Source organism: Daucus carota, chromosome 4, assembly GCF_001625215.2.
Source record: "Daucus carota subsp. sativus chromosome 4, DH1 v3.0, whole genome shotgun sequence".
NCBI classification, from domain to species: domain Eukaryota; kingdom Viridiplantae; phylum Streptophyta; class Magnoliopsida; order Apiales; family Apiaceae; genus Daucus; species Daucus carota.
This window is the reverse complement of record NC_030384.2, coordinates 21348388-21420476: the sequence shown is the minus strand read 5'-3', so window position 1 is coordinate 21420476 and position 72089 is coordinate 21348388. Positions and strand designations below refer to the sequence as shown.

General features: G+C 33.6%; 2 protein-coding genes and 1 long non-coding RNA gene across 3 annotated transcripts; 2 read left to right on the top strand and 1 right to left on the bottom strand.

Moving 5' to 3' along the window:
• Window positions 1-27100: 27100 nt before the first annotated feature.
• LOC135152248 (uncharacterized) lies at window positions 27101-30789 on the top strand. Its single transcript, XM_064092100.1, has 5 exons — window positions 27101-27639; window positions 27796-28977; window positions 29077-29774; window positions 29856-29958; window positions 30040-30789. The coding sequence occupies exons 2-5, from the start codon at window positions 27796-27798 to the stop codon at window positions 30727-30729; spliced, it is 2673 nt and encodes an 890-aa protein (XP_063948170.1). The 5' UTR covers window positions 27101-27639; the 3' UTR covers window positions 30730-30789.
• A 3762-nt stretch (window positions 30790-34551) lies between these two features.
• Window positions 34552-36481, top strand: LOC108208630 (uncharacterized). Its single transcript, XR_001804358.2, has 2 exons — window positions 34552-35729; window positions 36177-36481. It is a non-coding gene; the product is annotated as an uncharacterized LOC108208630 (long non-coding RNA).
• A 13324-nt stretch (window positions 36482-49805) lies between these two features.
• Window positions 49806-51586, bottom strand: LOC108192229 (uncharacterized). Its single transcript, XM_017373493.2, has 2 exons — window positions 51075-51586; window positions 49806-49994 (listed from the first exon to the last, which is right to left on the bottom strand). The coding sequence occupies exons 1-2, from the start codon at window positions 51531-51533 to the stop codon at window positions 49821-49823; spliced, it is 633 nt and encodes a 210-aa protein (XP_017228982.2). The 5' UTR covers window positions 51534-51586; the 3' UTR covers window positions 49806-49820.
• Window positions 51587-72089: the final 20503 nt, after the last annotated feature.

Genomic DNA, 72089 nt, shown 5'->3' with positions numbered 1-72089 from the left:
AAGGAACAACAACATCCTTCTTCTTTTTCTTCCAGTACAGGTGACTCAACAACTAGAGCTCTCGAATGGTTCTGTGTTTTACCCCAGCCATATCTCTGTTTACTCTGAACTTGCTCCAGTTCATAAGTTTTCAAAACTCCGTAGAGTCTTTCCAGAGAAATCTCATTCAGATCTCTGCTTTCCCTGATGGCAGTGATTCTGTGTTCCAGATGTTCAGGAAGTGTTAAGAGAAACTTCATGTTGACCTCTTTCTTGTCATAGAATTTCCCATTCAGATTTAAATTATTTATCAAATTATTAAGTCTGATAAACACTTCTGAAATCCCTTCTCCGGGATTGGAACCAAACTGTTCATACTGAGCCATCAGTATCTCTTTCTTGTTTTCCCTAACTTCCTCTGAGCCTTCATTGATAATCTCTAATGTATCCCAGATTTGCTTGGCGTTTGTACAATTTACAACAGCATTGTACATCACTGGATTTAGAGATTCAACCAAGATTAGTTGAAGAGCATCATCTAAGTTCATCTGTTCACTCTCTTCATCTGTGTACTTAGAAAGTTCTTTCGGAATGACCTGATGAGGTATCAACACACCATCCTCTTCGTGTGCTAATATGACATTCATCGGAGTAGTAACACCTTTGTCTAAAATCCCGATGTATTTTCTGTTCGCTGTTCGGAGGAATAGGAACATGTGCCTTTTCCATAGGCCAAAGTGTTCCTGGCTGAACGGTGGGATTTTAATGCTACTGATCTTTTGCGTACTCATTTTTTTTTAAGAATTTAAAGTGAATAGTGTTTGGAGAGATTTGGATTTTTGAAAGAAAAAATATTTTAAATCAAAATTAATTTTTTTTAAAAAAAATTAATTCGAATTAAAAAATATTTGGATTTGATGTGAATAGTGTTTGGAGAGATTTGGATTTTTGAAAGAAAAATATTTTTAATCAAAATTAATTTTTGGAATAAAATTAATTCGAATAAAAAATATTTGGACGTTACAGAGTTTGTATAGGATCTGATACGGTAAAATGGTATGAACCGCTCTGATACCAATTGTTAGGTCCAGATATGATTGTAGAAGGGGGGGGGTTGAATACAAGCAGTACCAAATCGTCGCGGAAGTGAATCTGATTGAATATGATTTGTTAATCAGATTATAATTAATTAATATAACAATGTTTGAAGTCGTTATATAATTAAAATGGTTCAGTTTTAATGTCCACTAAAGTTCGTAGAATAAATTCGACAGGGTATATTCTAGATTTAGTGATTAAAACAACCGGGTTATCAAAGCACAGAAAACTGTGGATATAACGATCAAGCAAGTTACAAACAACTTGAAAGCTTTACAAATGCTTTGAATACAAAGTGAATGAACACTTGAAAATGAAGAATGGATGCCATATTTATAGGCAAAGCATTGTACATGCAAGACAATCACTAGACAAGACAATTACAAGCTAGCAAAGACAATTACAAGAAGGGTAAGACAATCTAGGCTTGGGCAAGACAAAAAGGGGCAAGGGAAGACAATCACAGATTGTCTACCAAGCTTTAACCAAGTCAGAAAGACAATCAAAGGGGAAGGGAAGACAATTGCACTGCCAGTAAGACAACTGCCAGAATCGGCAAGACAATCCAGGATTGTCTTGCACACCAACCACTTGACTCGGCAAGACAAGACAAAGAGATTGTCTTGCTGTCATACTCATACCTTCGGCAAGACAATTCACAAGAATTGTCTTGCACACCATTGAACCACTGAAATGAATCGGCAAGACAATTAGAAATTGTCTTGCTGATTCAACCAAGACCCAGGCAGACAATGGAGAATTGTCTTGGAAGCAAAGTGAAGCCACTCGGCAAGACAATCCAGAATTGTCTTGCTGAGGTGGTTTTTGTGATTAAATAAAGAAATAAAATAGTATATTAAAATAGAAAATTATTCACTTAATTAATTTAATCATATAAATTCATAAATTAAATTAATTCGAGAGTGAATTAATTTAATAAATAAATTACATAATTAATATAATTATTTGAGAAGTGAAATAATAGTCTATTAAAATATTTAATCACACAATCTTCAGTAGAACAGCTTCCGGTCTTCTTTAAACTTGAATAACTTCTTCTTGATTTGTCGAACGAACGAACTACCACTTCTGCTTGACTTCAAATATTTAATTTGAATAACTGATACACAGATGTACTGTCTGGTTCATCTGTATCTAGTTAAATCAAATATTCTTCGTCAAATAAACAATAAGAATTTGGTTAGTTCGTCGAGTCTTCGTCTTGTACGTACATCTTCATTAAATGGAATCTTCTGATGAAATAAAGTATAGAAACTTTATGTCTTCTGAATTCCTGGACGTGCCACAAAAGATTATTTGTGCACTGAGGCTTGAACATATTAATGAACTTCTTTCACTGGCGTGCAGCAGCATCCTGGAACTTATCTGACATATGATTTCCATAAATCATTTGACGTTCTTCGTACTGATTCCGATGACTTGCTATTTACTGAGCTTTCTGATCTGAGTTGAGTTGTACCTCTTTAAATACAAATAGGCTGAACATATGCCTTTCAATCTGACTTGTAATTTTCTGGAGCTGTATCATGGATTATGGCACCCTCAGGAAATTTCAATGGAGATTGAGGAATTGGAATGAAGGGTCCATGATCAGAGATTGGAGTGTGAGGATCAGACAATGTTGTCCCAGCTTCAGTTGTAACTGGTTCCTTGCAGATTATTTCCTCATCTACTTCAGATGAAGTAGAAGATGCTGTAGCAGTAAACAGTGGAACAGCTTGAAGAGGATGCACCATCAGAGCTTGAAAAGAATCAGGAAGTGTAGGAGATGGTGCTTGCTCTTCCTCAAGAGTGAAATCTGTGATCTCAGTAATGGGTACCTTTGCCTTCTTAGGCTTGTTTGCCCTTGCTTTAAATCTGACTTTTCTTGACTGAGGGCTAGCCTGAGGAGGTTCAGAGTTTGTTGCATGAGAGGGTTCCAGATCATCATAGTCATAGGCTGCAACAAGTCTCCTTCTTTTCTGCTTTGGTGGAGAAGCAGCTTCAGAGTTTAAAGTCTTAGAGACTGTATCAGAGTTTACAGTAGGAACTGTATCAGAGTTTGTTGGCACATCAGACTTTATCTTCAGAACTTGTGTAGCAACAGAGGTTCTGGTCTTCACAATGGAAGGGGCTGCATCAGACTTTGTAGCCCTTGTTGACTTGGATGCAGAAGATCTGCTTGCTGTGGGAGTTCTGGAAGGTTGAGGTTGTTGTTGTTGGACTGGGGGCAAATCCATCCTAGCTCTAACTGGAGCTGGAATTAGGAGGGGCCTCTGGATTGGATACTTCTCATCTTTTGAGATGAGGTCCTTGAACACCCTTTTATGAAGCCTAAAGGGCTTGATCTCATCATCAACAGCAAAATCCACCTCACCAACAGTGGTATTGAACAGTAATTGACAAAATCTTGAGAAATATATGATTTGTCTATTTTCATGCATTCTTTCACCAATATTTCTAAGAACTAATCTACCAAAATCAAAATTAGTAGAGTAGATCAGAGAATACCCAATTTGTAGCATATCCATGGGTATAGCATCCCAGTTGGTGCTTTTCTTCTGGAAAGCCCTCGTGATACAGTCAAAGAAGAAGCTCCATTCTCTTCTTAGTCCTGGACGCTTTAATTGTCCCAATTTATCAAGCGATTCACTGTAGCCCAGAGCATTCATCATGCCCCTGAGATTGGTATCTCCATTTGTGATGTAAGCTGCATTCTCTGGCATGTTGAATGCTTGACGAACTGTGGCTGGAGTAACAGCATACTCCCCCCCTTCATATGCGAACACAATAGATGGTGATCCATCTGCACCACCATTATCATATTGCCCTGTCCTCCAAAAAGTGATGATTTGGCTTCCAGAGAGTCTGGTAGGAGCGGTAAGAGCAGTAGCCAGGGCACTCTGTGCCAAGAATTGCTGGATTGGATGATAATCCCTTGGAGCATCTGCTGTGTTAAGAATGGCAGCGTGGTTGTTGGGAACAAATTCCACACCTGCATGAGTAAACGCTGAAGTCGCCATTAGAACAGAGTTTGTAAAGGAAGAAAGGTGTTTGAGAAAGTGTGTAAGAGAAGATTTGAGTTGCAGAGAGAAAAGCTTAAGAGTTTGTTGAGAGAGTGTGTGTAGAGATGAAGTGTATAAGTGAATAACAAGCAATAAAATTTGATGTGATAAACTCTTCAGATTTTGTTTAGCTGTACACGCTTGGGCTTTTGTTCAGCTGTACACCTGTCAGATTTTAACTGGTAGATGAGTGTTAGTGGCATGGAGAAAAGAAAATAGTAATCATGAGCGCAGTAAAACTTGTGCAGTTATAAATGCTGATTACACGTTCTCCTATTAAAATGTTTTACATGTAAGCCCACTAACAATACAGCCGTTTGGAACACTCTCTTCACATTCTCTGAACATTTAAACTCCTGATATGTACAAGATTTTAAAAAAAAATAAAAATCAAATCCCTCGAATTTTAAACTCTGAGATTTAAAACAAAGAAAATAAATTTCTAAGTACCTCAGAAGAAGACATAATGTTTAGAAAATTCATCATAAATCAGATTTTGTCATAAAATCCATAGCTCAATAATGTGCTTGTGAAATAATGTGTGTGATTTAACATATTAAATCAGAGACTAAAGAATTTCATAATTTCCTAAGAATAAGGAAGACGAATATAATCTGTTCAAACTCTCAAGACATAGAGAAGTGACATACTCTGATGAAGAATTATGCAATTAAATACCCCCTATATATAATAATTTTTTTTTAATAAGGACGCTTCTCAGTGCAAATGAGGCACGACCTTTAAATATAATATTGCATCAATATTTCTCCAGTAATCAGAGATTGTGACTGGTCACCATAGATTATAAAATCTTAGCAATTACTTAATACCAGCAAATGTTTGGGTCTTCCCAGTCACTGTCATATAGACATCTAAGATCTCAAAGGAGTACCATGCTTATCATCTGGGGTGTATTGGCCTAGATATAAAGTCATCAGAGTTTATAACCACTGTGCATCTCTAATTTAATGAGAGAAAATTCAAATTAATCAGTCTCACTTATAATTAAGATATGTGAAGTAAAAGAGTCTCAATGATAGTAACATGCTTCTTGTGTAATACAGTTGCACAAAATTGAGATCAAGATTGAAGAACTTAACTGAGATTCATGATTACTAATTCAGATCATGCTTCATAGTATCTTCACAGGTTATTTGTCTCAAAGAAATAAAATGAGATCATTTATCAAGATTCAGAGTTTACAAACATCAGAGAATATCGTCAGAGAATGACAATCAGAGTATAACAAACAGAGTATATCATCAGAGAATGTCATCAGAGTTTAACAATCAGAGTATATCATGGCAAATTTGTGAGCAATACATATGGTAATTTGACAATTTAAGCTTGAAAGATCTGACCATTATGTTTACTCAGTTCCTGATATCATTCCTAGCTCATTCACCAGCCTAGTAAAGGTTGCTTCACATAGTGGTTTGGTGAATATGTCTGCTAGCTGCTGTTCAGTGGGAACAAAGTGAAGTTCAATGGTTCCTTCCAGCACATGCTCCCTTATAAAATGATATCTTATACTGATGTGCTTTGTCAGAGAATGTTGAACTGGGTTTCCTGTCATAGCAATAGCACTTTGGTTATCACAATAAATAGGAATTTTAGAAAAGGATAACCCATAGTCCAACAATTGATTCTTCATCCAAAGAATTTGAGCACAGCAGCTGCCTGCAGCTATATACTCTGACTCTGCTGTTGATGTTGATATTGACTTTTGCTTCTTGCTGTACCAAGAAACAAGTCTTCCACCCAGAAATTGACAGCTCCCACTTGTGCTTTTCCTGTCAATTTTGCAACCTGCAAAATCTGCATCAGAGTATCCAATTAGACTAAAATCTGATTCTCTAGGATACCATAATCCTAATGATGTGGTTCCCTTGAGATATCTGAATATCCTCTTTACTGCAATCAGATGAGGCTCTCTTGGATCTGCCTGAAATCTTGCACATAGACATATGGCATACATTATGTCTGGTCTACTTGCAGTCAGATAAAGCAAAGATCCAATCATTCCTCTATAGTTTGTGATATCCACTGATGCACCAGTATCTTTGTCTAGCTTGGTTGCTGTTGCCATAGGAGTAGTTGCAGTTGAACTGTCTTGCATACCAAATTTCTTCAAGAGATTTCTGGTATACTTGGCTTGATTGATAAAAATCCCATCTTCAGTCTGTTTAACTTGTAAACCCAGAAAATAACTGAGTTCCCCCATCATGCTCATTTGGTACCTAGACTGCATGAGCTTGGCAAATCTTTGACAGAGTTTAGCATTATTGGAACCAAAAATGATATCATCAACATAGATTTGAACTAAAAGCAGATCATTACCATGATTCAAATAAAACAAGGTTTTGTCTATGGTACCTCTAGTGAATCCACTTTCAATAAGAAATTGATCTAGAGTTTCATACCATGCCCTTGGAGCCTGCTTTAGTCCATAGAGAGCTTTGTCCAATCTGTAGACATAGTCTGGATGCTTTGGATCCACAAATCCTGGAGGTTGTTCAACATATACCTCTTCATCCAGTTTCCCATTAAGAAAAGCACTCTTGACATCCATCTGGAATACCTTGAATTTCTTGTGAGCAGCATAGGCCAGAAAGATTCTAATTGCCTCCAATCTTGCAACTGGAGCAAATGTCTCATCATAATCAATACCTTCCTGTTGTGAATACCCTTTTGCCACAAGTCTTGCTTTATTCCTTGTAACGACACCTTCACTATCAGTTTTGTTTCTGAAAACCCATTTTGTACCAACTATGGATCTATCTTTAGGTCTTGGTACTAGGGTCCAGACTTTATTTCTCTCAAACTCATTTAGCTCTTCTTGCATTGCTTGAATCCAGTCAGCATCTTGAAGAGCTTCCTCCACCTTTTTAGGTTCTGTTTGTGACAGAAAGCAATGATGTAAACACTCATTTGCTGTAGCTGTCCTTGTTTGCACACCTGCTTCTGGACTTCCAATTATCAAATCAGGTGTATGAGATTTTGTCCACTTCCTAGCATGTGGAAGTTGGCTACTTTCATCATTGGATCCTCCCCCCGATCCATACTCTCTTGATTCTGTTGATTTTTCTCTGTAGCTCCCCCTGAATTTGTGCTATCAGAGTTTGAATCAGTATTCTCTGATGAGTTTGAGTCAGCATTCTCTGATGAGTTTGAGTCTTGGGTAGAGTCTGAAACATTCTGATGCTCCCCCTCAACATATGCTTCATCATCATGAACTTGTAAATTTTCACCAGAGTTTGCTGTATTTTTCTCACAGTCAGAGTTTGACTGTTCATCAGAGTTTGTCGAATCAGAGAATATTTCTTCATTTTCAAAATGCAGTTCTTCATGATCATCCATATCTGCTAAACCCATAATTCTCTTGTCATCAAATGACACATGTATGGATTCCATGATCACCTTGGTTCTTAGATTATAGACTCTGAAGGCCTTTGTTGTCAGAGGATAGCCTACAAAAATACCTTCATCAGCTTTTAAATCAAACTTGGTAAGCTATTCTGGATGAGTCTTCAATACAAAGCATTTGCACCCAAATACATGAAAGTATTTCAGATTTGGCTTCTTTTTCTTCACCATCTCATATGGGGTTTTGCCATGCTTATTAATCAGTGTTGCATTTTGAGTGAAACAAGCTGTTTGAACAGCTTCTGCCCAGAAATAAGTAGGTAATTTAGCCTCATCAAGCATAGTTCTGGCAGCTTCTATTAGAGTCCTATTTTTCCTTTCAACTACACCATTTTGCTGTGGTGTTCCAGGTGCAGAAAATTGTTGCACTACACCTCTTTCTTTGCAGAACTCTTCCATTGTTGAATTTCTGAACTCAGTTCCATTATCACTTCTAATGATCTTTACTTTGTCTTCAGATCCATGGTCCAGTTGCTTCACATGATCTATCAGATGCAAAGCTGTTTCATCTTTAGAGTGAAGAAAATATACCCAAGTGTATCTAGTATACTCATCAACAATGACAAGAGCATATTTCTTCCTTGCAATGGATGGTACATTAACTGGTCCAAATAGAACAACATGTAGAAGATGATATTGCTTCTTTATTGAGAATTCAGTCTTACTCTTGAAGGATGTCTTTCTCTGCTTGGCCTTTTGACATGAATCACATAGACCATCTGAAGTGAGTAGTGATTCAGGGAGTCCTCTCACAAGCTTTTTCTTTATAAGCTCATTTATGGAGTTGAAATTGAGATGTGAGAGCTTCTTGTGCCACTTCCAACTTTCTTCTACAGAGATTCTTGTAGATAAGAAAATTGATTTTCCTTCAGAGTTTGTAGGCAAGTTGATTTCATAAATGTTTCCATGTCTGTGAGCAATCACTGCCACCTTGCCTGTTGATTTGCTTACTATCTCACTGTGTTCTTCATAGAAATCAACATGATATCCTCTGTCACAGATCTGACTGACAGAGAGTAAATTGTGTTTTAGCCCTTGAACAAGAGCTACATTTGAGATGCTGACATTTCCAAGATTGATGTTGCCATATCCCAGAGTCCTTCCTATGTTGCCATCTCCATAAGAAACACTTGGGCCAGCTTTCTCCACAAACTCTGACAGCAGGGCCTTATTTCCTGTCATGTGTCCTGAACATCCATTGTCCAAGACTAGGATATTCATCCTGTTGCCCTGCAATCACAAAGACCACTAATTGTTAGTTTTAAGGACCCAGACTTGCTTGGATCCCTTGGCCTTATTAAGTTTGTTAGCTTTTGCAGCGGAATTATTATTATCAGAGTTTGAGCTAACAGACTTTGGAACAGAGTTTGTACTAGAAACAGATTTTGTACTTGCAGAGTTTTTATTAACCTTTTTCAAAGAAGGTTTCAACTGATAATAATCATAATACAAACTATGATATTCTTTGCAAGTATAAATAGAATGCCATAAACTACCACAATGAAAACATGGATCTTGTGGTTTATATCTAATACTACTTTTTCTAACTCCAGACTTTGTAGGTAAGGAGTTAATGTCCTTGTTCTTCCTGCAAAAATTAGCAAGATGATTAGTATTTCCACAGTTATGGCATGTCTTCCTAGGTGCATTTGGAATAGGCATGTAGTTATTACTCTTGTCTATTCCAACCTTGCCATTTCTATTTTTCCTAGGCTCCTTGTCTTTGTTATCAGACTTTACCTCTTTAAGCTTATGCTTAAGCTGTTTCTGAGTCATCAGTCCTATGTTAACCTGTTTGGGCTTATCAGATTTTAAATTTTTGTTAATCTCTGATTCTGGTCTACTCTGTTTAGACTTAGAGGATTTAGCAACAAATTTAACAGGTTTAACTTTAGGTTTTACAGTTTTAACAAACTCTGTTTTTGATGACTCAGCTTCTGAGTTATCAGTGTAACCTAGTCCCTTCTTCCAGTTTCCACTACCTAAGACAGCATCATCTCTCTCTTTCTGAATTTCTAACATCTAAACTAATTCTTTTTCTAGATAATCATTCCTTTTCTTTACACTTAGAGTTTCAGATTTTAATCTTTCATTCTCTAAAGTCTGATCTCTAAAGCTGATATGCAAAGTTTTAAGGAACAATCTTAACTCAGTTATATCTTCAGTATCAAAGGCAAGAGTAGAATGAGGTACCTTAGCAGTAGATTCAGAGTTGTTGTCAGTGTTTGCCATTAGAGCATAATTGACTTCTTCCTCTGAATCAGATGTATCTGTCCAGTTTCCTTTCTTGGTGATAAAGGCTTTTTCCTTTTCTTTCTTGGCTTTCTTGCATTCAGATGCAAAGTGACCCTTTTCACCACAGTTGAAACAGGTATATTTGTCAGCTTTTCCAGCTTTTCCTTCCTTGCCCTCATTCTTCCTGAAGTTCTTCTTATCATAAACTCTGTCAGAGTTTCTGTCTTTCCTTGAGAAACTTTTGCCTTTGTTGAACTTTTTGTAAGCCAACTTCTTGAAGCTTTTCACCATCAATGCTGCTAACTGCATCATCTCATCATCACTGTCTTCAGAGTCTGAGGGAACATCAGAGTTTGAGTCATCAGAGTTTGATGACTCAATGTCAGACTTTGTGACATGAGCTTTTCCTTTGCTCTTAGCAGCTTCCTCTTGAACTTTTAGAGCAACAGACTTTGATTTGCCTCCATGACGTTTGCTCCTCTGCTCCATCTCAAGTTCATGAGTCTTCAGTCTTCCAAAAACATCATCAAGAGACATTTCTCCAAGATCAAGATTGTCTCTTATTGTAGTGACTTTCAAATCCCATTTTTCAGGAAGAGCTAGAAGGAATTTGAGGTTTGAGTCTTCAAGATCATATTCCTTGTTCACCAGAGATAAGTCATTCAACAGTTTGACAAATCTGTCATACAGATCTGTCAAGGACTCACCAGATTTTGAGTCAAAGTGCTCATACTCCTGTGTAAGGATGGTTTTTCTGTTCATCTTGATGGCTTGAGTTCCCTGACATCTGGTTTCCAGAGCATCCCAGATTTGTTTAGCAGTTTTGCACCCAATCACCCTATTAGACATTGCATTATCAAGGGCACTGTGCAGAAGGTGTTTCACCTTTGAGTCTTTGCCAATTGACAAGATGTCCTCAGGGGTATAATCTTTCTTGTCTTTTGGAACCATCTTCTGAGGTTCATCTCCAAGCCCAACAGAGAGCTTGGTGGGCATATGTGGTCCATCATAGATCCTGTCAAGGTATTCTGGATCGACAGAGTCTAGAAATATAATCATTCTCTCTTTCCAGACTGGATATTCAGATGCCTTAAGGACTGGAACTCTAAAAGACGAAGCTTGTGATTTTTCAGACATGATTGTAATTAAGATCTCACTGTAGTTATCTTAACAGAGCTGGCTCTGATACCACTTGTTAGTTCCTATAAACTCACTATATTAGTTGATATAGTGAACACAATCAATCACACAGAATGACAATATAAGAGATTGAAAGCAGTAAACTCTTATTCACAAAGCTTAATCGGTTACAAAAACTCTCTCAGTGATTTATATATTATCACTAAGAGCTTCTAGGGTTCTTCTAAGAATATACTTGATAACTCAACTCGTATAGAGTAACCCTAATCTGTGTCTATATATACACAGTTACAAAATCAATCTCTGATTTGATATCCTATAAATCAGCTATGTATTCTATCAATCAAAGATTGCTACTGTTTTCTGTTTGGTTTCCATAGTCAGCAAATCACTCCTCCGCTTCTATCCTTCCTTGAAGTATATCCGCTTCTGAGCTCTTTCCACGTGTAAACTCTGACGAGCCTTGACTATGTAAACTCTGATCAGACTTTAGCAAACTCTGATCAGCTTCCAGCTTAAACTCTGATCACTCCTGTTCTGAAACAAACTTTAAGAACATTAGTAATCATCAATTATATCTAACATAGGTACACCATGTCTCAACCCGATTTCACGCACATACATATGAACTAGTCTATCTAAAGAAGATTTCTCGTTAATTGGAAGAAAATGTGCCGATCTCGTAAGACGGTCAACTATTACCCAAATTGCATCGTGTCCCGAACGTGTTCGAGGTAATCCTACTACAAAGTCCATGGCAATATTTTTCCACTTCCATTCTCGAATCTTCAATGCCTGAATCAAACCACTCGGTCTCTGATGTTCGGCTTTTACCCTTTGGCATGTATCACATTTTGAAATCCATTCTGCAATTTCTCTTTTCATGTTTGGCCACCAGAAATTCTTCTTTAAGTCTTGGTACATCTTGGTGCTCCCCGGGTGAATCGAAAATCTAGAGTTGTGCGCTTCTTGAAAAATATCATTCTTCAATTGAGTCACATTTGGAATCCAAATCCTTGATGAAAATCTTAACACACCTTGCTCATCTTTCTGTGTACAAATTTCTTCTCCCGTCAACTGATTATCTTCTCGAGTCATCACTTCGTCTTGATATTTCTTTATCTTCTCTAGCAGAGTTGGTTGAAAGGTAATGGCATGACACATTTCTTCTTCCCCTCCAGGTTCACGAAACTCCAATTGCAACTTCTCAATTTCTTTTGACAACTCCCTTGGCATTGAAATCACATTTAACTTCTCTTTTCTACTTAATGCGTCTGCTACCACGTTGGCCTTCCCGGGATGATATTGTATCGAACAATCATAGTCTTTGATCAACTAAAGAGACTAGCTTTCAAGAATGATCGATGTCTACAATCTGCCTATGTACTCCTTTTATAGGGGATCAAGCCGGCACGTAGTTCTTTTCCTGCAGTAGTACTTTTCCTCAGATTTAAGTAAAAATCAACACAAGAAAAATGAGCATCAAAAGAAGATAAATTCTAACATATCTAACACACACACACACACACACCAGGGTGTTTGGATGGAAGTGTTATATTTGATTTATTAGAAAAAGAAGGAGATATAAATTTAAGGATACCTGCAACAATGTAAGTAAGAGATGAATTTTGATTTCAAGTAGTTAATTATATATAACCAATGCGCATTACGAACTTACACACATTTCTATTGCACTGGTATTCAAATTTTATTTACCAGAAATTGGGAGGAGAAACAACAAAAAAGAATTTCTTTGGAATCACATTGTTTTTGAGTTATTAATTTCTTTGCTTATTCTCATTGATATTAATCTTGAGGGGCAAGTTGTTTATAGGAAATAGTAGGCTAGCGGCATTCTCAATTGGTTCATTTAAGAAAATACTCAAAAATTAAGAAATTATATTTTGATCTAGAGTTCAATATCAATAATATAATCTAGTTCAAAACCAAATATATATAAAAATTTATATGTTCTCTAAAATCTTAAAAATAAAAGGTCTGAACTCTAATTATGTACAATAATTACATCTAAGTGACATATTACTTGTCCTCAAATTTGAGTGAAAATCAACAGGAAAAAAAATGAGCATCAAAAGAAATAAAAATTCTAACATATCCAATATATGTATACGAGGGTGTTTAGATGTAAGTGTTATATTTGATTGATTGAAAAACAACCACATATGCAGTTAAGGATATAAGAATGTATGTAAGATATAAGTTTTAATTTGAAGTGCCTAAATATATATAACCTATGTAGATTATGTCCTCACACATTTCTATTGGACCGGGTATTTAAATTGTATCTACCACAAGTTGGAAGGACGAACAACAAACAAAATTTCTTTGTTACCAACTTTATATTGATTTATTAATTTATGTGCTTATTTTTATTGATATTAATCTACAGTAGCATGTTGATTATATGTAATAGTAGACAGAGTACAAAATAACGGAGAAATATTGATTTGTTCTCGAGTTCAATATCAATAATAATACTCCCTCTGTGTCTTATTTCTTTTCCTATTTGCAATGTCGGGACTGTTCATAACATGAGACAAATTACTAATTTATGTTAAATCTGTAAGACAAAATATAATCGTGAGTGATCTTGTTGGATTCGTATTCACGAGTACTTTATTACTGTGAAATTTTTGTATTTAATATCAATAAAAAACTAAAGATATTAATGATCAAAAGTGTGTATTGGCAAACGTGTCAAAGACAAACAGGAAATGTATTAAGAGACGGAGCGAGTATAGTTTAACGACAAATATAAATATGAATTCATATATTCCCTAAAATCCTATAATAAAATATCTTAACTCCCACTTATACACATCATTACCTCTGAGTGACATATTAGTTACGGTCAAATTTGACTAAAAATCAACACAAGAAAAATCAAAATCAATAAAAAAAAGTGTGAAAATTTATCATTTCCATGATTATCATGGGGACAATGTGTTCATTCCATATAGTTTGTTCTAATCTTCTATAAAAAAAAATGATTTGTATTGGGAGTTGTCACAAAAAATAACCTTCTTAAGAATCTAGGCCGGTGATTCTAGAAAGCACATTGCTTATACTTGGTATTTGCATATGTCAAGTTCTCATGAGCTACTTTATCAATATTTTCCAATCCATCCACAAATCTAATGCTTTTTCATTTATTATAGTCATTTTAGGCAAAGTTATCAAGTCATTTTAGGCAAAGTTATCAAGTCAAGTGAACCCTATGCTAGATTCTTTATGGTCTTCACCCGTTCATACCCCATTCAAGGTTGAAAATAACTCTGTGAACTACTATGATGTACCGAGCATTAGTTTTTTCTTCAAGAAAAAAATAGCTCTAAAGGGTTTTTAATGATAAAAAAGTTCTTCGTGCTTAATATATTAGTAAATTACAAACTATTGACACACTCGTTTGGCACAATATAAACACTTGTAGGGTGTTTAAGCAGGAAGAGTCAATACCTAATGCCAAAATGACATGGTTCATGGATTTAACTATGTACCAATGTATCAAAATGGATACCAAGTACACAATACGACATATCCATATAAACATAGTAATATTTAAATTCGAAAAGCATACAAAGAATTAAATGCTGAGAAAGCATATCAATGAAAGTCCCAAACACATAGTAACCTTAATAGAAAATGAATTCAAAGTTTGAATGTAAAGTTCCTTCAGCAAAATAGAATATTATATCGAAAAACTAAAAGGAAGAACGTCAATAAAAAATCCATCAAAAAGACTAATATAAAAAGTAAACATCAATAAAACCACTATGGTGAGGACGACGGAGATGGATCTTGAAAATCTTCACCGTTTACCAAGGAAACCTGTGAGTTAGATATTCTACATTAGTGCTTACTCAAATATATATATACGAATAGAGAAAAAGGAAGGTCAGATTAACCTAATACGACCGGTAGACTTGTATGAGGCTAAACTGTGTCATTTTACTCCTTTACGGGTATAAATAAAATTTACGATGCCCATGTTAATACAAATATGGGTAATCGTTATAAATTTCAACCTCATTTTTTCTTTACCTTTCGATCGTTTGAATTGAAAGAGATATCATCTTTTCATTTTAGCATTACCAGGCCCATGTTAATACAAATATGGGTAATCGTTATATACTCCTGTAAATACAAGAATGCAGTTGTGATATCAAGAAGGATCAAAATGTCCACTCATTGTATGCAAATGAAAGCCAAACATGAATAAAATTGGTTCAACCTGATATCGTTATATACTCCTCTAAATATAAGAATGCAATTATGATATTAATAGGGATCAAAATGTACACTCCTTGTATGCAAATGAAAGCCAAACATGAATAAAACTGGTTCAACCTGATATAAGAATCATCAGGTTAATCTGATATTCCTTTTTCTCATATATATTCGTATGAACATGAAAAATTTACTATATATGTACCTTCACACAACATGTTCTTTTGTTATGATTAGATTGTTGACATTCGAAGCACCTTTTAGTGTTAGCAGTGGTGTTGGAAGCTTTTCCACTTTTCCATCTTCTTGCCTCTTTTCTTTATCAATTTTCTTTAAATTATACATCAAAATTTTCATTTTGTCCATATTTTACAAGACAGAAGTTAAATATCTAAGAAATACCTATATGGTAACTTAGTTCCACAAGTCCTTGAATTGTGTCCAGCTGTAAGATCTAACCTTCCTCTTGGGGATATTAGGAGAGCTACATGTAGGCAAACAAATTTCTTATAGCAAATATTTAAGAAATGTAGGGAACATAGTTCTTTGAAAGAAAATTGTGTGGGCATGGGTACATATTAAAATCTAATTAATACAAATTTACTACTTCAGCAGATCTTTAACAGTTATCCCCGGACTTGAATTGCCACAACGTCCATCATTTCCTCCTTCAATCTGAAAAAGTAGGCATATATCTAGATGTTTTATTTCAAATTCAATGCTATCATTCACAAAAAATAATTATAAAAGCATGTGAATTTATTCCTCTAGTAGCCTTGAGTAGAAACAACAACAAAAATAGCCCCAATCTTCAGATCTATTAATCTATGGACTAAAAGATTATGATTTGTAGATCAATAAAAGAGGAAATTAAGTCAGCTTATAGATCTACACATATTAGTAACCAATTGATTATAAATTACTATTTTATCACCTCGAAATCGCCCACAATAAATGGAAGAATTGATGGATCTATTATTTCCCATGGATTGTAGTTTACGATGCAGATCTCCTTGAAAAACTTACTGTTGTTGAGGTACTTAGAATTTCTGCGAATTCTCATATTGTCACGTGAGGAATGACACAAAACAAGCTAAGGAGGTTATGATACAGATGAGGGGTATATACAGCCGGTGAGATCTCATAAATGGGCTCGCCTTTTATGGTTTCAAAGTTATTTATGAGTTGGGCCTTTTATGATTTTGATTTTATTTATGAGTTGGGCCTTAGATAAGATATTATCCACTTAAATAAAATGATACATATTGCATAGATATTTAAAGTTGGGTAGTTTTATAATCTAGACCAAAAGAAATTAAAATATTAATTTGTATCCTGGATACAACAAACACTAACAACCTTTAAAATGATACAAATTATCAATATATATTATATATTACAATTTATATTTTTCAACTCTATATATTATATAACAATAAATTATAGTATACACAATGTTACCTAAAGATGATAAACGGTAAAAAACAAATTGTTTATATATAATGACTAAATATTTGAATATTTTTATATATTATAAATCTAATAATAGAGATTTTACACAACGAAAGAAATAATTTTTGTATAAAAATCCTTAGGTCACCATAATATCCCTAATTTAGTTCAGCCCATCAATCAACATATATATATATATATATATATATATATATATATATATATATATATATATATGTAATGACTTGTAATGTATATCTAACCGAAAATTGTATTCATATTCTTAAACACTTTTAGTGAAGTGTTAGTTGTGTTTCATAAAGTGATACTTGTAATAGTGTGGCTCATAACTTAGCACGAGCTGCTTATTTTAGGTCAGGTCTTACCGAGTGGCTGTATACTGAATAATGAGAACAATTGCTCTATGTAGAACAAATGTTCGGTAGATACTTCATATATTGAATGTTGTACTGTTCTTTAGTTGAAAAATAGGCTAAAATATCTTAGTGCAACCCTACACAAATACACAAACACATGTAACACAATTCCATTTCAAATATTGTTTCGAATTTTCAAAACAGTTTAAAGAGTTATGGTGTTCCTATGTGCTAAATAAGATGTTAAATCGTAATCATAGATTTCAGCAAACCAATAACGTGAAAAACACTATTCAAATAATTTTAATAGATTATTTTTACTCTATTTTTATTATTCAATTTAAATTCTATTAATTATATATTAAGGAAAAAAGAAAATTTTTGGTGAATATCTTAATATATTGTAAACCAAATTCTTCTTGGGGATAAAAAACTAATTTCAATATAGAGAGACAAAGAGGGGGGAAGACAGAGGGAGGGCGAGAGAGAGAAAGATAGATCCAAAGCGAGAGAGATAGAAAGAAGGAAAGACAGAGAGAGGGCGAGAGAGCGAGAGGAGGGGGGGGGGGGAGAGGAGGGGGGTATACCTGAAATCGTTGCGAAACTGCCGACAATGTGAAATCGTTGCGAAACCCTAGCTAGTCGCCGCTGCTCGCGCAAAGGAGAAAAGGGTGTGTCTAATTTGGGGAAAAATGGGGGAAAATGTGATTATATAGCTTTTATTATGTCGACCGGATACGGTCGAAAATATATATATACGACTGTATTAAACGGTCAAAAATATATATTTTCGATCCGCTTTCCGGTCGAATTTACCATGCACTCTGTTTTGTTAAATTAGCTACTGGAGTACTCTGTTTCCTGCAGTAGCTACTGGAACAAGTGCTCTGTTCCGTAAAAAAATTACCAAAATAATAATTTTTTTATACATAAATATAAAAAATAGTTTAAAAAATAAAATTTTGACATGTAAATTTAATTAAAAATATTTCTTCTAAAATATCATCACAAAAGGTTAAACTAATACAAATTTGAATAAAAATAATAAATTACATTATTCTACATCATCATTTTGTTCATCTTCTTCGTCCTCGTTTTCGTGATCTTCTTCGCTCTCATCTTCGTCATCGTTTTCGCCATCGTCTTCAACATTATAATTCTTTGCGAAATCATTTTCGAACATCCTCAAGTCAATAAAAATGTTTGAAGGATCACAAATAATTACACTTTCAAAATGTGATGATGAAGCATTTGACACCGCATTTTGAAGTTCATCATCATCGGGTCCTTTTTTCTCTTTAGGTGACGTAGTTTCATCAACTTGCCGGCTCTTTGTCATTAAAACCGTTTACCATGATGATTTTGTATTTGAAATATTTGGTGCATAATACACTTGATGAGCTTGACTAGCCAACACAAAAATATCTTCGGCGTTTAGTTTTGACTTGACATCCACTGTAGTGATCCGATGTCTATCTACTTTGACATGTCTTATAGTATCAAACCAATGTCATTTGAAGACAATTACTTGTTGTCTATTATGATAGCGGAGCTTCAAGACTTCTTTTAGCCTTCCGTAATAATTGTCAAAACTTTCATTGTAAGACATCCCTACAATATTGAGCAATGACAATTAGTTTCTCATCAATAACAACATTCAAAGAAAACAACAATAATTCAACAATTAGTTTCCTACCAATGACAATTACACCGGAATTTGGTGAAGTGAGCTCATTTTGATTTATGCAACCGAATTTATAACCATTCACCTTGCATCCTTTGTAAGATTCAACTTTTGAAATCGGACCTCTTATTAAATCTACAAATTTATTATTGAGCTTTTAATCATCTTGTACCCTTTCTTGGAACCATCCTCGAAATTGATCTTTTTGAAATTGTTCCCTTTCGGCATGATTCAAGTTTGGGTGATGTCAATCCAAAAACTTGTTGAATCCACTACATTTTTAGCAAATATTAATAAATTGAAAATTGAAAATTTTAATAATAATAAATATAGTCTGAAATCATACTGCAATTATTTTTCGACCTCGGGCGAATTAATAAGAACATAGTATGTTATAAGTCTATGTTCATCATCACTCAATATCCTATCTCCAACTCGTAGAATAGGATCTGTCGGATACGTGTAAACTTCTACCAAATCGGGATCATGAAATGATTGGGGTGCCTCATTTCGACGCAAATGATTATGAATCATTTTGACATCGTCATTGAAATACAATGAGCAAAAGTGTATGCATTCCTCCTGAATATAGCGTTCTGCCATCGAGCCCTCAGCTCGAGCTTTGTTTTTCACCTTCAATTTCAAACTGTGCAAATATCTTTCAACAAAATACATCCACATACCATTAGTCGGACCCCCCCCCCCCCCCAACTTACACTCAGTGGCCAAATGAAGTGGCAAATGCTCCATTGGATCAAAAAATCCTGGAATAAAGATTGTTTCAAGTTTCGACATAATTCTCACTATATCTTTCTCCATTTTTACCAAATCTGTGAATTTCAAAGTGGAAGAGCACAAATCCTGGAAGAAGTTGCACAACTCGATAATAGGATCAGCTATGTGTCTTTTGCAATAACTTTTGCATGAAAACATGACAGTCATGTGATTTCATCCCACGAATACAATTCTTTTTCCAATTCAAACATCTAGATAAATTTGATGCATACCCATCTGGAAGTTTCAACATGTCAATCCATTTGAACAACTTATTTAGTTGTTCCTTCGAAAGCACATAAGGTGCGTGTGGTTTGGCACCATCTTCTTGAATCCACAACTCACGACACGTAATTCTTGACAATCATATCTCGATTTTAAGTTATCTTTTGAATTCTGCTTATCATCAAGAATCGTGTAGAATATGTTGTCAAAAACATTTTCCTCCGTGTGCATGATATCAATGTTATGACGTAGACTAAGGGTCTCCCAATACGGGAGCTCAAAAAATGGAGAATAGTGAGTCCAATTATGTGTCACGCCATAGTCCTTCGCTTTTCTCTTGGATGACTTTCCTGGAGGGAAAATTGTATTTGCTCACACATGGTCTTCGCAATTATTCCTGAATGACGACATGTGCATTCCAAACCTCATACTTCTTCTTAATTGATCATCCGATTCCAAGAAATATCTAAAGGTGCCATAAAAGGTAACTTTGCCACCATACTTAAGTTGTTTGGCCTTTACCTCTCCCATGCAAACTGGACATGACAACTTCCCCTTAGTTGACCACCCGCTAAGCATGGCAAATGCTAGAAAGTCGCTAATTGTCCACATCAATGATGCCCTCATCAAAAAGTTGGAACGTGAGAACCTATCGTTGGTTTCCACCCCATTTTGCCATAAATCTTTCAATTGATCAATCAATGGTCTAAGATAAACATGAAAATCTTTTGTCGGATCCTTAGGCCCGGGAATAAGAAGAGGCATAAACATGTACGGAGCCTTCGTGCACATAGATGGGGGAAGGTTGTAAATAACAACTACCACAGGCCATATGGTATAATCTCTCGCATGTGCATCACGAAAGGGATCAAATCCATCAGTGGAAAGGCCGAGTCTCACATTTCGAATCTCTTTTGAAAATTTTGGAAACCGACGATCAAACTGTTTCCACTCATCTCCATCCGCCGGGTGACTTAATTCACCTTTAACAACGTTTCTATCATGATGCCATCTCAAACATTACGCAGTCTATCGATTACGACTAATCCAACTACGATTGGAAGCCATCTACAATAAAAACATAGAAATATATCACAACTATGGAAACATAGAAATGTCATAAATATATGGGGAAAAAAATACTACTATTACAATAATTAACAAAGACAAGCAAATATAGATTATTAATGACATAAATGAATTACTTACTTGATGATTTATGAAGATTCCATATGAAATGCTTGAGTTTGGAGAGTAAAAAAGAGAGAAAATGGGGGTAGGAAATGAAAGATAATGGAGGAGACGACTACTGGAAGGGAAAGGGGGCAGGGCTTCTTTTTTTTTCTGTGCGTCTAACTTCGACCGTTTTTTCTGGTCGAAATTATATTTCGACCAGAAACAGTCGAAAATATAATTTCGACCAGAAACGGTCGACATTATATTTTCGACCAGAAACCCCTGAAAATTTTTAAAAACCAAAGTGCAGGAAAATTCCCGCCGCATAGATATTTTCGACCGGCAATTATTTTCGACCAAGTCCATGGGCGGGAAAAATCTGGATGGTTACTTTCGACCTGTTAATTTCGACCATATTAAATTTTGACAGCGTACGGTCAAATATATTATTTTCGACCGTTAACGGTCGAAAATAGCCGCTTTTTTTGTGGTGAACGTTTCATGTATTGTTCCCCCAAATATATAAAGTTGTTCTTGGGATTTATAAAATTGAGTATTAAAAAGTTGAACTAATAAGTTTTTGATTATACATGTGCAAGTGTCTTTCAGAATTTTGATAAAATCTCAATGATATGTTTTAAAGGAAGAATTGATTTTTTTTGAAATAATAATATTTGTAAGTTGAAGACATTGTGTTTGTGGTCCCTTTTACAAAAATTTTTTATTTTGAAAATTATCATTATAGTAGTATATATGTGAAATGATGAAAAGGTATTGTTGATTTGACCAAATTTGTAATTAATGTAAAATACAATATATTCTCTCTCTTTGCTTGGAATAAAAGCTATAATAGTCACATATGCAAAATCTTCTAAATTCATCTAATATTTATTATACCGAATTATTGATTCTCTTGTACTTGAAAATCTTAATATTTGTAAGTTAGTGATAAGTTGTATGCATGTGGTATTATAAATAATTTTTTGAAAAATATTATCACTATTATAAAGGTATTCTTTAGTTGTAAATCTTTTATTTAAAGCCTTCTCTATAGTCTCAGTAATGTGGTTTCACAAAGTCCTTGTAGTTATATTACATATTATAGAATGGGGACATAGATAGAATGACAACTTCCCCATCACCAAAACCAACACCCTGAGTCTTGCTAGACCATTATTATTCTTTCACCCTTACATATGGCATCTCGAATAAAAGGTCCTATTTTAGTAAGGACAAAAAAATATATTTGTAACATCCCACATCGACTGCACTATTCCTATGTTTTAACTAAGAGGTTAAATTATAACCAATGATTTTAACAAACCAACAATGAAATCATTTTATCAGATTACTTTTTTTCAATTTGTATTTTTCATTTTTCATTTTACTAATTATTTCTCAAGAAACTTATAATATTTTACCTGAATATCTTAATCATCAACCAAGTTATTGGGAATAAGAAAATTAATTTTATTACACAAAATTTCAGGTATTGTTCCCTCATATATATATAACATGTGTCAGGATTTATAAAATAGTTTAACAAAGTTGAACTCAAAAGTTTTTGATTTATACAAGTGCATGAATCTTCAAATTTTTATAAAAATCTCAATAATATTTTTTCAAGGAAGAATTGATTTTTTTAAATATGAATATTAGAAAGTTGGAGACAATGTGTTTGTTGGCCCGTTTATAAAGGATTCTTTTTAAAAAAATTCTATTATTATCACTATTAAATTTTTGAGATGATGAAAAGGTATTGTTGATTTGCCTAAATTTTTTGTTAATTTAAAATATATTGTACTCTCTCTCTCTCTGCTTGAAATATAAGCTATAAATAGTCACCTATGCAAAATTTGAATAATTGATTCTCTTGTACTATTTGAAATCTTTATATTTGTAAGTTTGTGATGAGTTGGATGCATGTAGCCTTACAAATAGTTTTTAGAAAAAGTATTACCTATTATGAAAAGGTATTATTTACTTGTAAAAAGTTTATTTAAAGCCTTTTCTATAGTCTATATAATGCCGCTCTGAGCCTTCCGGTTATAAAGATACTATAGAATAAAGATACTATAGAATTGACGATAGAGATAGAATGGCTTCCTCTCCACCAAAACCGCCAACACCCACTTATGATATTTTGAATCAATTATTTTTGTCTACATTTAAACAATAACAATTTCAATAATTATATATATATATTGTGCTTTACTGAGAACAATCTATACCTCTGCACAATATTGAGAACAAATAATTGTTCTGTGTAGAACAATGTTCTGTAGATATTTCATATACTAAAAGTTGTACTGTTCTTTAGTTGAAAAATAGGCTACAATCTCTTAGTGGAACCCTACATAAATACACAAACACATGTAATATAATTATATGAAATTTAGTTGTGAAAAGACAACGATAGCACAATAATGAGGAGTTTAAATATAAACTTTGAAAACACATTAAACTAGAATAAAATATTGAACTTTCTTCCTTTAATTCTAAGAAAATAAGTTTTATAACAATAAACAAGTTTTGAAAAGTCCGGGTCATTAAAATATACGAAATCACACGAGAAGGAGGATGCATAACCCGTTTAAACCTTATAATTTCACATCACAATTATACTCATACTACACAGACCATTCATCTTGTTAGAAACAACTATACAAAAAATCAATTAAAGCAAATAATAATATTCAAAAACATATTTCTATATTAATAAAATAGTTCTGAAAATCTGGGATATTACATCGATGTAGCAAGATTTGTCAATGGAGCATGCAAATTAGTTAATGGTAGAACATGAGGAGTGTCAAAGGTCTGATCAAGATATGCCCAACAAACATTATCCCCTCTACCAACAATAATAGGCAATACAATGCTATCATTATAATTCACAAGAGAGGGTGAGAAAGAAACCTGTTGTTGCATTGTTTCCTGGATCTGAGACGTCGTTGCTTGCTCGCGCCGTCGCGCGAAACTCCGTGACCTTTCCGTTGCTCGATCAAGATAGGATCTCGCTCGGTCCTTCCATCGAAACCTCGATACTCCTGCCTCGATGATCCTCCGTTGTTTCTTGGATTTTGGCCACGTGGCAAATCCTTTTCATAACCGTCTCGCCCTGTATGGGTGGTTCCTGATGCCATTCCGACTTCCTCAGGCCTTCCCTCAAGATCTCTAATTAAGGCTAGCAGATCCACCCTACTGACTCGCCCTCCGTATCTTTCCGCCAAAGAATCAATCGTCCGACTAGCCTCCTCAGAATGTACCACCGTTTGTCCATTATCTTGACGTGGAATCCTTCCACCGTCTATGGTATCTTCCAATCGTCTATCTTCTCCTCCCACCGTTGTCTGGCCACCAGACGCGAACAAGTTACGCGGAGTGATTACATGCATGCCCTCTTCCATCACGGCGACCCGACTGATTTGCCTCTTCAAAGGGTTGCTTCCCAGAACGATGTGTTCTTGGCAAGACAGATTCGATCTGCCCTACTTGCTTTTTTAGTGCCTTATGGTCTCTATCTTGTTTTCTCAGATAATGTAACCCCTTGAGTAGAACGTCGTTACTTATCATAACTGGTGGTGACTAGGCGATGGGTCGTCGTAAAATGACGGGATCTCCTTCTGTTATTACAATTGCCTGCTCTAGGGGAGTGTTCCCGACCATAGTGTTATCCGTCGGTCCGTCCAGTGCCCGTCCTATCGACGTTGCCTGGTCTGGATCTTGGATCAGGTTGTTGACTTCCGCTTGGTGTTGCATCGCCGCGATTAGACATCCTTTCTCCTAGATGCAAAATCTTAAAACCCCTCCTTCTAGCGCCAATTTGTTAACGGATAAATCTGGTTTATTAACAAAGATGAGGTTCTCGGCGTGAATCAAGATCTTCTACGGCGTCTGTTTGTTGGAATGTGGGATGGCGATTGGTTTTTTGTTTTGGATGTCGCTGCAATTGTAGGCAAAGAGTTCGAGATTACTAAAGAGACTAGCTTTTAAGAATGATCGATGTCTACAATCTGCCTATGTACCCCTTTTATAGGGGATCAAGCCGGCACGTAGTTCTTTTCTCCTACGTCATTACCTCTGAGTGACATATTACTTCTCCTCAAATTTAAGTAAAAATCAACACAAGAAAAATGAGCATCAAAAGAAGATAAATTCTAACATATCTAATATACACCCACACACACACACGAGGGTGTTTGGATGGAAGTGTTATATTTGATTGATTAGAAAAAGAAGGAGATATAAATTTAAGGATACCTGCAAGAATGTAAGTAAGAGATGAATTTTTATTTCAAGTAGTTAATCTTATATAACCAATGTGCATTACGAACTTACACACATTTCTATTGCACTGGCATTCAAATTTTATTTACCACAAATTGGGAGGAGAAACAACAAAAAATAATTTCTTTGGAATCACATTGTTTTTGAGTTATTAATTTCTTTGCTTATTCTCATTGATATTAATCTTGAGGGGTAAGTTGTTTATAGGAAATAGTAGGCTAGAGGCATTCTCAATTGGTTCATTCAAGAGAATACTTAAAAATAAAGAAATTATATGTTGATCTAGAGTTCAATATCAATAATATAATATAGTTCAAAACCAAATATATATATATATATATAAATTTATATGTTCTCTAAAATCTTAAAATAAAAGGTCTGAACTCTAATTATGTACAATAATTACATCTAAGTGACATATTACTTGTCCTCGAATTTGAGTGAAAATCAACAGGAAAAAAATGAGCATCAAAAGAAATAAAAATTCTAACATATCCAATATATGTATACGAGGGTGTTTAGATGTAAGTGTTATATTTGTTTGATTGAAAAAGAACCACATATCCAGTTAAGGATATAATAATGTTTGTAAGATATAAGTTTTAATTTGAAATGCCTAAATATATATAACCTATGCAGATTATGTCCTCACATATTTCTATTGGATCGGGTATTTAAATTGTATCTACCACAAGTTGGAAGGACGAACAACAAACAAAATTTCTTTGTTACCAACTTTATATTGATTTATTAATTTATGTGCTTATTTTGATTGATATTAATCTACACTAGCATGTTGATTATATGTAATAGTAGACTATAAACATCCCCCATCTCCTCATTAAAGAGAGTACAAAATAAGGGAGAAATATTGATTTGTTCTCGAGTTCAATATCAATAATAATACTCCCTCTGTGTCTTTTCTCTTTTCCTATTTGCAATGTCGGGACTGTTCATAACATGAGACAAATTACTAATTTATGTTAAATCTGTAAGACTAAATATAATCGTGAGTGATCTTGTTGGATTCGTATTCACGAGTACTTTAATACTGTGAAATTCTTATATTTAATATCGATAAAAAACTAAAGATATTAATGATCAAAAGTGTGTATTGGCCAACATGTCAAAGACAAACAGGAAATGTATTAAGAGACGGAGGGAGTATAGTTTAACGGCAAATATAAAAATATGAATTCATATATTCCCTAAAATCCTATAATAAAATATCTTAACTCCCACTTATACACATCATTACCTCTGAGTGACATATTAGTTACGGTCAAATTTGACTAAAAATCAACACAAGAAAAATCAAAATCAATAAAAATAGGTGTGAGAATTTATCATATCCATGATTATTAAGGGGACAATGTGTTCATTCCACATAGTTTGTTCTAATTTTTTATAAAAAAATGATCTGTATTGGGAAATAACCTTCTTAAGAATCTAGGTCGGTGATTCTAGAAAGCACATTGCTTATACTTGGCATTTGCATATTTCAAGTTCTCATGAGCTACTTTATCAATATTTTCCAATCCATCCACAAATCTAATGCTTTTTCATTTATTATAGTCATTTTAGGCAAAGTTATCAAGTCATTTTAGGCAAAGTTATCAAGTCAAGCGAACCCTATGCTAGATTCTTTATGGTCTTCACCCGTTCATACCCCATTCAAGGTTGAAAACAACTCTGTGAACTACTATGATGTACCGAGCATTAGTTTTTTCTTGAAGAAAAAAATAGCTCTAAAGGGGTTTTAATGATAAAAAAGTTCTTCGTGCTTAATATATTAGTAAATTACAAACTATTGACACACTCGTTTCCCACAATATAAACACTTGTAGGGTGTATAAGTAGGAAGAGTCAATACCTAATGCAAGAATGACATAGTTCATGGATTTAACTATGTACCAATGTATCAACACTACAAGAATATGGGTCATTTACGACGGATAACTTACGACGGATCTGTGGGGCGCTCAAACTTACGACGGATATGTGATTTCCGTCGTAAACATGGCTATTTGCGACGGACAACTTACGACGGATACATTGAGAGCTTGATCTTGCGACGGATATGTGATTTCCGTCGTATCACTTTACGACGGCAAAGACTTCCGTCGTAAATTCAAATATATAAATATTTTTTTTGATTTAAAAGTAATCGAGAATATTACATTGATTCAAACGATGTCGTTTTTGTGCTGTAAGTTACGACGGATTGTGTTCGTTCCGTCGTAAATTCACCTACCACATTTAATACCACCAGTAACTTTTGACTTGTCCGTTGGAGGATAATATATTTAAATTAACTTACGACGGAATGAGTTCTCTCCGTCGTAAATTGTCCTGAATAATCACTACTGCCCTCTTTCTAATTTGCCACTTCCTTATCAAAACACCATTCTTCTCCTTGTGATTTCATACAAGATATGACATAACAAGGGTCATTAACACTTGAATCAATGTAAGTATATGCTAAATCTTTGCTTATTCTTCTATAGTTTAATAATATGTGCATTGATAGAATCATTTAATATTTACATGTGTTTGATTTGTGTTTGTATCTATTTTTGTTTATGTGCATATTGAATTTGATATGATTTTATTCATGCATATATAGATGTCTTATGATAGAAGTTGGATCACTCGACGAATAATTCCCGGTGGTTATGGATTTACGGATGAATATAATGAGGGGGTTAAATATTTCTTGGCATTTGCAAGAAGCAATTCTAAAGAATCGGATGATCCGAACCTTCTTATTAGATGTCCTTGCAATACATGTAGAAATCTATTACACCAACTCATTCCCGATGTCGAGTTCCACTTATTTGCAACCGGTTTTCTCGAGAGTTATACCATATGGCATTATCATGGCGAATCTAGAGGGTCGAGAAATGAACAAATGAATGATCACGAAGATGTGTATGATGAATATGAGATGTTGAGGGATGCTTTTGGGCCGGACGCTTTCGAAGAGGAGAATAACATTCCCGAGGACCCGAACGAGCAAGCAACTAAATTTTTAGACAATGTGAACAATGTTGGGGAGCCAATATACCCGGGCAATATCAAGTACACACAATTGAAGTTTGTTTCAAGATTACTACATTGGAAGAGTCGTAACCAATGTAGTGATAAAGCCTTCGATGAGTTGCTCCTTTTACTTGGGGACGTGTTCCCTGTGGGGCATAAGCTCCCTTCCAATTATTATGCTGTCAAGAAGATGGTTAAAAAGCTGAGTTTGGGATATGAAAAAATACATGCATGTGAGAATGATTGTATGTTGTTTTATGGTGATGATAAAGATTTGAAAAATTGTAAGTTTTGTAACTTGAGTCGATACAAAGTTGCAACACATGTGGGGAATAATACCATTCCGAGGAAGGTATTAAGATACTTTAAAATCACTCCTCGATTGCAGCGTTTGTACATGTCTACCCGCACTGCGGAGCATATGAAATATCACAAGTACAGGACTGTGGATGAAGGGGTTCTAAGTCATCCTGCAGATGGAGAAGAATGGAAAGACTTTGACAAGACGTATCCTGATTTTGCAGCAGATTTTCGTAATGTTAGACTTGGTCTTGCAACTGATGGATTCCCCCCATACAGTAATGCTACATCTACAATATACTCAGTGTGGCCAGTTGTACTACTTGTATACAACCTTCCACATACCATGTGCATGAAGGATCCTTATATGTTCATGACACTACTAGTACCTGGGCCGAATGATCCTGGCAAGAATCTAAATGTTTATCTTAGACCATTGATTGATGAGTTGATTGATTTATGGCAGGTTAGTGTACACACATTTGATGCTACTTATTTTTCAACTAAAAATATAGATTATTTTTTATTTACTTTTAATTATATAAATTATTTAAATACATGGCAGGTTGGTGTACGTACATTTGATGCTTCTACGAAGACTAATTTTATGATGCGAGCAGCTTTGTTGTGGACTATCAGTGACTTTCCCGGATTGGGTATGGTTAGTGGGTGGTCAACCCATGGAAAGATGGCTTGTCATGTGTGTATGGGTGAAGTTAAAGCTAAGCAACTACCGCATAGTAGGAAATCCAGTTTTTATGGATTGCATAAGGGGTTCTTAGAAAAGCGTAGAAAAAGAAAGAAAGGTTTGGTCATTCGTAACATGTGTACTATGGAGACAATATTCCCTCCGGCTTTTTTTGATCCGATGGAGCATCTTCTTGTTCATTTGCCTGAGGAGTGTAGACTCGGTGGCCCTGTACCATCACGGTGGATGTATAATATGGAAAGACTACAACGAAGAATGAAACAAAAGGTGGGGAACAAAGCACGCGTTGAAGGATCCATTGCAGAAAAGTACATATATGAGGAGCTCACACATTTTTGTTCCATGTACTTTGAGTCTGAAGTTGACACAGTGCATAACATGTTAGGGCGTAATATAGTTGATGACCGTTTACGAGATCCGGGAAAGTTAGTGGAATTCACATATCCAGTAGAACCTTTGGGAGCATACAAAGGTTACCATTTAGATCTGGATTCCTTGGGTGTTGCAGCACATTACATTCTCACTAATATGCGTGAAGTGGCACCTTATATTACGTAAGCATCTAAAATATTTTATTTTGTAATTGGAAACATTAATTATTTCTCATTAATTAACATGTAATGATAACTTTTCAGTATGTTTGAAGATGAGGTTCGAAGTCAAAGTCCACTTTTGATGAGTGACACAGATATGGATAGAATGTTAAGGGAAAATTTTGTAACATGGTTGAGAAGCAAGGTATTGAAGGCACAGTAGCTATGTGAAGTAAGGTTTTAATTATGCTATATGTGTGCTTGACGGGACTTTTTTTTATTTCAGGTTCAAGAAAACTATGAACAATTGCAGTATTTACTTCAAGGTCCGACTTCTTATGTAATTTCTTACAAAAGATGCAAGGTCAATGGATACTCATTCAATCTAGGAAGATCAAGCTCAGGAGTACTTGTCAAGGGCAGTTGTTATGAGGATGGTGAAAGCAATTATTATGGAACTTTACAAGAAGTTCTGAAATTAACATACGGTGGCGGAAATCAGGTGATTTTGTTCAAGTGCCACTGGTATGATCATATTAGGGGCGTAAAGAAAAACAAAAATGGAGTGCTCTTAATTGATCTTAACTCAAAACTAAAAGGAAATGATGTTTACATTCTAGCGAGCCAAGCCACTCAAGTGTACTATGCTCCCAGTGTGAAAAATCCGGCTAGTAATATCTACACGATCATCACATGTAGACCTCAAGTGTTGAGTGGAAAAGATAATTTTGCTAACATGGAACCCCTTCAAGAGGAAGTGTCAAATACCACACCAATAGACTTTTCATCAAGGTCATTATTTATTGACTTCTCACAATATGAAATGGAAGAAGGAGAAGAGCATGGGCAACATAATGAAGATGAAGGTGAAGAAGAAGAAGAAGAAGAAGAAGATGAAGTTGAAGATGAAGATGAAGATGAAGAAAGTGACGGTGATGGTTATGATAGTGTTGAAGTGGAAAGTGGAGAAGAATAATGTTATGTACTTTTGCAATTTAATTGTATTAAAATGGAATTTCGGCTCATTTAAGCTACTTTGAATTATGTTTTCCCACAACTATGATTTTGTTATGAATTTGAAGGTTTGCAAATTCTAATTATGTCCAATATAATATGTTTGTGTGAAAAAATTGCATGATCTTATCATAATTGGAGAATTTCTAATTTAATAGGATTAAAATAGATTTTATGCTAATTTAAGTAAATTTGAACTATTTTACTTATAAATCTGACTTTTAAACAAGTTTGAGCATTTGTACATGTTATTAGTGTCTAATGTCATGTACTTGTGTAAACAAAGGTCATGATTTCATCATTATAGGAAAATTTGTAATTTAATTGTATTTAAATGGAATTTTGGCTCATTTAAGCTACTTTGAATTATGTTTTTCCACAACTATGATTTTGTAGTGAATTTAAAGGTTTGCAAATTCTAATGATGTCCAATATAATGTGTTTGTGAGAAAAAATTGCATGATCTTATCATAATTGAAGAACTTCTAATTTAATAGGATTAAAATAGATTTTATGCTAATTTAAGTAAATTTGAACTATTTTATTTATGAATCTGACTTTTAAGATTTGATCATTTGTACATGTTATTAGTGTCTAATGTTATGTACTTGTGCAAAAAAAAGGTCATGATTTCATCATTCTAGGCAAATTTGTAATTTAATCGCATTAAAATGGAATTTCGGCTTATTGAAGCTACTTTGAATTATGTTTTTCCACAACTATGATTTTTTAGTGAATTTTAAGGTTCACAAATTTTAATGATGTCAAATATAATGTGTTTATGTGAAAACAGTGAATAGATTTAATGCTATGGGAAGATTTCTAATTTAATGGAATTACAATTGATTTGTGGTCAATTTGTCAAATTTTGACATTACACATGTAAATGGTTTGATTTTAGTCTGATATGATGTATTTAATGTCAAAATTAGGATTATATATTTCAGGTAGATAGTTAAGGTTTGCAATTTGAGTATGGTTAAGGCACTGCAGGAAAAAACTGCAGTCTGGAACTTTAAATCTGGGTTATTTACGACGGATGTTTGAATTCCGTCGTAAATTACTCGGACTTTACGACGGTTCTATGAGTTGCGTCGTTAATTTCCCAGAATTACGAAGATATTTTTGAAATAAAATTATGACGGTTTTTACGGAACACGAAACCCATTACAGGACTGCAATTTATTTATCCGCAAGATTCATAAGAATTTTAAATTGTAGTGAGTATCGTATTCAACCCCCCCTTCTACGATACTTTGGACCTAACAATTGGCATCAGAGCGAGGTTGATTGATATACAAATCAGGATCCTAATCGTACGGAAAATCAAGAACCTAGCTTTTGATATTTGATTAGGGGAAATGTTCTTCCGGTTTGTGTTGCTGAATTTGTCCGTAGGCCTAAGCAAGGATTATCTGTTGGATACTGAACTTTGGACCAGGACTTATAAATTTATATTTTAAATTTTAATAAGTTTATTTTATAAATTTGATTTAATTTATTTTAAACTTATTAATTGAGTTTATTATGAATTAATTAAATTTATTTTATGAACTTACTTAAATTTATTTTATAAACCTTATGAAATTCATTTAATAAATTTGTTCAGATTTATTTTAGACTTGTAAAGTTTACTCTTAGACTTTATTAAGTTTATCATAAATTTTATAAATTTATTATTTAAATTTTTATAGTTTATGATTTAAATTTAAGTTAAAATATAAAATATAAATTTAAGAGGATTTAACTGATTATGGATATAAGTTCAAATTCAAGAGTTCAATTTAATTTGTTCTGGAAGCTATGATTTAATTGGAGACGAGACACTTGAATATTTTCAAAAATTAAATTTATTTAATAAATTTTAATATATTTACTAAATAAATTTGAAATAAATTTATTCTAAACTTATTCAGTTTATTATGAATTTATTTGAATTTATTTTTTAAATATAATTAAATTTACTTTATAGATTTAACTAAGTTTATTTTATACTTTATTTTCTTTCATCTTTTAAAACTTATTTTTAAATTTATTTTCTTTATAATTTAAACTTAGTTTAAATAATCAAGTGTCCCGTAACCTTTTTAATTATTCTACTCCAAGACAAATCAGATTGACATTTAGTTGAGACAGATCAGGCTGACAGATTACAAGACAAACACCGGGCTTTCAAATACCAAATTCTCAGAACCGGTAATGGAAGTACATTGATGACCCAATCCAATTGATTTCTCAAAGGATTATTAGAAGCAGTTTTCTATGTTCGACAAAGCTGATTGTGATTCGAAAAAGATTCTATTGAAGACTAATTTGGTACTACTAAAAGTGGATTTTGAAGAAGGTACTTCAGGCCTTGATCTGAGTAATTACTCCGACTTGATTATCAGATCACCAGATCAGGATGGGAATTTGCTACATCTACAATGAAGCATCTTTCCAGGGCTCGGAATGTCAACTTTGAATGGCACCACTAGTAGTAGGAAAAAGAGAAGTTTTTGCAGAAGAATCTTCAAGGGATTTCAATCTAACTCAGTGATTCAGGGATATACAATTACTCAGTGAATTGTACCGATGCTAAATCCATCCAGAATCAACTGAACCAAAGACAGAGAACTGTGGAGGTTTAAGGATATAATTATCGAGTTACTACCGCACCAAATCAGTTTCGTGCATTTATGTCAGAACCTTAGGATTGAACAGAAGAGTTTGTAATTGCTGAATTTGAGGAAGCTCAAGTCGACGAAAGTTAACACTTTTGAAGAATGTGAGGACATAACTTCAAGGATTAGCATAACACTATCTGAGAGGTTTAGTCATGTCAGATTCAGATGGAATCCATTGGTTTCAAGTGGTGACTCTTCGGGGTTCAGTTCGACAGGTTGTTTGAAAACTGAGTTGGTCAGTACACACAATATTGATTGGTATCTTTAGCAAAGAATGGTTGCTATATATATTTGAAGCCACGACAAACAAGGATGATATGGCTTGTCTGAAATTCAAGTGGATGTTTTCAAAGAAACATCACAACAAGTTCTTATGCTATTTTAGGAAAGGTGTGAGATGGATCAATTGCTAATGAGAAGGATGATTATGGTTATCTGGCTATCCAAGCATTCTCTGAAGATGATTCACTTTGCACATCTCAGGTATGAATTCTTTCTATCTATGCAATACATATTTCTTTATATTCAAAGCATGTTATAAATCTCTGAGTAGAATTGTTTAACACACAAGCACAAGCATGATAGCATCACAATAGATAATGTTGAACTAGTATGCTAGATCACTGTTCTGGTAACTAGGATTGATGATAATCTTGTGCATGTGTCTTTAGCAGATTCTTAACATGTGTATGAATATTTAGGATTTGATTATTTGCAATGGTGAGATTAGAAGCTTTCCTTTGGAACACGACTCTTAGTTTTAGGGGTTATGATCCTAGCATGTATAACTTTGTTAAAACACTTACTTTCAGATTCCCTAGTACAATTAGATTAGCTTATCTAATCTGAATTGTTTGTTAAGGAATTTGTTTGTTCTATGATGGAATGTCTACCTTGTGTTAGTAGAACTTTTAGAACTTCATGTTAGATCTAAAACTAACTTAGGTAATAGAGATAGTATAATACCGTATAACAACAGATTGGGATTAATATGAATTGATGATGTGATTATCTGTCCATGATCCTTATGCTCTTAGAAGATTATTGAATATCTGTAATTCTACTTGCTACCTGTTGCACTTGTGTTAATTGGTTTAAGTAGAGAGTACTGAATCTACTTGAAGATGATGATGATTTTTGTAAATACTTAACCTACATTGTTAAATAAACCTGTGATATTTCAGGACACATAATAACAATTACTTTTTAATTACTTCAAAAACCAAACGCAGCTGGTAAGTAATCCAAAATAAGATCCAGACTTGTTTTGGCCTATACTTTAGGTGACACACAATAGTAGGTATGCATTAATTTTGCATATAGAAATATACCGGGAACATTGACATATCAGTGAAACACTCCAGTAAACTTTAGTCATTTTCGGTTATTTGCTTAATTATGTTATTGTATGAACTATCAATCAAAGTGATAGTCATAGCACTTTGTTGGTTATCAGGCGAAAGTGTTCTCATGCTCAATGTCACTGAAGGATATAATTTTCCTGCTTAGAGGTGCAATAACAGCACCGTTGTTGTGCATTATCATTAATGAATGTCACATGTTTGCATATAATAAGACTTCAGTATCATCTTTCTGTCAGAGAGCAGAATATCCTCAAACTTAAATTCAGAAAGAAGGCATGCATGAATGATGAGTAAAAGCCGAAGATTTCAATGCAGTCATGGCTAAGACCTTGTCTTCTTCAAGTATTTTGTTCTCGCTGGATGACTTTTCCTGCAAATAACACATCAACATCATTTTCGTCAAAAAAAATAAAAAAAAATCAACATCATCATTTTCATTGTAAGTTAAAAAATCAGCAGTAATTTAGAAAAATATATCTGTGCTGGTATGGTACTGTACTGTACAGCAGTCTATGCTAAAGTTTATGTTTTACATGTTTTAGCTTTTTCATATTATTTTTGGTTTTTTAATTAGATGTGTATATATAGCTTATACACTTATCGGTTAATACAATGATCTAATTATCACAGGGCCTGAGGGACGTGCACCACCACGCCGGAAAGGGGAAGAAAGCTCTGCATTGACCCGCATACAAGATGACTTGTTCCTGAGAGTAGTTGATGAGACGCTTACTCAGGCTCGAGCCAATCCCGAGCAGTTCTCTCTCACACCAGAGCAGGTCCGTGTTTTAGCACGTGAAGCTGTAGAAGCTGAGAAGACTTCTCTTCCTGCTGACCATCCAATTGCAAAAGAAACACAAGCAGCAATTATCCAAGTGGCAGTAGAAGTACTGAACAATTTGTATAAAACAAACGAACCTGGAGCTGATAAGGTAAAAATTTAGAATTAATAGTAATTATATATATATATATATATATATATATATATATATATATATATATATATAACTGCAAATTATTGTTTCCTTAATAATTCTAATTATGCATATCATCTATAACTAGCTGAAGAGTAAAATAAAAAGCTTGTGTTAGCTATTATACTACTATATCAGAAATGATGCAATAGGGAAATCCTATTCTCATAAATGTTGTGGACACAAACTTGCCTATAAACTATAATTCCACCTGTTCAAATAGACAAGTAAGGTTGGCTAATTGTAAGCATAGACAAAATACATGAAAAATAAACACACCCTGAATTATAGACATGGGCGTACATTAAAGAAAACAAAATAAACATACAGTGCATGTTTCTATCTAGAAATAAAAATGAGATTCTATTCAATTTTTACTGAATTATTTTTGGGTGTATATTGTAGGGCAAGGTTATCGACACCGGGGATGAAGATGATGTTGATAAAGCCGGAAGTGGGAATGAGAGCACGGACTCCGAAGACCGTGACATGAGTCATCCATATGTTGTTGTCTCTAGGGGAGGTCCGGTTATTAAGGGTTAATATTAAGTTGTGTGAATGTAATTGAATTTGTGGGGCTGTTTTTGGATGTTTTAATCCTATGTTTGTGTATGACTATGTTTTTGGGATGTTTTAGTCTTTTGTTGGTGTATGAATATGTGTTTGGGATGTTTTGTTAATGAAAACTATGTTATTATGGATTTTGATTATTTGCTTGGATTGATTGGTATAGTAGCTAAAATGTCTTTTAGGTATTGAATATTTTATGGACAGGTTTCTTGTACCATTCTCGAATGGTATAAAATGGCAAAAATATAGAAAACAGTAGGCTCCTCAAAATCTAAATCTAAACTTACGACGGAAATATTAGTCGTAAGTTCTAGATTTCCCGATACTTTATGACGGATGTTCTTAAACAAATTCAGTCGTAAGATAACTACCGACGGAAGTTTCCGTCGCAAGAATAGAACCAAAAAACGAACACGGGGCCCACAATTAATATACGACGGAAATTTCCGTCGTAAAATGGCCAACTTACGACGGCCTTTCCGTCGTAAGTTTAACAATGAATTGCTGAGATTGTGGGCCCCACCAGATTAACTTACGACGCCCGATAATTCTTGCGACGCTATATGAACTTACGACGCTAGATGAAAATTGTGACGGTTTTTTGAACTTACTACTTGAGCAAAAACGACGGAAATATTCCGTCGTAAATTGTGAACTTACGACGGATATTAGGCTTAATTTCCGTCGTAAATACCCTGTTTTGTTGTAGTGCAAAATGGATACCAAGTACACAATACGACATATCCATATAAACATAGTAATACTTAAATTCGAAAAGCATACCAAGAATTAAATGTTGAGAAAGCATATCAATGAAAATCCCAAACACATAGTAACCTTAATAGGAAATGAATTCAAAGTTTGAATGTAAAGTTCCTTCATCAAAATAGAATATTATATCGAAAAACTAAAAGGAAGAACGTCAATACAAAAGCCATCAAAAAGACTAATATAAAAAGTAAACATCAATAGAACCACTATGGTGAGGACGACGAAGATGGATCTTGAAAATCTTCACCGTTTACCAAGGAAACTTGTGAGTTAGATATTTTACATTAGTGCTTACTCAAATATATATATACGAATAGAGAAAAAGGAAGGTCAGATTAACCTAATACGACCGGTAGACTTGTATCAGGCTAAACTGTGTCATTTTACTCCTTTACGGGTATAAATCAAATTTACGATGCCCATGTTAATACAAATATGGGTAATCGTTATAAATTTCAACCTCATTTTTTCTTTATCTTTCGTTTGATATGAAAGAGATATCATCTTTTCATTTTAGCATTACCAGGCCCATGTTAATACAAATATGGGTAATCGTTATATACTCCTATAAATACAAGAATGCAGTTATGATATTAAGAGGGATCAAAATGTCCACTCCTTGTATGCAAATGAAAGCCAAACATGAATAAAATTGGTTCAACCTGATATCGTTATATACTCTTCTAAATATAAGAATGCAGTTATCATATTAATAGGGATCAAAATGTACACTCCTTGTATGCAAATGAAAGCCAAACATGAATAAAACTGGTTCAACCTGATATAAGAATCATCAGGTTAATCTGATATTTCTTTTTCTCATACGAATATATATGTATATATATATATATTTGTATGAACATGAAAATTGACTGTATATGTACCCTCACACAACATGTTCTTTTGTTATGATTAGATTGTTGACATTCGAAGCACCTTTTAGTGTTAGCAGTGGTGTTGGAAGCTTTTCCACTTCTCCATCTTCTTGCCTCTTTTCTTTATCAATTTTCTATAAATTATACATCAAAATTTTCATTTTGTCCATATTTTACAAGACAAAAGTTAAATATGTAAGAAATACCTATATGGTACCTTAGTTCCACAAGTCCTTGAATTGTGTCCAGCTTCTAAGCAGAGAGTACACCTGTAAGATCTAACCTTCCTCTTGGGGATATTAGGAGAGCTACATGTAGGCAAACAAATTTCTTATAGCAAATATTTAAGAAATGTAGGGAGCATAGTTCTTTGAAAGAAAATTGTGTGGGCATGGGTACATATTAAAATCTAATTAATATAAATTTACTACTTCAGCAGATCTTTAACAGTTATCCTCGGACTTGAATTGCCACAACGTCCATCATTTCCTCCTTCAATCTGAAAAAGTAGGCATATATCTAGATGTTTTATTTCAAATTCAATGCTATCATTCACAAAAAATAATTATAAAGGCATGTGAATTTATTCCTCTAGTACCCTTGAGTAGAAACAACAAAAATAGCCCCAATCTTCAGATCTATTAATCTATGGACTAAAAGATTATGATTTGTAGATCAATAAAAGTGGAAATTAAGTTGGCTTATAGATCTACACATATTAGTAATAACCAATTGATTATAAATTACTATTTTATCACCTCCAAATTGCGCACAATAAATGGAAGAATTGATGGATCTATGATTTCCCATGGATTGTAGTTTACGATGCAGATCTCCTTGAAAAACCTACTGTTGTTGAGGTACTTAGAATTTCTGCGAATTCTCATATTGTCAGGTGAGGAATGACACAAAACAAACTAAGGAGATTATGATACAGATGAGGGGTATATACAGCCGGTGAGATCTCATAAATGGGCTGGGCCTTTTATGGTTTCAAAGTTATTTATGAATTGGGCCTTTTATGATTTTGATTTTATTTAGCCTTAGATAAGATATTATCCACTTAAATAAAATGATACATATTGCACAGATATTTAAAGTTGGGTAGTTTTATAATCTAGACCAAAAGAAATTAACATATTAATTTGTATCCTGGATAGAACAAACACTAACAACCTTTGAAATGATAAAAATTATCAATAAATATTATATATTAAAATTTATATTTTTCAACTCAATATATTATATAACAATAAATTATAGTATACACATATGTTACCTAAAAATGATAAATGGTAAAAAATAATTTGTTTATATATAATGACTAAATATTTTTATATATTACAATTTATATTTTTTAAAAGTATATTTTATAACAATAAATTATAGTATACACAATGTTATCTAAAAATGATAAACGTTAAAACAATAACAAATTGTTTATATATAATGACTAAATATTTGAATATTTTTATATATTATAAATCTAATAATAGAGATTTTACACAACGAAGAGAAATAATTTTTGTATGAAAATCCTTAGGTCACCATAATATCCCTAATTTAGTTCAGCCCATCAACCAACATATATATATATATATATATATATATATATATATATATATATGTATGTATGTATATATAAAATAAAGTTCCATCTAGTCCACATAGACATAAAAACATTGCAAAATGTGTTATTTTGCAAATCAGTTCTATAAACATAATTATTTTGTTAAAAAATTTGACAATCCTAAACATTCTACAAGTTAAATAGTGAAAAACACATTATTCTGCAAAACATGTTAAATTTGGAGAACATATTTACATATTACAGAACATATGTGTTCGAACATAAATGATATTCAATATTTTTCATCAAATAGTGATACTTATAGAATGTATTTCATAAAATAACAAGTTTCATACATTTTGCAAATATACGTGGTCTACGGTACTACAGTAAATATGTGGACTACATGGAACTTAACTTATATATATATATATATATATGTATGTATATATATGTAATGACTTGTAATGTATATCTAACTTAAGATTGTATTGATAATCTTAAACACTTTTGATGAAGTGTTAGTTTGTTTGATAAAGTGATAGTTGTAATAGTGTGGCTCATAACTTAGCACGAGCTGCTTATTTTAGGTCAGGTCTTACGGAGTGGCTGTATACTCAGAATAATGAGAACAATTGCTCTGTGTAGAACAAATGTTCCGTAGATATTTCATATATTGAATGTTGTACTGTTCTTTAGTTGAAAAATAGGCTAAAATCTCTTAGTGCAACCCTACACAATACACAAACACATGTAACACAATTCCACTTCAAATATTGTTTCGAATTTTTGAAACAGTTTAAAGAGTTACGGTGTTCCTATGTGCTAACTAAGATGTTAAATCGTAATAATGGATTTCAACAAACCAATAACGTGAAAAACACTATTCAAATAATTTTAATAGATTATTTTTTCTCTATTTTTATTATTCAATTTAAATTCTACAAATTATATATTAAAGAAAAAAGAAAATTTTTGGTGAATATCTTAATATATTGTAAACCAAATTCTTCTTAGGGATAAAAAACTAATTCCAATACAGAGAGACAAAGAGGGAGGAAGACGGAGAGAGGGCGAGAGAGAGATAGAAAGGGGGAAAGACAGAGAGAGGGCGAGAGAGCGAGGGGGGGGAGAGAGAGAGAGAGAAAGGGGGGGTATACCTGAAATCGTTTCGAAAATGCCGACAGTGTAAAATCGTTACGAAACCCTAGCTAGTCGCCGCTGCTCGCGCAAAGGAGAAAAGGGTGTGTCTAATTTGGGGGAAAATGGGGGAAATGTGATTATATACCTTTTATTATGTCGACCGGATACGGTCGAATATATATATATTCGACTGTATTAAACGGTCAAAAATATATATTTTCGACCGGCTTTCCGGTCGAATTTACCATGCACTCTGTTTTGTTAACTTAGCTACTGGAGTAGTTTGTTTCCTGCCGTAGCTACTGGAACAAGTGCTCTGTTCCATAAAAAAATTACCAAAAAAATAATTTTTTTATAGATAAATATAAAAAATAGTTAAAAAAATAAAATTTTGACATGTAAATTTAATTAAAAATATTTATTCTAAAATATCATCACAAAAAGTTAAACTAATACAAATTTGAATAAAAATAATAAATTACATTATTCTACATCATCATTTTGTTCATCTTCTTCGTCCTTGTTTTCGTGATCTTCTTCACTCTCATCTTCGTCATCGTCTTCAACATTATAATTCCTTGCGAAATCATTTTCGAACATCCCCAAGTCAATAAAAAAGTTTGAAGGATCACAAATAATTACACTTTCAAAATGTGATGATGAAGCATTTGACACCGCATTTTGAAGTGCATCATCATCGGGTCCTTTTTTCTCTTTAGGTGACGTAGTTTCATCAACTTGCCGGCTCTTTGTTGTTAAAACTGTTTACCATGATGATTTTGTATTTGAAATATTTGGTGCATAATACACTTGATGAGCTTGACTAGCCAACACAAAAATATCTTCGGCCTTTAGTTTTGACTTGACATCCACTGTAGTGATCCGATGTCTATCTACTTTGACATGTCTTGTAGTATCAAACCAATGTCATTTGAAGACAATTACTTGTTGTCTATTACAACAGCGGAGCTTTAAGACTTCTTTTAGCCTTCCGCAATAATTGTCAAAAATTTCATTGTAAGACGTCCTTACAATATTGAGCAATGACAATTAGTTTCTCATCAATAACAACATTCAAAGAAAACAACAATAATTCAACAATTAGTTTCCTACCAATGAAAATTACACCGGAATTTGGTGAAGTGAGCTCATTTTGATTTATGCAACCAAATTTATAACCATTCACCTTGCATCCTTTGTAAGATTCAACTTTTGAAATCGAACCTCTTATTAAATCTACAAATTTATTATTGAGATTTTAATCATCTTGTACCCTTTCTTGGAACCATCCTCGAAATTGATCTTTTTGAAATTGTTCCCTTTCGGCATGATTCAAGTTTGGGTGATGTCAATCCAAAAACTTGTTGAATCCACTACACATTTAGCAAATATTAATAAATTGAAAATTGAAAATTTTAATAATAATAAATATAGTCTGAAATCATACTGCAAATATTTTTCGACCTCCGGCGAATTGATAAGAACATAGTATGTTATAAGTCTATGTTCATCATCACTCAATATCCCATCTCCAACTCGTAGAATAGGATCTGTCGGATACGTGTAAACTTCTACCAAATCGGGATCATGAAATGATTGGGGTACATCATTTCGATGCAAACGATTATGAACCGTTTTGACATCGTCATTGAAATACAATGAGCAAAAGTGTATGCATTCATCCTCGATATAGCGTTCTGCCATTGAGCCCTCGGCTCGAGCTTTGTTTTTCACCTTCAATTTCAAACTGTGCAAATATCTTTCAACAAAATACATCCACCTACCATTAGCCGGACCCCCCCCCCCCCAACTTACACTCAGTGGCCAAATGAAGTGGCAAATGTTCCATTGGATCAAAAAATCCTAGAATAAAGATTGTTTCAAGTTTCCACATAATTCTCACTATATCTTTCTCCATTTTTACCAAATCTGTGTATTTCAAAGTAGAAGAGCACAAATCCTGGAAGAAGTTGCACAACTCGATAATAGGATCAGCTATGTATCTTGGGAGTAAGTCACGACAAACGATCGGCAATAACTTTTGCATGAAAGCATGACAGTCATGTGATTTCATCCCACGAATACAATTCTTTTTCTAATTCAAACATCTAGATAAATTTGATGCATACCCATCTGGAAGTTTCAACATGTCAATCCATTTGAACAACTTATTTAGTTGTTCCTTCGAAAGCACATAAGGTGCGTGTGGTTTGGCACCATCTTCTTGAATCCACAACTCACGATGTACACATAATTCTTGACAATCATATCTCGATTTTAAGTTATCTTTTGACTTCTGCTTATCATCAAGAATCGTGTAGAATATGTTGTCAAAAACATTTTTCTCCTTGTGCATGATATCAATGTTATGATGTAGACTAAGAGTCTCCCAATACGGGAGCTCAAAAAATGGAGAATAGTGAGTCCAATTATGTGTCACGCCATAGTCCTTCGTTTTTCTCTTGGATGACTTTCCTGGAGGGGGGAATTGTATTTGCTCACACATGGTCTTCGCAATTATTCCTGAATGACGACATGTGCATTCCAAACCTCATACTTCTTCTTAATGGATCATCCGGTTCCAAAAAATATCTAGAAGTGCCATAAAAGGTAACTTTGCCACCATACTTAAGTTGTTTGGCCTTTACCTCTCCCATGCAAACTGGACATAACAACTTCCCCTTAGTTGACCACCCGCTAAGCATGGCAAGTGCTTGAAAGTCGCTAATTGTCCACATCAATGCTGTTCTCATCAAAAAGTTGGAACGTGAGAACCTATCGTAGTTTTCCACCCCATTCTGCCATAAATCTTTCAATTCATCAATCAATGGTCCAAGATAAACATGAAAATCTTTTTTCGGATCCTTAGGCCCGGGAATAAGAAGAGGCATAAACATGTACGGAGCCTTCGTGCACATAGATGGGGGAAGGTTGTAAACAACAACTACCACAGGCCATACGGTATAATCTCTCTCATGTGCATCACGAAAGGGATCAAATGGAAAGGCCGAGTCTCACATTTCGAATCTTTTTTGAAAATTTTGGAAACCAACGATCAAATTGTTTCCACTCTTGTCCATCCGCCGGGTGCCTTAATTCACCTTCAACCCCGTTTCTATCATGATGCTATCTCATACATTTCGCAGTCTTTCCAGCCATGAACAAACGTTGCAGTCTCGGGGTGAGAGAAAATAACACAAGACCTTCCGTGGGATCTTTTTTTGGTTAAGATCATTTGGTTCTTTGTATCGACTTTCATTGCATATATCACAACGCGTCTTCTCGCTATTTTCCTTGTAAAATAACATACAACCATTCTCACAAGCATCAATCTTTTCATATCCCAAATTCAATCCTTTAAGCATATTTTTCACAGCATAATAGGTTTGGGGCAGTTTATGATTGTGAGGCAAGACTGATCCAATGAGCTTAAGCAATTCATCAAAGCCATTGTTACTATAGTTATGCTTTTTCTTGAAATGAATTAACTCGTTCATGAACTCAAAGGTTGTATAGTTGATATTACTTGGATAAATTGGTTCCGAAGCACTGTGCAGCATTTTACAAAATTCTTTTGTTGCTGGATTCGGTTCATTATCCATATTCTCACGATACATATTTGCCTCCCCAATATCCCTTAACATATCATGGGCGTCATAATACATATCATTATCCCCATCACCAACATTTCTAGTACTCATCCCGATATTTTCTTCCGGCATTTTCTCCCCATGTGCAGTCCCATATGGTATACCATTGCATTATACCATACCGATACAAATTAAGTTTAACGGCAATAGGAGTCTTGTAAAGCTTTTTTTTACAATTTCCACACGGGCGCCTAATAAGCCCATCCTCTCCACCGCGAAGATTTTCACAAGAAAACTTAATAAAATTATTAACACCATTTTTAAAAACCAAAGTGCGAGAAAATTCCCGCCGCATAGATATTTTCGACCGGCTATTATTTTCAACCAAGTCCATGGGCGGGAAAAATCTGGAGGGTTATTTTCGACCCGTTAATTTCGACCATATTTAATTTTGACAGCGTACGGTCGAATATATTATTTTTGACCGTTAACGGTCAAAAATAACTAAAAAATTTTGATTATACATGTGCAAGAATAAAAATCTCAATGATATTTTTTTGAAGGAATAATTGATTTTTTTGAAATATCAATATTTGTAAGTTGAAGACATTGTGCTTGTTGGCGACATTGTGCTTGTTGGCCCCTTTACAAAATATTTTTATTTTGAAAATTATTATTATTGTAGTATATATCTGAGATGATTAAAAAGCATTGTTAATTTGCCCAAATTTGTAATTAATGTAAAACATAATATATTCTCTTTCTTTTCTTAGAATATAAGCTATAATAGTCACATATGCAAAATCTTTTAAATTCATCTAATATTTATTATACCTAATTTTCACTCTCTCTCTCTCTCTTTGCTTGAAATATAAGCTACAAATAGTGATCACCTATGAAAATTTTGAATAATTGATTCTCTTATACTATTTGAAATCTTTATATTTGTAAGTTTGTGATGAGTTGGATGCATTTAGCCTTACAAATAATTTTTGGAAAAAGTATTACCAATTATGAAAAGGTATTATTATGTTGAAAAAAGTTTATTCAAAGCCTTTTCTATAGTCTATATAATGCGGTTGTGAGTCTTCCAATTATACAGATACTATAGAATTGGGGATAGAGATAGAATGGCTTCCTCTCCACCAAAACCAACACCCTCAGTCTTGTTAGATGACTATCATTCTTTCACCCTCACATCCATGGCATCTCAAATAAAAGGTCCCCCTCTAGTAAGGAAGAAAGAATATATCACACTGTATAATATATGGAAGAGCCACCACAACAGTGAACAAGATGGCAACAGGGTACAAGATTCTCAATACAATAAGAAGAAGCGCCCCAAGAGGAAGACGAGGTCTTTAAAAGATCTATATGAATCCACAGCAGAAGTAATTGCTCTGGATTAGATTATATAGGTGAAGTCATAGGTCTTCTTAATCATGAATGTGTTATGTATGATCTTCACCCGCTTATGATGTTTTGAACTAATTATTTTGTCTACATTTAAACAATAACAATTTCGATCATTATATATATATTTTTTTTGTTCTTTAGTGAGAACATTCTATACCTCTACAGAATATTGAGAAGTGTAGAACAAATGTTCTGTAGATGTTTCATACATTGAATGTTGTATTGTTCTTTAGTTGAAAAATAGGCTAAAATCCTTTAACAGTTTCAATAGTTACGGTGTTCCTATGTGCTAACTAAGATGTTAAATCATAATCACGGATTTCAAAAAACCAATAAGGTGAAGAACACTATTCAAATAATTTTAATAGATTTTTTTTGTCCATTTTTAATATTCATTTTAAATTATACTAATTATTTCTTAAGGAAAGAAGAAATTTTTTGGTGAATATCTTAATAGTAAACCAATTTATTCTTGCGGATAGAAAACTAATTCCAATACATAAAAAGTTTCATGTATTGTTCCCTCAAATATATATATTTGTTCTTGAGATTTATAAAATTGAGGATTAAAAAGTTGAACCAAAAAGTTTTTGATTATACATGTGCAAGTCTCTTTCAAAATTTTGAAAAAATCTCAATGATATGTTTTGAAGGAAGAATTGATTTTTTTGAAATATTAATATTTGTAAGTTGAAGACATTGTGTTTGTGGGCCCTTTACAAAATATTTTCATTTTGAAAATTATAATTATTGTAGTATATATGTTAAAGGATGAAAAAGTATTGTTGATTTGACCAAATTTGTAATTAATGTAAAATATAATATATTCTCTCTGGTTGCTTGGAATAAAAGCCATAACAGTCACATATGCAAAATCTTTTAAATTCATCTAATATTTATTATACTGAATTATTGATTCTCTTGTACTTGAAAATCTTAATATTTGTACGTTAGTGATAAGTTGTATGCACGTGGCCTTATAAATAATTTTTTGAAAAATATTAATAATATTATAAAGGTATTCTTTAGTGTTGTATGCACGTGGCCTTATAAATAATTTTTTGAAAAATATTAATAATATTATAAAGGTATTCTTTAGTTGTAAATTTTTTATTTAAAGCCTATTCTATAGTCTCCTTAATGTGGTTGCACAAAGTCCTTGTAGTTATATTACATATTATAGAATGGGGATAGAGATAGAATGGCTTCTTCCCCATCACCAAAACCTACACCCTTTATCATTCCACATGGACAAAGAAATATATTTGTAACATCCCACATGGATTTGGTGAATAGTATATGGGCCTTGATAACGTATTACCAATTCGGGCCAAGGTATGCATTTTAAAATTATTGGGTTCTCATGAACTAGTTATGTATGATCTTCACCTAATTGTGATATTTTCAATCAATTATTTTCTCTACATTTATAGAATAACAATTTTCAAATATTTTTTAGAATTTGTGAAGCACTGTTCCTATGTGCTAACTAAGAGGTTAAATTATAACTAATGATTTCAACAAACCAACCAGTGACAAACAATATTGAAATAATTTTATCAGATTACTTTTTTTCAATTTGTATTTTTCATTTTTCATTTTTCATTTTACTAATTATTTCTCAAGAAACTTAAAATATTTTACCTCAATATCTTAATCGTAAACCAAGTTGTTGTTGGGAATAAAAAAATTAATTTCATTACAGAAAATTTCAGGAATTGTTCCCTCAAATATAAATAACATGTGTCAGGATTTATAAAATAGTTCAACAAAGTTGAACTCAAAAGTTTTTGAGTTATACATGTGCATGAATCTTCAAATTTTTATAAAAATCTCAATGATATTTTTTCAAGGAAGAACTGATTTTTTGAAAGATGAATATTAGAAAGTTGGAGACAATGTGTTTGTTGGCCGGTTTACAAAAGATTCTTTTTTAAAAAAAATATTTATTATTATTATTATTAAATTTTTGAGATGATGAAAAAGTATTGTTGATTTGCCCAAATTTTTAGTTAATATAAAATATATTGTATTTTCACTCTCTCTCTCTCTCTCTCTCTCTCTCTCTCTCTCTCTCTCTCTCTCTTTGCTTGAAATATAAGCTACAAATAGTGATCACCTATGAAAATTTTGAATAATTGATTCTCTTATACTATTTGAAATCTTTATATTTGTAAGTTTGTGATGAGTTGGATGCATTTAGCCTTACAAATAATTTTTGGAAAAAGTATTACCAATTATGAAAAGGTATTATTATGTTGTAAAAAGTTTATTCAAAGCCTTTTCTATAGTCTATATAATGCGGTTGTGAGTCTTCCAATTATACAGATACTATAGAATTAGGGATAGAGATAGAATGGCTTCCTCTCCATCAAAACCAACACCCTCAGTCTTGTTAGATGACTATCATTCTTTCACCCTCACATCCATGGCATCTCAAATAAAAGGTCCCCCTCTAGTAAGGATCACACTGTATAATATATGGAAGAACCACCACAACGGTGAACAAGATGGCAACAGGGTACAAGATTCTCAATACAATAAGAAGAAGCGCCCCAAGAGGAAGACGAGGTCTTTAAAAGATCTATATGAATCCACAGCAGAAGTAATTGCTCTTGATTAGAATTATATAGGTGAAGTCATAGGTCTTCTTAATCATGAATGTGTTATGTATGATCTTCACCCGCTTGTAATGTTTTGAACTAATCATTTTGTCTACATTTAAACAATTACAATTTCAATCATTATATATATATATATATATATATATATATATATATATATATATATCTTTTGTTCCTTAGTGAGAACATTCTATACCTCTACAGAATATTGAGAAGTGTAGAACAAATGTTCTGTAGATGTTTCATACATTGAATGTTGTACTGTTCTTTAGTTGAAAAATAGGCTAAAATCCCTTAACAGTTTCAATAGTTATGGTGTTCCTATGTGCTAACTAAGATGTTAAATCATAATCACGGATTTCAAAAAACCAATAAGGTGAATAACACTATTCAAATAATTTTAATAGATTTTTTTTGTCCATTTTTAATATTCATTTTAAATTATACTAATTATTTCTTAAGGAAAGAAGAAAATTTTTGGTGAATATCTTAATAGTAAACCAATTTATTCTTGCGGATAGAAAACTAATTCCAATACATAAAAAGTTTCATGTATTGTTCCCTCAAATATATATATTTTTTCTTGAGATTTATAAAATTGAGGATTAGAAAGTTGAACCAAAAAGTTTCTGATTATACACTACAAGAAATTTGACTAAAAATGACCGTAGTGTTGCAGTCGCTTTAATCCTAAAAATGACCACTCACGGTCGTTCCAAGGATAAAAGTGACCGGAAATCTTCAGTCGTTTTTAAGGCCATCACAAATAGTAAAACGGTCACAAATATAACTAAACGTGACCAATAAGAGTTACTCTAAGCTAACAAAAAAGCAATCAAAACTAGTCCAAAATGACCATCTCCGGTCACAAAAAAATGACCATCTCCGGTCGCAACTTTTGTGACCACTTGTGGTCAATTCTATCTATTACTGCTGCCAGACACAAGGGGGTATTTAGATGAGACTAAAGTTAGTTGTTTCTGGAAATTAACAATCTGACGAGCTCCAGTCACATATGTTGTGACCCTGTACAGTCAAATCTAGACACTATATAAGACCAAAATCAGTCGTACTGGCAGTCACTTCCACATGAATATCAACCAATTCGGGTCACAATTAACTACGTCCAATCAAATTTGTAAATGCATGACGACTGATTTTGGTCACATAGATTCACTTTGAAATGACCAAAACTGGTCAAAATATTATTCTACATCTCCAAAATCAGTCACATTTTATTTATGGTCTACCTTCACGGAACTCAAATTATTTGTATAGAATTGCTATAATTTAATAACAACGGAAATAATTTATAGTAACAGAGAATTTGAACACCAAAAGCAAAAGTAGTTCAACATTAAGCCAAAATATCCTTCTAATACATAAAGAGACTAGAGTACTTGGTAAAATTCACATAAGGATTACTAGACTTCACAAAAGCATAACTTCTAATTCAACGGAGGGATAGACTACTAAAAAGTTCACATAAACTAAGGGGTGAGTTGAGTGTTGTTGAAGCTGCCATCTTCATCACTATAATATCCATCCATGTTTCCTCCGTCATCATCCATATCTCCTGCTTCATCATCAATGTTCTGCCCATTCTCATTTCCTTCATCATCTTCCATATCATGTCCATTTTCAGTTCCATCCTCCTGGGTATCCTATATATGAATCAAAATTAAAGGTCATTTTATTCGAGATAAATGAGCAAAAATAATAATCAGCAAAAATAAAAAACTTGTGCAAAAATTTGTAAAAACATAGTAGAACTAGGGATTGGTTTGGGTCAGTCTGGGTAAACAGAATGTATTATCACTCGGCTTTAAACTGTTGAAACTGTACCATGTTGAAATAATATATATCACATATAAATATAGAAGCTCAAATCAGTACAATCACAAGATAGTAGTCTTTGGTCCAATAAAAGATTATAGAAGTCGAGTACAATTCAGGAACGCTATACAACTATTTTTTCAATATTTCTCTTTTTTTTCCGAAGAACCAAATATAATATAACTAACTACTGGAACCATCAGAATTAAGACAAACATATTAGCTAACCTGACAATTTGTATGCCATCTGATCATGACAGAGTAATTTATAGGCACTGGGGTGTGTCAACTGCTACAAAAGCCCAAATTCAATATCCAAAAACGTAGTTCTAAAGATGCTTTTTTCAGGTATACACCAAAAAGAGTTTCACTCTGGTGCAACACAGTTTCCATATTTGACAGACTAAACAATATCATGCACATCTACTAAACAGACCACAAGCATTATTAACAACAATTCAGAACAAAGCCTGCTACAGGCCTACACAGCTACACCTATTTCCTTCTAGTTTGTGTAATTTAAGATTATAAACAGACCACAAAGTATCATGCCTTGTAGCTCAAACAATCAAAACTTGGATTACAAAATCATAACAAGATTGAGACTATATATAACAAGTTTCAGACATTGGCACACTAGTTTCGGACTTATTAAAATTATGATAAAAACTCTTGATAGACAAAGACACGACAACAAAATAATATCTCTTCTTTAGCTCTTTGCAACCAACGCTTTAAACTGTTGAAACTGTACCATGTTGAAATAATATATATCACATATAAATATACTGGATACAAATCATTAAGCAAATAACTGTCTTTATGGTAACCTTATAACAAGCTACTGGTTGCAAGCTACAGAGCGTGAATATATCAAAACACAAGTTATTTAATGGGTCTTTATTTACCTCAATGATGACCTTTTTGAATCTCTCGAATTGAGAACAAGCCAAACTTGCTGCAACCTTGATATATTGGTCCCATAATAGCCTCTGAACAGGATCATCCTTGCTTGGATATGCACCATCAGCTAATTTTTTTAAATCATCATCGAGGCGGGATCGTGGGATCTCATTCATCCCATCCATGGTCTGGACCATATCAGTCACCTCATTTAGTGCTCTACCCATCATATCATATGCATGGTTTGGTATACGGGCGGGAGTGGACAAGGTGGTCCATTTGGCTGCCTCCTCAGGCGGTAGAACATCTTGAACAGTCTTGTTTGGGTTCATAAATATCTTTCCTTTGTTCAACTTACGAGCTCGTAGAGAAATTAATATATTTCTCTTTCTGCAGGTGGCAGGAGATGGAGGTGGCTCATCTGGATCAGTTTGAGAAGCAAATTCCTCCGCAGCACGCTCCATTGCCTCCTGCAAGTTATAAAGATAATTCCATTTATGACCTAGGAACAGTACTGTTGCAGTACAGTATTATTACTAGTTAGAATCCAGGGAAGTGTTAGCAAGTAAGCAAGGATTCTTTCATTTATATATGGTCTATAAATACATGCGTGAGTCTGTATTTTCAAATTATGTATTAAAATATGATAATGGAATCTTTTCCAACACACTCTCTCACTCTCTGGTCTCTAACTAACTATATCTCTCTAAATTGCTATCTTCTCCGGCAAGTTTCTGTCTCTTCTCCGTCTAAACTCTACATTTATGTTATAATTCTCTATTTCTGCCTCTGTTTCTCCTTTATCTCTCTGCTATTCTGTTGTTTCTGCTATTAAAATACTTGTATCATGATTTTTTGTTGTAAACTGTTTCTTTTCTTTTCTTGTTCTTCGTTGACACTTGTATATACTTTTTATTAAGGCAGAAAGAGAAAGAAGTTCTAGCTCTTCTCTCCAGACTAGATCTGCAAAGCATTCAATTCACAGACTCTCCTCCAAGTATGGCATATGTGTATTTTACTTGTTTCGTATATTCAATACATGTATATTAGACTACAGTGATTACAAACCCAACCCAAATACAACATCAATTAAAATACAAATATGACTATGAATATATTTTTTTAACTTCAAATTTGCACGAGGGCTCCGGAATAAACCTTTATTTCCATCAGTTCTGCATGCTTCTTTGTGTAAACAATATTAAACAACTCCAATTCAGACATAACCTCGCCCGTTTCTAACTCCTTGGCCTATCAAATAAGATACCAAGTTGAGAGAATACAATTCATATAGAAAATAAATTACAGACCATAGAATTTAGATAAGATTTAAATGTGAAAGTGTAATTTTCAGGTGTGACATGTTTATGAGTTTACAGGACTTACAAGGCGTCGTTCTTCAAATGGCTTCGCCCCACTAGCGTGCGGGAACTTCAATTTTGTCCGATTCTCCTTGTTGGTCTCCGACATTTTCTTACACATAATTGGACTCATTACTCTCCTTTTTTTGAGCTCCCATATTGGGAGAGGGGGGGAGAGAGAGAGAAGGGGGGTATACCTGTGAAGACATCGGTGTGAAATCGTTGCGAAACTGCCGACAGCGTGAAATCGTTGCGAAACCCTAGCTAGTCGCCACTGCTCGCGCAAAGGAGAAAAGGGTGTGTCTAATTTGGGGGAAAATGGGGGAAAATGTGATTATATACCTTCTATTATGTCGACCGGATACGGTCGAAAATATATATATTCGACTGCATTAAACGGTCAAAAATATATATTTTCGACCGGCTTTCCGGTCGAATTTACCATGCACTCTGTTTTGTTAACTTAGCTACTGGAGTACTTTGTTTCCTGCAGTAGCTACTGGAACAAGTGCTCTTTTCCGTAAAAAAATTACCAAAATAATAATTTTTTTATACATAAATATAAAAAATAGTTTAAAAAATAAAATTTTGACATGTAAATTTAATTAAAAATATTTATTCTAAAATATCATCACAAAAAGTTAAACTAATACAAATTTGAATAAAAATAATAAATTACATTAATTCTACATCATCATTTTGTTCATCTTCTTCGTCCTCATTTTCGTGATCTTCTTCGCTCTCATCTTCTTCATCGTTTTCGCCATCGTCTTTAACATTGTAATTCCTTGCGAAATCATTATCGAACATCCTCAAGTCAATAAAAAAGTTTGAAGGTTCACAAATAATTACACTTTCAAAATATGATAATGAAACATTTGACACCGTATTTTGAAGTGCATCATCATCGGGTCCTTTTTTCTCTTTAGGTGATGTAGTTCCATCAACTTGCCGGCTCTTTGTTGTTAAAACCGTTTACCATGATGATTTTGTATTTGAAATATTTGGTGCATAATACACTTGATGAGCTTGACTAGCCAACACAAAAATATCTTCAGCGTTTAATTTAGTTTTGACTTGACATCCACTGTAGTGATCCGATGTCTATCTACTTTGACATGTCTTGTAGTATCAAACCAATGTCATTTGAAGACAATTACTTGTTGTCTATTACGATAGCGGAGCTTCAAGACTTCTTTTAGCCTTCCGTAATAATTGTCAAAACTTTCATTGTAAGACGTCCCTACAAAATTGAGCAATGACAATTAGTTTCTCATCAATAACAACATTCAAAGAAAACAACAATAATTCAACAATTAGTTTCCTACCAATGACAATTACACCGGAATTTGGTGAAGTGAGCTCATTTTGATTTATGCAACTGAATTTACAACCATTCACCTTGCATCCTTTGTAAGATTCAACTTTTGAAATCGGACCTCTTATTAAATCTACAAATTTACTATTGAGCTTTTAAATCATCTTGTACCCTTTCTTGGAACCATCCTCGAAATTGATCTTTTTGAAATTGTTCCCTTTCGGCATGATTCAAGTTTGGGTGATGTCAATCCACCAACTTGTTGAATCCACTACACATTTATCAAATATTAATAAATTGAAAATTGAATATTTTAATAATAATAAATATAGTCTGAAATCATACTGCAAATATTTTTCGACCTCCGGCGAATTGATAAGAACATAGTATGTTATAAGTCTGTTCGTCATCACTCAATATCCTATCTCCAACTCGCAGAATAGGATCTGTCGGATACGTGTAAACTTCTACCAAATCGGGAACATGAAATGATTGGGGTACCTCATTTCGATGCAAACGATTATGAACCGTTTTGACATCGTCATTGAAATACAATGAGCAAAAGTGTATGCATTCCTCCTCGATATAGCGTTCTGCCATTGAGCCCTCGGCTCGAGCTTTATTTTTCACCTTCAATTTCAAACTGTGCAAAAATGAAGTGGCAAATCCTCAATTGGATCGAAAAATCCTGGAATAAATATTGTTTCAAGTTTCGACATAATTCTCAATATATCTTTATCCATTTTTACCAAATCTGTGTATTTCAAAGTAGATGAGCACAAATCCTGGAAGAAGTTGCACAACTCGATAATAGGATCAACTATGTGTCTTGGGAGTAAGTCATGACAAACGATCGGCAATAACTTTTGACTGAAAACATGACAGTCATGTGATTTCATCCCATGATTACAATTCTTTTTCCAATTCAAACATCTAGATAAATTTGATGCATACCCATCTGGAAGTTTCAACATGTCAATCCATTTGAACAACTTATTTAGTTGTTCCTTCGAAAGCACATAAGGTGCGTGTGGTTTGGCGTCATCTTCTTGAATCCACAACTCACGATGTACACGTAATTCTTGACAATCATATCTCGATTTTAAGTTATCTTTTGACTTCTGCTTATCATCAAGAATCGTGTAGAATATGTTGTCAAAAACATTTTTCTCCGTGTGCATGATATCAATGTTATGACGTAGACTAAGGGTCTCCCAATACGGGAGCTCAAAAAATGGAGAATAGTGAGTCCAATTATGTGTCACGCCATAGTCCTTCGCTTTTCTCTTGGATGACTTTCCTAGAGGGGGGAATTGTATTTGCTCACTGATGTGAACCAATTTAAACCCTTTTTCTGTCGTTTATAATGCAGTGAAAGTAAGAGTATCGTTCTACGCCAGGAATCAAGGGCTCACTTAACTTATATTTTGCAAAGAGATAACAATTGGATTTTGTTTTATTTATTAATTAAACTAATCATGAAACTAAAGCAAATGTGTTTTTAACAATTAAACAAGCATGTTGGAAAGCATGTTAATCCACCACTAAACCCATGACATACTCTGAAATTCTTATGATATGTTCTGAAAGACACTTATAGAGAACTTGCCATGGCCCACATAGAATCAAGCTCTGCTATCCGCATAACCCCATGGACCACATAGAAAGGCTAAAACAGATTACACACTAATACAATTAATCCCATGGACCACATAGAAAGATTAACTGACTTTACGGATATATCAATCACATAACTGAATCGGATGTCCACATACCACAGTTAATTCAAGAATATCTATAAGCATTGACGTATATATAAGCGCAATCAAGAACATATCTCGGAAAATCAAAATATCATTGTCATAGAGTTTAGGGCTTCAAAACAGCCCTCCAACAATAAAGGTTTAGCCAATCATAGTCATAGTAAAACACGTAAGAATCATAAAAAGAATAGAATACGATACAAAGTGTCGATCCTTTCTCTTCTTCTCCGTGGCTCTCCTCAATAGCACGTATGTAATTCTCTCTAATTATCTCTAATACCTAATACAAAAGTGTTTTTATTCTCATAGGAATATACAAGGCAATTCCGAAACTGAATGGGTTTCCAAAAAGTCAAAATTCGCAGTTGACTTTCTCCCCTGTTCCTGGGCTATTTCAGCGGGCTTTTGATATCTGGACCCATCTAGAATGATAGAAAATTAAATTATCTTCGCGTGGGCTGTTGAATCGCCCAAATCCGACTTCTAAAACTCAAGATATGGCCCAAACAATATTCCGAATGCGGGTAGCCCAATAGTTGCGAATTTTCTTCTAATTTGCTCCAAATCCTCTCCAATTTAGAATTCCTTGCTCCCTACAATAAGATATTAAAATATAATTAATATATGTCCAATTAAATTCAAAATATAACTAATATGAGAACAATTATCATCTAAAATATATATAAATATATACTCTATCAAATATCCCCACACTTAGCATATTGCACGTCCTCGGGCAAACAAAGAATAAAAATATTACTAACTACTAACATCACTTTCGTAGATGACACGATTGCATTGAGCGCATGCAACAAGCCGTTAAACCCCTAGGCAGCCCTAGTAGGACGAGTGTTGTCTCGTGAGGGTTTATAGAAGATATACCCACAAAATCAAATATTTTCAATCATCAAGTCTCAAGCACTAACAACATCATCGTACCACATATGCAACCTTCAATTACGTAACAATCTGAACAAGTGTGAAAGTACTAGTACTATCACTTATGCACCATTCATACACAACAATCCAAGTATGCACACAATGTCTACAAAGACAAAAATATCATGAAATAGACATCAGAGTCGCATCAAATAAGTAAGCATGTTGTGGATAGAAGATCTCACATTACCCTCAATTCACACAAGTGTTTGGGTGTAAATGTTTCACTCAAATTCAATCAATATGGACATGCACTATCATAAACTTGATTGTCTACCAAATCTCCACTACTCTGTATATATGCACGCACAAATCAAAAGGACTTTGTTAAGGGTTGTAACGAGGCTTAGGTAGGGGTAGGATATCAAAGAAATAAGCTAACAAGTGGCTAACTCGATAACTAATAGAGCACAATGTTCACTTTTGATTAAGCACTCAACATGAAATTTGAATCATGTAAAAGGTGATCAAGCTTTCACAAGCATTAAAGCCCAAGTACATCTTACGTACTCCCCTCCTTTCACATTGTAACACCAATGAACACATTCTCCACATGATATTTCTTTTTTTTTTCATCTTTTTTTTTCCAAAGTCAAGTTATTGTCCAGTAACCAAGGGCAGTGAAAAGTCACCAAGAAAAATAAGAGGAATTAATTTGATCCCCTTAATTTCTAGTACAATTGTGCTTAATATACCGGCACGTGCACATGGATCGTCCTTTTCATATGACATTGCAATTGCCACCCATTGATCTCAAAGGAGTACTTGATACTTAGTTTTCTTTTTCTTTCTTTTTCTTTTTGATTCCCACCAAACTTTCACCCTTTCACAAAGAAATCCCCACACTTGAATGTTAACCACCGCTCCAGTGAATCAAAAAATGCTCTACTAGTCATCAAGACAAGAATAAACAAGTAGGCTCAAAATTCATAGATTGGTGATAAACAAAAAAAAATAGATACAAGCTCAAGGGGGTTCACTAAGGATATAATTTTCGGGTACTGTTTGGATAGATGAGGTTAATCCTAATGCCTTTATCATTTTCATGCATACACATAACATTTCATCTCGATAAGGTTTAAACCAAATCCTAGAGCAACAAGCCAAATGATGAACACCACTCAACAAAAGAATTAGATTGATAAAAATATTATCAATCATAAATTAGGCTCAAAATATCACAAGGTGAAAGCATGCTTTACTCATAGAAATTGACTAAGATGCATCTCAAGTTTTAAAATTTTCGCAAGCACACACAAGGAATTATCATGCGTTGAATGATTTTTATCATGGATATGATGCTCAGAATTAATCATGCAATAGTCTACAATATGTGTATGAATACTCACTAAACATGCTTTGAGACAAGATAATTATATACAAAATTTTTGAAATTTTCAATTTTTTTTGGATTTTAAAAATAATATTTTAAAAAATAAAAATAATATAATTATTCGTGAGAACACATCCCCACACTTGGATGGTTCATTGTCCTCAATGAATAATATATAATATAATAATTATAATATAATAATTATAATATGACATAATATAATATAATTAAATATATAACAAATGGTTTAGAATACTCCCCTGATAAGTGACTTGATACTGATATGTGAAGCTGATGGATATACACAACTGTAGCCTCCTTTTAAAGCATAAGTATAGTTGGCCAAGTGGTGGGTGAATTGTTTTGCAACCCGGAAGTCATGGGTTCAAACCCTCAAAAGATTAGGCCACTTGGATTGCAGGCTGGGCTTACTAAACTGAGGAGAGCACAGCAAGTTGATTTCTAAGGACAGAAGCTTCCGCACGAGCGGCAGAAGTCGCGCACCGCAGGCAAACAAAATTTATACGCTGAAGACATAAAAATTCAAGGATGAAATGGATTTGGGCTGGCTTCTGGACTTGGCCCAAGTAAACTGCAGGCTGGGCTGGACTGAAAATTTCCTCGAAATTGGCTACTGGGCTTGGAGATGGGCCCAAAAGATTAGGCCGTCCGCACTTATTCGATTTAGGTACGAGTTTTAGTTTCGTTAGATTCCGGGGACGGAATCCTTTTTAAGGGGGTATATATATAATATACGTAGTTTTAATTAATTAGTTATATGTCTTGATTTAAATGGGTTTGGAGAGTAGATTTGAGAGAATTTGGGGACCAAATTCTTTTTAAGGAGGGTAGAATATAATATCCCGTAATTTTTAGAATAATATTAATAGATTAGTATTAATAAAAAAAAGGATTAAAATTGGATTATGAGTAGGATTTAAAATTGAACTAGGATGATAGAGTTAGAATATGGATCAGACTTGTATTCGGATAATGGATAGGTTTACGATTAGAGTTTCAAGACTCTATATAATGATTGTGTTCCCTCATTCTTTTAATATACACTTTTGAGAGCCACGCAACCTTCTCTTCGTTTTTATTACAAAAATTCGCAGGGTTTTATTCTCACAAATCAGCTGTCTTGTAAAATTCGTAGTAAATACAATTCTTATCGGAATTCGATGATTCTTGATGTTTCGGAAAGCTCTTTCAATATCCTACAACTTTCGTTCATAATGTTTTCTCAGATTATGTTTCGAACTGTTCTCAAAATCACAAAACTTATTCAGACACTGTTTTTTTTCGCTTCGAATCTGAGTCAGCAGACGTTTTATTTAATTCCCGATTCGTTATGAGTCCGTTTTTGATGATCCATACCTTTTCGGAAAGGTCTTTTCGTTCTCTACGACTTTCGTGTTTTGAGTTTTTCCATAAAACATCGTTTAGAGGGTCAAAACAGTAGATTATTGATCTGGGCAGATTGGAACAATGGAGATATTTGGAGTTTAAGTTAAAGTCGGGGTTCGGGAGTTTAGTTGGTCCTTTGCGAGGTTCGTTAGTCTTTGAGTTTGCTATTTTCGAGGTACGGATTTCGTTCTCTTTTATTCAGCACTACTTCTATTAGTGTTAAGTAAATTTGATTACTCTGTTTTGATCCTTTCTGTTCGGTGTGTTCGTACGGATTCTATTCTTTTTATTCAGCGCTACTCCTTTCGATATTAAATGATTTTGATCTGTCCTATTTTAATCCATCCGATTTGCCAAGGTTGTTTTGCGCTATTCATTTGACGGTTTGATTTCCGAAAAATATTTTAAAAATCTGTTTTGAAAGATTGAAATATTTGTTATGCGGGTTTCAAGGATTTTACAAAATTGTGATTTGCTCAGTTTATTTCAAATATCTGTACCATGTGATTTTTAAGTTGTGAAAACTATTTTGTTTTGAACCCTTAGAGAGATATAGGATATACCGAGTTACCCAGCTGTAGGGGTACTACAGCCATGTCTTTGCGGCACCATTGACATGACACTTCCGTGACAGTGTGATTGGTCACGGCGTATCCTTCTGATAGCTCTTGGGAGGAGCTTTGGCCATTTTGATTATATGTTCAGGATACGTGGGTGCACCCAGTTCAGTTTTGATATGATTTGTGATTTGACGGTGACGTTGTATATGCCGTACACGTTATCCGATTTGTTGCACACATTAGGTACCCTATGATGTGTGTATCTGTATATGTTCTGTTTTGATCACGGTATGAAATATCCTAACCTTCGTTGCATCGGCCTGTTATTTTAAATACGCTGAAGACATAAAAATTGAAAACCCCAGCAACCTTTTTTTTTTTTTTCAAACCCAAAATGCTTAAAATTTATTTCTATACTCCTGCAACATTTCACAAACATCATCAAAATACCTTGAGGGAGTTAAAAAAAATCTAATCATAATTTTATCATGACCAATAATAATAATAATAATAATAATAATAATAATAATAATAATAATAATAATAATAATAATAATAATAATAATAATAATAATAATAATAATAATAATAATAATACAACTAACCATACAATAGGCTTGGGTCGCCTCCCAAGAAGCGCTTTTGTTTAACGTCTTTGGCTAGACGTTGTGCCCTTTACTTTCAAGGCGGATACATCAGCACAATCAAATCAATTCCCAGCTTATGAATGTCATCATGAAAATTGCACAGTTTGAACGGCATCCAAAAAATTAATTTGATTGAGAATATAAAACTTGTTGAAAAATTACTCACTTTCTCGCTGAAAGGTATATGATACCTAAAGTGAGTTGGAAAAGGCTTCCACTCGAGCTTAGGTGCATCTTGCAATACCAAAAGAAACCCCAACTCCTTCAAAATTTTGTGTATCCCCTCAAAAGCAAAATTTTCAAATTCAAGAATGAACGAAGAAGTTGATTTATCAATAGTGCATATAGGAGTCACAGAAATTTCTTCAACTCCAACAAACCCCAACCCTCGCAAATCTTTACTATCTTCTCCAGAAACCACATCTTCTAATTTTTCTTCCACTATTTCCGAATCTTGTTTAGCAATGCTTTCTTCCATAGTAGCTATCTTTGTATCCGCGTGGTATTCCTTCTCCATCTCATTTACTTTTGTCTGCATCAATCTAGACGGAAAAGGAATACGATGAAAGCGACTTTTAAAATCAACTGGACAAGAAAAGTTAGGAGACTTCTCTTTGGGTACTGTTGCAACCACTCCTTCATTGTTATTCTGCAGATTACCAAGTTCTTTCTCTGGTTCATCAAGTATGTCACTAAGTTGTGAAATAGAGCATCCTGCACCTAGTGACTTGTAGGCGGTAATGACATTCAAATGCTCAAACTTTGGCTGTGGTTGTGTAGTTTTATGAGTTGCAACCAACTCATGTTTTTGATTTATTTTGTCACCCACATCCCCAAGTTGTGTTGGCACCTCCTTGATGTCGTGAGAATTTTTGGAACTTCGTTTTTTGCATCTCCAACTGTCCCTCAACTAATTTGGCCAATAATATTTCAATATTGTTGCCACTAGTTAAATTGTGATGGAGTGGCTCCCTCTGCTGAAAACCCGAAATTGTAGAACTGTGCCGAAACTGAAATCCACAAGGAGCATCATTAGTCTCTTCATACCTCATGTGATCTCCCACCCTTGGATTATATGTGTCTAAGAAGTGATTTGCTCTTTGATTTCCAAAACCAAAAGTTGGACAAGAATCAATAGTATGCCCTGGAATTGTGCAAGTACCACAAACTTGATCTTGAGGTTTTCTTCCATTCTGAATTATTGCACTCAACCTCTCCAAGTTTCGCTCAATATTTGTCAACCTTTGATCAGATTCAACTCCCAGAATTGATTCCGACCTTGCACGACTCCCATATTGAAGCTCATTGGCAGCTCTTTTAGCAATCAGTTGTTCAGCAGCATCATGAGACATATCAATAAAAGCACCTCTAGCAGAAGAATCCAATAATCTCCTTTCATATTCATTCAGACCTTGATAGAAGAAGTGTAATAGACTCCCTTTAGAAAAACCATGTTGAGGACACCTTTTTTGTAACTTTTGGAATCTAGCATAGTACTCAGCATACGTCTCAGTTGCATATTGTTGAATTCCAGCTATTTGACTTCTCGTGCTTATCACTCTAGTTGCTGGATAGAACTTCTGCAAAAATTCATATACTAGCTTCTCCCAAGAAGTAATGAACTCCATAGGCAAATCTTCGAACCAATCCAAAGCTGCTCCATCAAGTGAAAATGGAAAAGCCTTCATCTTTAAAATTTGAGGATCCGCCATATGAGGTCCCATGCATTCGACAATATTCACAAATCTCGAAAGGTGTTGATTAGGTTCCTCGGTTGGAAGATCATGAAAGACAGGTAATCTCATTAGAAGACTCTGTTTGAGCTCGAAATTACTACTCTTCCCTGCAATCGGCTCAGGATACACCATACAAGTATTTCCATAACTAGCAATCGACACCGCAACATCATCACGCAGTACTGTTGGAATTGCCATGTCAACTACTCAAAAAGTTCCACCTTATACCTGAAACAAAACAAGCAACGGAGGTAAAAAGAAAAAAAAAAGAAAAAATATGTACAAAAAAAATACAAAACAAAAGAAAAGCAAAATTCAATCCCCGGCGGCGCGGCGCCAAAAATTGATGTGAACCAATTTAAACCCTTTTTCTGTCGTTTATAATGCAGTGAAAGTAAGAGTATCGTTCTACGCCAGGAATCAAGGGCTCACTTAACTTATATTTTGCAAAGAGATAACGATTGGATTTTGTTTTATTTATTAATTAAACTAATCATGAAACTAAAGCAAATGTGTTTTTAACAATTAAACAAGCATGTTGGAAAGCATGTTAATCCACCACTAAACCCATGACATACTCTGAAATTCTTATGATATGTTCTGAAAGACACTTATAGAGAACTTGCCATGGCCCACATAGAAACAAGCTCTGCTATCCGCATAACCCCATGGACCACATAGAAAGGCTAAAACAGATTACACACTAATACAATTAATCCCATGGACCACATAGAAAGATTAACTGACTTTACGGATATATCAATCACATAACTGAATCGGATGTCCACATACCACAGTTAATTCAAGAATATCTATAAGCATTGACGTATATATAAGCGCAATCAAGAACATATCTCGGAAAATCAAAATATCATTGTCATAGAGTTTAGGGCTTCAAAACAGCCCTCCAACAATAAAGGTTTAGCCAATCATAGTCATAGTAAAACACGTAAGAATCATAAAAAGAATAGAATACGATACAAAGTGTCGATCCTTTCTCTTCTTCTCCGTGGCTCTCCTCAATAGCACGTATGTAATTCTCTCTAATTATCTCTAATACCTAATACAAAAGTGTTTTTATTCTCATAGGAATATAGAAGGCAATTCCGAAACTGAATGGGTTTCCAAAAAGTCAAAATTCGCAGTTGATTTTCTCCCCTGTTCCTGGGCTGTTTCAGCTGGCTTTTGATATCTGGACCCATCTAGAATGATAGAAAATTAAATTATCTTCGCGTGGGCTGTTGAATCGCCCAAATCCGACTTCTAAAACTCAAGATATGGCCCAAACAATATTCCGAATGCGGGTAGCCCAATAGTTGCGAATTTTCTTCTAATTTGCTCCAAATCCTCTCCAATTTAGAATTCCTTGCTCCCTACAATAAGATATTAAAATATAATTAATATATGTCCAATTAAATGCAAAATATAACTAATATGAGAACAATTATCATCTAAAATATATATAAATATATACTCTATCACTCACACATGGTCTTCGCAATTATTCCTGAATGACGACATGTGCATTCCAAACCTCATACTTCTTCTTAATGGATCATCCGATTCCAAGAAATATCTAAAGGTGTCATAAAAGGTAACTTTGCCACCATACTTAAGTTGTTTGGCCTTTACCTCTCCCATGCAAACTGGACATGACAACTTCCCCCTAGTTGACCACCCGCTAACCATGGCAAATGCTAGAAAGTCGCTAATTGTCCACATCAGTGATGCCCTCATCAAAAAGTTGGATGAGGGGAAAAAATACTACTATTATAATAATTAACAAAGACAAGCAAATATAGATTATTAATGACATAAAAGAATTACTTACTTGATGATTTATGAAGATTTCATATGAAAAGCTTGAGTTTAGAGAGTAAAAAAGAGAGAAAATGGGGGTAAGAAAAGAAAGATTATGGAGGAAATGACTACTGGAAAGGAAAGGGGGCGGGGCTACTTTTTTTTAGTGCGTCTAACTTCAACCGTTCCTGGTCGAAATTAACAGTCGAAAATATAATTTCAACCAGAAACGGTCGGACATTATATTTTCGACCAGAAACCCCTGAAAATTTTTAAAAACCAAAGGGCGGGATATTCGACCTGTAAATTTCGACCATATTTAATTATACATGTACAAGAATAAAAATCTCAATGATATTTTTTGAAGGAAGAATTGATTTTTTTGAAATATCAATATTTGTAAGTTGAAGACATTGTGCTTGTTGGCGACATTGTGCTTGTTGGCCCCTTTACAAAATATTTTTATTTTGAAAATTATTATTATTGTAGTATATATCTGAGATGATTAAAAATCATTGTTAATTTGCCCAAATTTGTAATTAATGTAAAACATAATATATTCTCTTTCTTTTCTTGGAATATAAGCTATAATAGTCACATATGTCCTCACATATTTCTATTGGACCGGGTATTTAAATTGTATCTACCACAAGTTGGAAGGACGAACAACAAACAAAATTTCTTTGTTACCAACTTTATATTGATTTATTAATTTATGTGCTTATTTTGTTTGATATTAATCTACAGTAGCATGTTGATTATATGTAATAGTAGACAGAGTACAAAATAACGGAGAAATATTGATTTGTTCTCGAGTTCAATATCAATAATAATACTCCCTCTGTGTCTTATTTCTTTTCCTATTTGCAATGTCGGGACTGTTCATAACATGAGACAAATTACTAATTTATGTTAAATCTGTAAGACAAAATATAATCGTGAGTGATCTTGTTGGATTCGTATTCACGAGTACTTTAATACTGTGAAATTTTTATGTTTAATATCAATAAAAAACTAAAGATATTAATGATCAAAAGTGTGTATTGGCAAACTGTGTCAAAGACAAACCGGAAATGTATTAAGAGACGGAGGGAGTATAGTTTAACATCAAATATAAATATGAATTCATATATTCCCTAAAATCCTATAATAAAATATCTTAACTCCCACTTATACACATCATTACCTCTGAGTGACATATTAGTTACGGTCAAATTTGACTAAAAATCAACACAAGAAAAATCAAAATCAATAAAAATAGGTGTGAGAATTTATCATTTTCATGATTATCAAGGGGACAATGTGTTCATTCCACATAGTTTTTTCTAATCTTCTATAAAAAAAATGATCTGTATTGGGAGTTGTCACAAAAAATAACCTTCTTAAGAATCTAGGTCGGTGATTCTAGAAAGCACATTGCTTATACTTGGTATTTGCCTATGTCAAGTTCTCATGAGCTACTTTATCAATATTTTCCAATCCATCCACAAATCTAATGCGTTTTCATTTATTATAGTCATTTTAGGCAAAGTTATCAAGTCATTTTAGGCAAAGTTATCATGTCAAGTGAACCCTATGCTAGATTCTTTATGGTCTTCACCCGTTCATACCCCATTCAAGGTTGAAAATAACTCTGTGAACTACTATGATGTACCGAGCATTAGTTTTTTCTTCAAGAAAAAAATAGCTCTAAAGGGTTTTTAATGATAAAAAAGTTCTTCGTGCTTAATATATTAGTAAATTACAAACTATTGACACACTCGTTTGCCACAATATAAACACTTGTAGGGTGTATAAGCAGGAAGAGTCAGTACCTAATGCAAGAATGACATGGTTCATGGATTTAACTATGTACCAATGTATCAAAATGGATACCAAGTACACAATACGACATATCCATATAAACATAGTAATACTTAAATTCGAAAAGCATACCAAGAATTAAATGCTGAGAAAGCATATCAATGAAAGTCCCAAACACATAGTAACTTTAATAGAAAATGAATTCAAAGTTTGAATGTAAAGTTCCTTCAGCAAAATAGAATATTATATCGAAAAACTAAAAGGAAGAACGTCAATAAAAAAGCCATCAAAAAGACTAATATAAAAAGTAAACATCAATAGAACCACTATGGTGAGGACGACGGAGATGGATCCTGAAAATCTTCACCGTTTACCAAGGAAACCTGTGAGTTAGATATTTTACATTAGTGCTTACTCAAATATATATATATATATATATACGAATAGAGAAAAAGGAAGGTCAGATTAACCTAATACGACCGGTAGACTTGTATCAGGCTAAACTGTGTCATTTTACTCCTTTACGGGTATAAATCAAATTTACGATGCCCATGTTAATACAAATATGGGTAATCGTTATAAATTTCAACCTCATTTTTTCTTTATCTTTCGTTTGATATGAAAGAGATATCATCTTTTCATTTTAGCATTACCAGGCCCATGTTAATACAAATATGGGTAATCGTTATATACTCCTGTAAATACAAGAATGCAGTTGTGATATTAAGAAAGATCAAAATGTCCACTCCTTGTATGCAAATGAAAGCCAAACATGAATAATATTGGTTCAACCTGATATCGTTATATACTCCTCTAAATATAAGAATGCAGCTATGATATTAATAGGGATCAAAATGTACACTCCTTGTATGCAAATGAAAGCCAAACATGAATAAAACTGGTTCACCCTGATATAAGAATCATCAGGTTAATCTGATATTCCTTTTTCTCATACGAATATATATATATATATATATATATATATATATATATATATGTATGTATGTATGTATGTATGTATGTATATATATTTGTATGAACATGAAAAATTGACTATATATGTACCTTCACAAGCACCTTTTAGTGTTAGCAGTGGTGTTGGAAGCTTTTCCACTTTTGCATCTTCTTGCTTCTTTTCTTTATCAATTTTCTATAAATTATACATCAAAATTTTCATTTTTTCCATATTTTACAAGACAAAAGTTAAATATCTAAGAAATACCTATACGGTACCTTAGTTCCACAAGTCCTTGAATTGTGTCCAGCTTCCAAGCAGAGAGTACACCTGTAAGATCTAACTTTCCTCTTGGGGATATTAGGAGAGTTACATGTAGGCAAACAAATTTCTTATAGCAAATATTTAAGAAATGTAGAGAACATAGATCTTTGAAAGAAAATTGTGTGGGCATGGGTACATATTAAAATCTAATTAATATAAATTTACTACTTCAGCAGATCTTTAACAGTTATCCCCGGACTTGAATTGCCACAACGTCCACCATTTCCTCCTTCAATCTGAAAAAGTAGGCATATATCTAGATGTTTTATTTCAAATTCAATGCTATCATTCACAAAAAATAATTATAAAGGCATGTGAATTTATTCCTCTAGTACCCTTGAGTAGAAACAACAACAAAAATAGCCCCAATCTTCAGATCTATTAATCTATGGACTAAAAGATTATGATTTGTAGATCAATAAAAGAGGAAATTAAGTTAGCTTATAGATCTACACATATTAGTAAAAACCAATTGATTATAAATTACTATTTTATCACCTCGAAATCGCCCACAATAAATGGAAGAATTGATGGATCTATGATTTCCCATGGATTGTAGTTTACGATGCAGATCTCCTTGAAAAATTTACTGTTGTTGAGGTACTTAGAATTTCTGCGAATTCTCATATTGTCAGGTGAGGAATGACACAAAACAAACTAAGGAGATTATGATAAAGATGAGGGGTATATACAGCCGGTGAGATCTCATAAATGGGCTGGGCCTTTTATGGTTTCAAAGTTATTTATGAGTTGGGCCTTTTATGATTTTGATTTTATTTATGAGTTGGGCCTTAGATAAGATATTATCCACTTAAATAAAATGTTACATATTGCATTGATATTTAAAGTTGGGTAGTTTTATAATCTAGACCAAAAGAAATTAACATATTAATTTGTATCCTGGATACAACAAACACTAACAACCTTTAAAATGATACAAATTATCAATATATATTATATATTACAATTTATATTTTTCAACTCTATATATTATATAACAATAAATTATAGTATACACAATGTTACCTAAAAATGATAAACGGTAAAAAATAATTTGTTTATATATAATGACTAAATATTTTTATATATTACAATTTATATTTTTCAAATGTATATTTTATAACAATAAATTATAGTATACACAATGTTACCTAAAAATGATAAACGGTAAAAAAATAACAAATTGTTTATATATAATGACTAAATATTTGAATATTTTTATATATTATAAATCTAATAATAGAGATTTTACACAACGAAAGAAATAATTTTTGTATGAAAATCCTTAGGTCACCATAATATCCCTAATTTAGTTCAGCCCATCAACCAACATATATATATATATATATATATATATATATATATATATATATATATGTAATGACTTGTAATGTATATCTAACCGAAGATTGTATTGATATTCTTAAACACTTTTGATGAAGTGTTAGTTGTGTTTGATAAAGTGATAGTTGTAATAGTGTGGCTCATAACTTAGCACGAGCTGCTTATTTTAGGTTAGGTCTTACCGAGTGGCTGTATACTCAGAATAATGAGAACAATTGCTCTGTGTAGAACAAATGTTCGGTATATACTTCATATATTGAATGTTGTACTGTTCTTTAGTTGAAAAATAGGCTAAAATCTTTTAGTGCAACCCTACACAAATACACAAACACATGTAACACAATTCCATTTCAAATATTGTTTCGAATTTTCGAAACAGTTTAAAGAGTTATGGTGTTCCTATGTGCTAACTAAGATGTTAAATCGTAATCATAGATTTCAGCAAACCAATAACGTGAAAAACACCTTTCAAATAATTTTAATAGATTATTTTTTCTCTATTTTTATTATTCAATTTAAATTCTATTAATTATATATTAAGGAAAAAAGAAAATTTTTGGTGAATATCTTAATATATTGTAAACCAAATTCTTCTTGGGGATAAAAAACTAATTCCAATACAGAGAGACAAAGAGGGGGGAAGACAGAGAGAGGGCGAGAGAGAGAAAGATAGATCCAAAGCGAGAGAGATAGAAAGGGGGAAAGACAGAGAGAGGGTGAGAGAGCGAGAGGTGGGGGGGGGGGGGGGGGAAGAGAAGGGGGTATACCTGAAGTCGTTGCGAAACTGCCCACAGTGTGAAACCGTTGCGAAACCATAGCTAGTCGCCGCTGCTCGCGCAAAGGAGAAAAGGGTGTGTCTAATTTGGGGGAAAATGGGGGAAAAGTGATTATATACCTTTTATTATGTCGACCGGATACGGTCGAAAATATATATATTCGACTGTATTAAATGGTCAAAAATATATATTTTCGACCGGCTTTCCGGTCGAATTTACCATGCACTCTGTTTTGTTAAATTAGCTACTGGAGTACTCTGTTTCCTGCAGTAGCTACTGGAACAAGTGCTCTGTTCCGTAAAAAATTACCAAAATAATAATTTTTTTATACATAAATATAAAAAATAGTTTAAAAAATAAAATTTTGACATGTAAATTTAATTAAAAATATTTCTTCTAAAATATCATCACAAAAAGTTAAACTAATACAAATTTGAATAAAAAATAATAAATTACATTATTCTACATCATCATTTTGTTCATCTTCTTCGTCCTCGTTTTCGTGATCTTCTTCGCTCTCATCTTCGTCATCGTTTTCACCATCGTCTTCAACATTACAATTCTTTGCGAAATCATTTTCGAACATCCTCAAGTCAACAAAAATGTTTGAAGGATCACAAATAATTACACTTTCAAAATGTGATGATGAAGCATTTGACACCGCATTTTGAAGTGCATCATCATCGGGTCCTTTTTTCTCTTTAGGTGACGTAGTTTCATCAACTTGTTGGCTCTTTGTTGTTAAAACCGTTTACCATGATGATTTTGTATTTGAAATATTTGGTGCATAATACACTTGATGAGCTTGACTAGCCAACACAAAAATGTCTTCGGCGTTTAGTTTTGACTTGACATCCACTGTAGTGATCCGATGTCTATCTACTTTGACATGTCTTGTAGTATCAAACCAATGTCATTTGAAGACAATTACTTGTTGTCTATTAACATAGCGGAGCTTCAAGACTTCTTTTAGCCTTCCGTAATAATTGTCAAAACTTACTTTGTAAGACGTCCCTACAATATTGAGCAATGACAATTAGTTTCTCATCAATAACAACATTCAAACAAAACAACAATAATTCAACAATTAGTTTCCTACCAATGACAATTACACCGGAATTTGGTGAAGTGAGCTCATTTTGATTTATGCAACCGAATTTATAACCATTCACCTTGCATCCTTTGTAAGATTCAACTTTTGAAATCGGACCTCTTATTAAATCTACAAATTTATTATTGAGCTTTTAATCATCTTGTACCCTTTCTTGGAACCATCCTCGAAATTGATCTTTTTGAAATTGTTCCCTTTCGGCATGATTCAAGTTTGGGTGATGTCAATCCAAAAACTTGTTGAATCCACTACACATTTAACAAATATTAATAAATTGAAAATTGAAAATTTTAATAATAATAAATATAGTCTGAAATCATACTGCAAATATTTTTCGACCTCCGGCGAATTGATAAGAACATAGTATGTTATAAGTCTATGTTCATCATCACTCAATATCCTATCCCAACTCGTAGAATAGGATCTGTCGGATACGTGTAAACTTCTACCAAATCGGGATCATGAAATGATTGGGGTACCTCATTTCGACACAAACGATTATGAATCATTTTGACATCGTCATTGAAATACAATGAGCAAAAGTGTATGCATTCCTCCTCAACATAGCGTTCTTTCATTGAGCCCTCAGCAAGAGCTTTGTTTTTCACCTTCAATTTCAAACTGTGCAAATATCTTTCAAAAAAATACATCCACCTACCATTAGCCGGACCCCCCCCCCAACTTACACTCAGTGGCCAAATGAAGTGGCAAAAGCTCCATTGGATCAAAAAATCCTGGAATAAAGACTGTTTCAAGTTTCGACATAATTCTCACTATATCTTTCTCCATTTTTATCAAATCTGTGTGTTTCAAAGTAGATGAGCACAAATCCTGGAAGAAGTTGCACAACTCGATAATAGGATCAACTATGTGTCTTTTGCAATAACTTTTGCATGAAAACATGACAGTCATGTGATTTCATCCCACGAATACAATTCTTTTTCCAATTCAAACATCTAGATAAATTTGATGCATACCCATCTGGAAGATTCAACATGTCAATCCATTTGAACAACTTATTTAGTTGTTCCTTCGAAAGCACATAAGGTGCGTGTGGTTTGGCACCATCTTCTTGAATCCACAACTCACGATGTACACGTAATTCTTGACAATCATATCTCGATTTTAAGTTATCTTTTGAATTCTGCTTATCATCAAGAATCGTGTAGAATATCTTGTCAAAAACATTTTTCTCCGTGTGCATGATATAAATGTTATGACGTAGACTAAGGGTCTCCCAATACGGGAGCTCAAAAAATGGAGAATAGTGAGTCCAATTATGTGTCACATCATAGTCCTTCGCTTTTCTCTTGGATGACTTTCCTGGAGGGGTGAATTGTATTTGCTCACACATGGTCTTCGAAATTATTCCTGAATGACGACATGTGCATTCCAAACCTCATACTTCTTCTTAATGGATCATCCGGTTCCAAGAAATATCTAAAAATGCCATAAAAGGTAACTTTTCCACCATACTTAAGTTGTTTGGCCTTTACCTCTCCCATGCAAACTGGACATGACAACTTTCCCTTAGTTGACCACCCGCTAAGCATGGCAAGCGCTGGAAAGTCGCTAATTGTCCACATCAATGCTGCCCTCATCAAAAAGTTGGAACGTGAGAACCTATCGTAGGTTTCCACCCCATTTTGCCATAAATCTTTCAATTCATCAATCTATGGTCTAAGATAAACATGAAAATCTTTTGTCGGATCCTTAGGCCCGGGAATAAGAAGAAGCATAAACATGTACGGAGCCTTCGTGCACATAGATGGGGGAAGGTTGTAAACAACAACTACCACAGGCCATACGGTATAATCTCTCGCATGTGCATCACGAAAGGATC

Coding starts and splice junctions, on each gene's coding strand:
- LOC135152248 (XM_064092100.1), top strand. CDS start 27,796: ATGTCTTATGATAGAAGTTGGATCACTCGACGAATAATTCCCGGTGGT. Junction 28,978..29,076: donor AGTTGATTGATTTATGGCAG/GTTAGTGTACAC, acceptor AATACATGGCAG/GTTGGTGTACGTACATTTGA. Junction 29,775..29,855: donor GAAGTGGCACCTTATATTAC/GTAAGCATCTAA, acceptor ATAACTTTTCAG/TATGTTTGAAGATGAGGTTC.
- LOC108192229 (XM_017373493.2), bottom strand. CDS start 51,533: ATGGAGCGTGCTGCGGAGGAATTTGCTTCTCAAACTGATCCAGATGAG. Junction 49,995..51,074: donor TCAAAAAGGTCATCATTGAG/GTAAATAAAGAC, acceptor ATTCATATATAG/GATACCCAGGAGGATGGAAC.